At 30.5% G+C, this 72,089-nt stretch overlaps 5 protein-coding genes across 6 annotated transcripts; 2 read left to right on the top strand and 3 right to left on the bottom strand.

The window, feature by feature from the left end:
- Positions 1 to 19,811: 19,811 nt before the first annotated feature.
- Positions 19,812 to 20,727, bottom strand: LOC123203958 (thaumatin-like protein). Its single transcript, XM_044620456.1, has one exon. It carries the CDS (start codon positions 20,649 to 20,651, stop codon positions 19,977 to 19,979), a length of 675 nt encoding a protein of 224 aa, XP_044476391.1. The 5' UTR covers positions 20,652 to 20,727; the 3' UTR covers positions 19,812 to 19,976.
- A 26,991-nt stretch (positions 20,728 to 47,718) lies between these two features.
- On the top strand, positions 47,719 to 48,726 carry LOC123204841 (CASP-like protein 4A4). Its single transcript, XM_044621646.1, has 3 exons — positions 47,719 to 48,060; positions 48,150 to 48,285; positions 48,433 to 48,726. Exons 1-3 carry the CDS (start codon positions 47,774 to 47,776, stop codon positions 48,616 to 48,618), a joined length of 609 nt encoding a protein of 202 aa, XP_044477581.1. The 5' UTR covers positions 47,719 to 47,773; the 3' UTR covers positions 48,619 to 48,726.
- A 38-nt stretch (positions 48,727 to 48,764) lies between these two features.
- Positions 48,765 to 51,614, bottom strand: LOC123204840 (DEAD-box ATP-dependent RNA helicase 47, mitochondrial). The gene is made up of 2 exons (XM_044621645.1): positions 51,325 to 51,614; positions 48,765 to 50,802 (listed from the first exon to the last, which is right to left on the bottom strand). Exon 2 carries the CDS (start codon positions 50,711 to 50,713, stop codon positions 49,043 to 49,045), a length of 1,671 nt encoding a protein of 556 aa, XP_044477580.1. The 5' UTR covers positions 50,714 to 50,802; positions 51,325 to 51,614; the 3' UTR covers positions 48,765 to 49,042.
- A 1,246-nt stretch (positions 51,615 to 52,860) lies between these two features.
- LOC123203827 (E3 ubiquitin-protein ligase At1g12760) lies at positions 52,861 to 56,963 on the bottom strand. 2 transcript variants are annotated; one of them, XM_044620272.1, is made up of 5 exons: positions 56,181 to 56,963; positions 55,395 to 55,514; positions 55,173 to 55,305; positions 53,589 to 53,753; positions 52,861 to 53,435 (listed from the first exon to the last, which is right to left on the bottom strand). In XM_044620272.1, the coding sequence occupies exons 1-5, from the start codon at positions 56,735 to 56,737 to the stop codon at positions 53,262 to 53,264; spliced, it is 1,149 nt and encodes a 382-aa protein (XP_044476207.1). In that variant the 5' UTR covers positions 56,738 to 56,963; the 3' UTR covers positions 52,861 to 53,261. The 2 variants fall into 2 exon arrangements, with proteins under 2 accessions (XP_044476207.1, XP_044476206.1); XM_044620271.1 differs by having other exon boundaries at positions 55,395 to 55,517; positions 56,181 to 56,960.
- Positions 56,964 to 65,131: 8,168 nt separating this feature from the next.
- LOC123204059 (replication factor C subunit 2) lies at positions 65,132 to 68,122 on the top strand. The gene is made up of 7 exons (XM_044620602.1): positions 65,132 to 65,340; positions 65,844 to 65,950; positions 66,049 to 66,150; positions 66,430 to 66,625; positions 67,337 to 67,465; positions 67,538 to 67,732; positions 67,830 to 68,122. The coding sequence occupies exons 1-7, from the start codon at positions 65,176 to 65,178 to the stop codon at positions 67,938 to 67,940; spliced, it is 1,005 nt and encodes a 334-aa protein (XP_044476537.1). The 5' UTR covers positions 65,132 to 65,175; the 3' UTR covers positions 67,941 to 68,122.
- The last annotated feature ends 3,967 nt before the right edge of the window (positions 68,123 to 72,089 follow it).

The following is a 72,089-nucleotide window of genomic DNA, read 5'->3' as shown; positions in this document are numbered from 1 at the left end:
CTGTGGCCAAGACTAACGTATCATTTATATACCTATTTGTGTACTTAAAAGTGTGTACACATAATTCTATTGTATTGCAACACATGTTTATTTATATTCATAATTTATCATAATTTATGTCTTTTAAAAGTATTTTAAGCTAATTGAGATGCATTGTTAATGGCTCACTCTTTAATTATATAAATTTTTACTAGTAGTTAGGAATGGATTCGAACTGAACCAAGCTCAAACATAGTTCGATTCGAGTTTAGTTTGAATGATTTTAGAGGTAGTTCAATTCAACATGAGTTCATCCAACTAATTAGAATAAAGGTTCAAGTTTAGTTTGGGAGAAAAATTCAAGATTCATAGCTTAAATTTATTATTTGAATTCATAATTTGAAATTACTAATTAAATTCATGGATCAATTTTTTAGCTTCGAGCTTTTCACCAAAATTCAGAGAGTTTCAGAGAAAGTGACAAAGAGATATGAAGAGAAAATGATCCTCTCATACTTTGTTGTTTCGATTTCTTTCTCATATACTCTCTATCTCTTTCGTCGGTGCACCAAAGTTTGGTAAACTATTTTCTTTGTGTTGTCATATCTGTGAATGAGAGAAACGAAAAGTATATGAGAAAGTGACGAAAGAAGAAAGAACATGGTGGAGAAGAGAGAAAGTGACAAGAAAATTGTGGACAAAATGTGAGGATTTTATCTGGATGGAAGAGATATTTTGTTTTGTTAATGAAAAGTCAATGAAATTGCATGGAAAATAGGGAAATGAAGACAACATATTTATTAGTTATTTTATTACGGATAACTATTACATTTATTAGTCTTTGGAGCTGGTTTGTATAAGTCATGACTCAGCTTAATTTAAACTGAGTTGATGGTTAATTTATAAGTCAAATTAAATTAGATTAAATTTAATTTATTTTTTAATAAATTATATTTTATATTTTAAGTTGGATTCAAATTTATCAAAATAAACTTCCACCAGACTACACCGAACTAAGCCAGCACAGATGCAAGCCTACTAGTAGGTACAAACATTATACATGGCTGTAATTAATTTATACCAGGGTTGGGAGCTGAAAAGCAAACTCAAATGAAGAATTTTTAAATATTTGAAGAAAAACTCAAATTTAGGTAAATGTTTTGGTAATCTTAAAGCATTTTTCTTGATTTAAATATTCATTTGCATGTGAAAAACTCTCTTAAAATTTTTTTTTCATATCTTTCAACTTTTTAGGTTAAAATGTCATTTTTCAAACTTAATGAGTTAAGCCAATTTTTGTCAAATTTCAATAACTTATTTGATATTATGAAGTTTTGTAGATTAAAATTTCATATTTCAAAATTGGTTTTAACAGAGTTTTCCAAAATAGGTTAACTTGTCATTTTCAAAGTTTTAGGGGGAAAATTAAGTTTCAAAACTTTAGGGAGCAAAATGCAATAAAATTTGGTTGAGCAAATTGACCATCCCTTTTTTTTTTTTTTCAATTAGTGGTTGTTGGATTATCCAGAAATCATATGTTTTGGCTTTCAAAAATCTAATTGATCAAATCCCTTTCAATTGACCCAATGAACTGTTAGTGCCATGTAGATGTCACAAAAGTGTCATGTCACATATGGTTGATCGAAATATATCCGATCAATCGAATTCTGCATTTCTAGAAATTTAAATGACTAGTTTTATATATAACAACTACTTTCTTTATTTTTCCCTATATAAACTCAATCAAATCCACTTGGGAATAACTTTTGTAATAAAGAATTTTCATATATTTGAAAGCAAAGCATTCTTGAATTATTCACTTACAAATCCTTCTGTCTAATCAAGAATTAATGAAATACTTCAAAGAAGATAGCTTGGAGGGATGGACGTAGGGCGGGTTGCGTCGAACCACTATATATCACATGTTTTGTTTGTATAATCCCTTTACCTTTTATTTTGTGTTATATGTTATCCTATTTGCATTTGATTAATTTGAATCAACTCTTCACCATTTCAAAAATTATATTAAAAATTAGTCAAAATTCATTAAGTGATTTCAATTACATTAATCTTTTAAATTGGTATAAACAGTTTTAAATGCCGACTCCAACAACCTTCCTCCCTCTTCTCCCTTCTTAGGTTATTCAATCCTTCACAGGAGACAAGAAAGAAGCAAGCACAAATAGGTCATTCAATCCTTCACTTTGCCGCCAATGTTGTTTTAAAGAGTGGAAAGTAATTTTATTGGATAAAATTGATTATATAATACAATGACACAATTGTGTGTGTGTGTGTGTGTGTGTGTGTATGTATATATATGTTTTGGCCTTTTTTTTTAAGTCAATTGATCCTCCTTAACCCCACCTCCTTTTGCCATTGGTAATGGGTTTGTGAAAATGTTCCAATTTATATAAGACATAGTATAACCTTAACACACTTATTTATATACTCTACCCTTGACTTAGGATAATTGCACTAGTGGTCAAATCCTTTAATATTTATTCTTCAATATTAGACATAATTTCAGAGAGGCCAAAGGACAATTTCTCACCCGAGGTTTAGTGAAAAGACAAATTTCCATTCGTTAACTTTCGAAAACCCAAATACCCACCCATCTATTAAAATTCACTGTTATGAATAAAAGTAAAATTGTTATTTAGTTAAAAAAATTAAAAAACCTAAAAAATAATTTATTTCCCCCTAGGTTTATAAATTTGAAATTTCCTCCCATGAAGGTTTGAAAAATCACCTTTTTCCCCTAGGGTTCTGAAACTGTCATCGAAGACGGCAGAGTTTGCTGTCTCCGGTCGTGTTCTCTCTCCCTTTCAATCTCTCTCTTCCTCTTGGTCTAAACCCTAAACCCTAGTTGGAGATCATCAACGTTAGACGCTACTTCCACTTCCAGTTCCAAATCTTGGATATTGATGTAGCTTCCTCTTCAATGGATCTTGGCATCATCCAAAAACATCTCCAATGAGTAGAAGCATGATAGAAGTGGTTGAGATCCATCGTGGGATGGATCTGTATGAAGCACGATACTCCTTCGCCTGACAGATCTTGGACAATGCCACTTCCAATTGTTGCCTTTTCATGACCATGTCTTCATCATGGAAGCTAGAAGGAGAGCCAACAGATGAAAGGTCAGTCGAAGAAGGAATGAAACCCTAAGGGGGAAATGGCGATTTTTCAAACCTTGGGTGGGGGAAATGTTTGATTTATAAACCTAGGGGAAAAAATGTGGTAGCTTTTAGTTTTTTTTAAATATTTTTAGTTAAATAACAATTTTACCCCTAACTTTAACTGTGAATTTTAACAGATGGGTGGGTATTTGGGTTTTTTAAATTTAATAGATGGGACTTTGTCCTTTCATTAAACCTTGGGTGGGAATAAGTCCTTTGGCCTTTTAGAGATATGAATACACCACTTTCAAGATGATCCATGGTGATCAGTCATTGTGTATAAAACCCTAATCTAACTTCCAATAATTATTCCAACCCTTACACTTTGGATTATTACAATTTGACATTTAATGTATTAATCTTATATAATTAGATATAACAATGAGTAATGCATCCATCATTATAAGGTTGGATTAATATTTAATCATTAATAAAACTCAAAACACTGATGTTCAGGTGATTCACTCTATATGTAATAAGTTCATAACTCCTTTTAATCATGGTTGTCAACCTCTTATTGTATGACTTATAAGTTCCATATCATATTGGTAGTGAATAAGTTTGTGATTAATCTACAATTAATTAATAAGTTATTCATGAACCATGATTAGTCTCTAGCAAAATATCATGACTACTTAATTGATAAAAAATAAGTAAAAGACTAATGTTAACCTTTCAATAGTAAGATTATCATGCATTTAGATCTCTTCATTATTCAATATCTCATCAAGATTGAGACAAAAAGTAACGTCTACCTCATATTACTTTTGATATACATATTTGGTTAACAAACAACGACTGAGTTAATATTGAATTGGGCACCAAATCATTTCCACTATGGTAATAGATTGTAATACACAATATCATAACTAAATGGCACGGTAAGACATTTACTTTTGTACTTGAAAGTGATGAATTTTTTATTGATTTACCATAGTCTCGTTATACTTCTCAATATGGTCAACCACTACCATATTGATAGCCCTAGACCTGGCCACGGTTCATGAACCGTCGGTTTCGGTTCGGAACCATCGGTTCACGGTTCAAAAATATAAGGACCCTGAACCGAAACCGTAACAGGACGGTTTGTCCACAGTTCGGAACCGTCAGTTCCGGTTCATGGCCCCGGTTCGGAACCGACGGTTTCGGTTCGAAACCGATATTGAACCGTCAATTCTAATACATGATCTTGATTTAATTTTTAAATTATTAATTACAATAATTGAAATTTAAAAGAAAGGCTTAGACTTAATTTTTCAATTAAGCTTCCTACGTATCTTCTTGGGGTTTAGAAGAATCAAAGCTTACGTAGTTCTCTTACCTTTGCATATCTAATAGCTGGCAGTACCCCCTTACCTTATCATTCACCTCTACTATCTTGAGTATTATTTCCCGTCGTCATCGAACTATCCGTAGTTAAATCAAGCGATTCTTCATTGAAGTCCACTTTCATTTCTTGTTGGCGTAATTCGGCTCTTGTGCAATCGTCCACGCACACTTGAGCTTCAATAGATTCGGGAGCCAAACTTGATCGTCTCTCATCCAATATATTACCCCCTTGACTAAAAGCTTGTTCTACTACGACAGTTGATACCGGTGCTGCTAGAACTTGTTTAGCAATAGCTGTTAATATTGGAAAAGTTGATGCGTGTCGACTCCACCATTCTAAAACTGGAAAGTCTTTACCTATATTGCTGTCACCAAACTCAAAAATAGTAGTTAAATAAATATCAAGCTCCGAGGTGGAGTCTAATGTTCCTCTTGGTCTTTTGCCCCTTTGCATCATAATATGATCACCATAACTCATATTTTGGGTTGATGATGGGGCAATAGGTGGTAGAGAAGAAGAAGAACCACCATAAATTAATGTATATTCAGCATAAATTTCTTTAATTAAATTCATAATATTAGTTATAGTTAATGGAATATTAACTTCATCTAATTGCAAACATTCATAATATAATGTCAAATAATTTGTGACACCATCTAATTTAAATCTAGGATAAAAAAAAATGCAACAAGAAAAAGTTCTGGAATTATTTTATAGTAATTTAACCATTTTGTTTTCATTAAAGAAACAGCTTCTTGTAAAATAATATCTTGTTCGGCTTCTTGTAAAGCTTCAATAATATTAACAGCTTCATTTAAAAACAAATGAGAAGTGGGATAATAAACCCCACTTAAAGTATATGTTGCATTATTAAAATTTCTTAATACATTTAAAATTTTTTTACAAATATCCCAATGTTGGGGATATAATATAATTTGTGGCACATTTTGTAAAATAAATGAGCATAATAAATCCTTATAATCAAATGACTCATTGAGTAATTCATATGTTGAATTCCAACGAGTCGGCACGTCTTTAGAAAATTTTTTTGGTCTTTTATTATGTTGTCTACAAAATTTACCTCATTTTTTCATAATTTGGGGATGTGTCCATAAATATGAAATTGTTATTTTTATTGGACTAATAAAATTATTAAGACATTATAAACCATCTTGTACACATAAATTTAACACATGACATGCACATCTAATATGAAAAAATCTACCACCTAATTTAGGTCTGTAAATATCAATTAAATCATTTATTGAGGCAGTATTTGAACGTGCATTATCAAATGAAATTGAAAAAAATTTATAAAGTAATTTATATTCTTCTAATATTCCTTTAATTATTCTATAAATATTATCAGCCGTATATCGTTCATCAAACACCCTAAATGATAAAATTCTTTTTTGTAATAGAAAATCGTCATCTATCCAATGACAAGTTATACCCATATAAGAGTGAACTTGTCAATGGTCACTTCAAATATCACTACATAGAGATACACGTCCATTAAAATTTGTAAAAAATTGAATTAACTCTTTTTTTGTTTTTTATATAAACTAAATAATGTTCTTTTTAATGTATTTCTTGGAATAGTTTTATGTGCAGGATTTAATGCAGTTTTATAATAATTATTAAAACCTAAATTTTCACCAAAACTAAATGTTAAATGATCTATTGCTACCATTTTTGTAAATTTTTCTTTACTTTTATTATCACTATACATAAATAAAGATTTGTGTGTATAACCATACCCGGTTATTTGTGTTTGGCCTCGGCTTTGTCCCATTTTTTCCGGATGCTTTGACTCCAAGTGCCTTTTGAATGTCCCGTATCCACCTCTTTGTTTGAATTTGTAAATTTGCCTACAATAATTGCAAGCAACATCAAAATTACCATCTTCCTTTTATATTTTCTTGAAATAAATTTTGAAAATATCGGATGTAGGAATTTTTTGAGATTGTTGTTCCATCTCCATCTGTTGTTGATGTTGTTGTTGTTGTTTCACCTCTTCATATTGGTTTTCACTTTCTTGTGAATGAAAATCATCTATAAATTGATTTTCATTCACATTTGATATATGTGAATATTGACTAAATCTCTTATTACCGGAAGAATTTCCACTACTTGCTATTTTTTGATAATAAATAAAATTAATTATATAAATAAATTATATGATTAATTATAAAAAATAATAAATAAAATTAATTATAGAAATAAATTCTATAATTAATTATGAATTGTATAAAAAAAATTGAAATTGAAATTAATAAAAAATTAAGAAAGAATTTAATTAAATTTAAGAAAATTTGATTGAATTGAAAGATTGAGAGAATATTAAGAGTTTAAAGAATGAGAATGAGAGTTTGAAGGATTGAGTGAGAGAGTAGAGAGATTGAGATTTGAGAGAATAGAATTTAAAGGGGTATATATAGAAAAAAACTTTTTTGAAAAAAATTAGAAATAAGGGGGGTGAATTGAAATTCCAAAAATTGCAGGGGACCAACGGTCCCCTGCAACTTCACTGAAAATTGCAGGGGACCGTTGGTCCCCTGCAATTTTTCCTTCAAAAGGCAACGGTTCCTTGCGCAGGGAACCGTTGCCTTTTTAAATAAAATTCAAAAAAATTTCAAATTTTTTTCGGTTCAGCACAGTAAACCACCGGTTCATAAACCAGTGTGAACCGGCGGTTCCACAGTTCCAATTTATGTGAACCGGAACCGAACCGTAGAGCCACGGTTTCGGTTCCGGTTCAGTCCGGTTCCGGGTCTACCTGTTCCGGTTTCGATTTTATCCAGGCCGGTTTCGGTCCGGTTCACGGGCCAAACCGGCCCGTGGCCAGGTCTAGATAGCCCCCTAAAATAGGTTATGTTAAGTTAGTGTCAAACTACGCTGATTGAAGTACGAAACATTTCAATGATCTCAACTCTAAATAACACATGTACCATTGTTCCTTATAGGATATATTCCACAAACACCAAGATTATCATTTATGTGAAATCCACTCAACAGATCAATCTAGTGGATATTTAATCAACATGTACTTATGTGATGCACCAAGTTGACACCGACAACCTTAACATGTGAGATTTATTGTTACTTTTCAGTAAGTCATTCAACATAATAATGGTCTTACCATATTATATTTGTCTTTGATCAGGATACTATTGAGACTGCGAACACTTTTAGGTTAGCTATCATATGTGCCCTTAAGGTTTTTCATAATTAAGCTACATATTGATCCACTTGTATCAATTCTACAAAACTAAGAATGTTTATTCTGACATAAGTATAAACATGTATACTTACAGACAAAAAATATCACTTGAACATTTGAAAATGATTGAGAAGATTGGCTTTAGAGTATCAACTCTAATACAACAATCATGCCATTGACCAATGCACTATCATAAATTTAAGTAAAATTAACTCTTAATACTGTGAATACGAAACTATATGAAAGAAAAGAAATCATCTGATATTGGCTTAAAGACACTTAGAAGTATTTTTAATTTTCCATTCACTCAATAATCCTTTAATACTAAGGTAATAACAAAATAGTGGGCATAAGCTATTCATCGTTCTGGTCAAACCACGTAAAAAATTATTGTGTTTGTTCTTGCACCCAGGTCTCTCAAATTTTATGTACTTCTTAATACTGGTGAACACTTCTACACCAAAAATAATATTATCAATTCCACAATTTATTCCAACAAGCAATATTATATATACACATTTTTTAGCATACATAATATGTCATTATGTGATTCGATATTATTTTACCCTTAATTAAAAATTATTCAATTATATAATGACATATCATAGACTTGGCCACGAGCCGGTTTGACCTGTGAACCGGACCGAAATCAACCTGGATAAAATTAGAACCGAAACCGGATTGAACCAGAACCAAAACCGAATTTTACCAGTTCGGTTCCGGTTCACCTAATTTTAAACTGTGAAACCGCCAGTTCACATGCGATTTATGAACCGATAGGTAAACCGGCGGTTTACAAAATCTGAATCGGAAAATTTAATTTATTTTTTAAATTGAAAAAAAAGGAACCAACGATCCCCCCTGCAAATTCAGATTTTATGCAGGGGACTGCAGAATGTTTTCACTCCCCTGTAAAAATTCTATATTTCTTTGCACCCCCCTTTTTTAAATTTTGTTTTTAAAATTTTTCCTATATATATCCATTCAATCTCTCAACTCTCCCACTCAATCCTTCAAAGTCTCCCATTTACTCTTATTCTTATTCTTTCAATTCTTAATACTCTCTTAATCTTTCAATCAAATTCTCTCAAATTTAATTAAATTCTTTCTTTATTTTTTATTAATTCCAATTTCTATTTCTATTTCCAAATTCTCTCAAATTTTATTAAATTCTTTTCAATTCCAAGCCTTTCTTTTAATTTTCAATTATTGTAATTAAAAAAATTAAAATTTTCAATTTTAATTTAAGATTTTAGAATTGATGGTTCAATGTCGGTTTCGAACCGGGGTTATGAATCAGAACCGTTAGTTTCGAACCGGTTACAAACCGTCCTATTACGATTTCGGTTCAGGGTTCTTATTTTTTTGAACCGTGAACCGGCGGTTTTGAACAAAAACCACCAGTTCATGAACTGTGGCCAAGACTAACGTATCATTTATATACCTATTTGTGTACTTAAAAGTGTGTACACATAATTCTATTGTATTGCAACACATGTTTATTTATATTCATAATTTATCATAATTTATGTCTTTTAAAAGTATTTTAAGCTAATTGAGATGCATTGTTAATGGCTCACTCTTTAATTATATAAATTTTTACTAGTAGTTAGGAATGGATTCGAACTGAACCAAGCTCAAACATAGTTCGATTCGAGTTTAGTTTGAATGATTTTAGAGGTAGTTCAATTCAACATGAGTTCATCCAACTAATTAGAATAAAGGTTCAAGTTTAGTTTGGGAGAAAAATTCAAGATTCATAGCTTAAATTTATTATTTGAATTCATAATTTGAAATTACTAATTAAATTCATGGATCAATTTTTTAGCTTCGAGCTTTTCACCAAAATTCAGAGAGTTTCAGAGAAAGTGACAAAGAGATATGAAGAGAAAATGATCCTCTCATACTTTGTTGTTTCGATTTCTTTCTCATATACTCTCTATCTCTTTCGTCGGTGCACCAAAGTTTGGTAAACTATTTTCTTTGTGTTGTCATATCTGTGAATGAGAGAAACGAAAAGTATATGAGAAAGTGACGAAAGAAGAAAGAACATGGTGGAGAAGAGAGAAAGTGACAAGAAAATTGTGGACAAAATGTGAGGATTTTATCTGAATGGAAGAGATATTTTGTTTTGTTAATGAAAAGTCAATGAAATTGCATGGAAAATAGGGAAATGAAGACAACATATTTATTAGTTATTTTATTACGGATAACTATTACATTTATTAGTCTTTGGAGCTGGTTTGTATAAGTCATGACTCAGCTTAATTTAAACTGAGTTGATGGTTAATTTATAAGTCAAATTAAATTAGATTAAATTTAATTTATTTTTTAATAAATTATATTTTATATTTTAAGTTGGATTCAAATTTATCAAAAATAAACTTCCACCAGACTACACCGAACTAAGCCAGCACAGATGCAAGCCTACTAGTAGGTACAAACATTATACATGGCTGTAATTAATTTATACCAGGGTTGGGAGCTGAAAAGCAAACTCAAATGAAGAATTTTTAAATATTTGAAGAAAAACTCAAATTTAGGTAAATGTTTTGGTAATCTTAAAGCATTTTTCTTGATTTAAATATTCATTTGCATGTGAAAAACTCTCTTAAAATTTTTTTTTCATATCTTTCAACTTTTTAGGTTAAAATGTCATTTTTCAAACTTAATGAGTTAAGCCAATTTTTGTCAAATTTCAATAACTTATTTGATATTATGAAGTTTTGTAGATTAAAATTTCATATTTCAAAATTGGTTTTAACAGAGTTTTCCAAAATAGGTTAACTTGTCATTTTCAAAGTTTTAGGGGGAAAATTAAGTTTCAAAACTTTAGGGAGCAAAATGCAATAAAATTTGGTTGAGCAAATTGACCATCCCTTTTTTTTTTTTTTCAATTAGTGGTTGTTGGATTATCCAGAAATCATATGTTTTGGCTTTCAAAAATCTAATTGATCATCCCAAATTGACCCAATGAACTGTTAGTGCCATGTAGTGTCACAAAAGTGGTTGATGTCACATATGGTTGAATCGAAATATGATCCGATCAATCGAATTTTAGATTTCTAGAAAATTAAATGATTAGTTTTATAAACTAAACAATACTTTCTTTATTTTTCAATATACTTTTGTAATCAAAATTTTTTTTGGGATAACTTTTGTTATAAAGAATTTTCATATATTTGAAGCAAATTGCATTCTTGAATTATTCAAACAAATTCTTCTGTCAAGAATGAATTAATGAAATACTAAAGAAGATAGCTTGGAATATGGACGGGGGGGGGTTTCGAAACTATATATCATGTTTTGTTTTTGTAATCCCTTTACCTTTTATTTTGGTTATATGTTATCCTATTTGCATTTGATTTTTGAATCAATTTTCACCATTTCAAAAAATTATATTAAAAATTTCAAAATTTTAAGTGATTTCAATTACAAATTTTTAAATGGTAAACAGTTTTAAAAGGACTCCAACAATTCCTCCCTCTTCTCCCTTCTTAGTTATTCAATCCTTCACAGGAGACAAGAAAGAAAGCAAGCAGAAATAGGTCATTTCTTCACTTTGCCGCCGTGTGTGTTTTAAAGAGTGGAAAGTAATTTTATTGGATAAAATTGATTATATAATACAATGACACAATTGTGTGTGTGTGTGTGTGTGTGTGTGTATGTTATATTGTTTTGGCCTTTTTTTTTAAGTAATTGAACCCCACCTCTTTTGCCATGGGGGTTTGTGAAAATTTCCAATTTATGTGAATGTAGTTTTTAACCTTATACATAATTTATATACTTACCCTTATTAGGATATTGCACTAGTGGTCAAATCCTTTAACTTGTGGTATTCTTCAATTTTAGACATTTTCAGAGAGGCCAAAGGACAATTTCTCACCCGGTTTAGTGAAAAGACAAATTTCCATTCGTTAACTTTCGAAAACCCAAATACCCACCCATCTATTAAAATTCACTGTTATGAATAAAAGTAAAATTGTTATTTAGTTAAAAAAATTAAAAAACCTAAAAAATAATTTATTTCCCCCTAGGTTTATAAATTTGAAATTTCCTCCCATGAAGGTTTGAAAAATCACCTTTTTCCCCTAGGGTTCTGAAACTGTCATCGAAGACGGCAGAGTTTGCTGTCTCCGGTCGTGTTCTCTCTCCCTTTCAATCTCTCTCTTCCTCTTGGTCTAAACCCTAAACCCTAGTTGGAGATCATCAACGTTAGACGCTACTTCCACTTCCAGTTCCAAATCTTGGATATTGATGTAGCTTCCTCTTCAATGGATCTTGGCATCATCCAAAAACATCTCCAATGAGTAGAAGCATGATAGAAGTGGTTGAGATCCATCGTGGGATGGATCTGTATGAAGCACGATACTCCTTCGCCTGACAGATCTTGGACAATGCCACTTCCAATTGTTGCCTTTTCATGACCATGTCTTCATCATGGAAGCTAGAAGGAGAGCCAACAGATGAAAGGTCAGTCGAAGAAGGAATGAAACCCTAAGGGGGAAATGGCGATTTTTCAAACCTTGGGTGGGGGAAATGTTTGATTTATAAACCTAGGGGAAAAAATGTGGTAGCTTTTAGTTTTTTTAAATATTTTTAGTTAAATAACAATTTTACCCCTAACTTTAACTGTGAATTTTAACAGATGGGTGGGTATTTGGGTTTTTAAATTTAATAGATGGGACTTTGTCCTTTCATTAAACCTTGGGTGGGAATAAGTCCTTTGGCCTTTTAGAGATATGAATACACCACTTTCAAGATGATCCATGGTGATCAGTCATTGTGTATAAAACCCTAATCTAACTTCCAATAATTATTCCAACCCTTACACTTTGGATTATTACAATTTGACATTTAATGTATTAATCTTATATAATTAGATATAACAATGAGTAATGCATCCATCATTATAAGGTTGGATTAATATTTAATCATTAATAAAACTCAAAACACTGATGTTCAGGTGATTCACTCTATATGTAATAAGTTCATAACTCCTTTTAATCATGGTTGTCAACCTCTTATTGTATGACTTATAAGTTCCATATCATATTGGTAGTGAATAAGTTTGTGATTAATCTACAATTAATTAATAAGTTATTCATGAACCATGATTAGTCTCTAGCAAAATATCATGACTACTTAATTGATAAAAAATAAGTAAAAGACTAATGTTAACCTTTCAATAGTAAGATTATCATGCATTTAGATCTCTTCATTATTCAATATCTCATCAAGATTGAGACAAAAAGTAACGTCTACCTCATATTACTTTTGATATACATATTTGGTTAACAAACAACGACTGAGTTAATATTGAATTGGGCACCAAATCATTTCCACTATGGTAATAGATTGTAATACAATATCATAACTAAATGGCACGGTAAGACATTTACTTTTGTACTTGAAAGTGATGAATTTTTTATTGATTTACCATAGTCTCGTTATACTTCTCAATATGGTCAACCACTACCATATTGATAGCCCTAGACCTGGCCACGGTTCATGAACCGTCGGTTTCGGTTCGGAACCATCGGTTCACGGTTCAAAAATATAAGGACCCTGAACCGAAACCGTAACAGGACGGTTTGTCCACAGTTCGGAACCGTCAGTTCCGGTTCATGGCCCCGGTTCGGAACCGACGGTTTCGGTTCGAAACCGATATTGAACCGTCAATTCTAATACATGATCTTGATTTAATTTTTAAATTATTAATTACAATAATTGAAATTTAAAAGAAAGGCTTAGACTTAATTTTTCAATTAAGCTTCCTACGTATCTTCTTGGGGTTTAGAAGAATCAAAGCTTACGTAGTTCTCTTACCTTTGCATATCTAATAGCTGGCAGTACCCCTTACCTTATCATTCACCTCTACTATCTTGAGTATTATTTCCCGTCGTCATCGAACTATCCGTAGTTAAATCAAGCGATTCTTCATTGAAGTCCACTTTCATTTCTTGTTGGCGTAATTCGGCTCTTGTGCAATCGTCCACGCACACTTGAGCTTCAATAGATTCGGGAGCCAAACTTGATCGTCTCTCATCCAATATATTACCCCCTTGACTAAAAGCTTGTTCTACTACGACAGTTGATACCGGTGCTGCTAGAACTTGTTTAGCAATAGCTGTTAATATTGGAAAAGTTGATGCGTGTCGACTCCACCATTCTAAAACTGGAAAGTCTTTACCTATATTGCTGTCACCAAACTCAAAAATAGTAGTTAAATAAATATCAAGCTCCGAGGTGGAGTCTAATGTTCCTCTTGGTCTTTTGCCCCTTTGCATCATAATATGATCACCATAACTCATATTTTGGGTTGATGATGGGGCAATAGGTGGTAGAGAAGAAGAAGAACCACCATAAATTAATGTATATTCAGCATAAATTTCTTTAATTAAATTCATAATATTAGTTATAGTTAATGGAATATTAACTTCATCTAATTGCAAACATTCATAATATAATGTCAAATAATTTGTGACACCATCTAATTTAAATCTAGGATAAAAAAAAATGCAACAAGAAAAAGTTCTGGAATTATTTTATAGTAATTTAACCATTTTGTTTTCATTAAAGAAACAGCTTCTTGTAAAATAATATCTTGTTCGGCTTCTTGTAAAGCTTCAATAATATTAACAGCTTCATTTAAAAACAAATGAGAAGTGGGATAATAAACCCCACTTAAAGTATATGTTGCATTATTAAAATTTCTTAATACATTTAAAATTTTTTTACAAATATCCCAATGTTGGGGATATAATATAATTTGTGGCACATTTTGTAAAATAAATGAGCATAATAAATCCTTATAATCAAATGACTCATTGAGTAATTCATATGTTGAATTCCAACGAGTCGGCACGTCTTTAGAAAATTTTTTTGGTCTTTTATTATGTTGTCTACAAAATTTACCTCATTTTTTCATAATTTGGGGATGTGTCCATAAATATGAAATTGTTATTTTTATTGGACTAATAAAATTATTAAGACATTATAAACCATCTTGTACACATAAATTTAACACATGACATGCACATCTAATATGAAAAAATCTACCACCTAATTTAGGTCTGTAAATATCAATTAAATCATTTATTGAGGCAGTATTTGAACGTGCATTATCAAATGAAATTGAAAAAAATTTATAAAGTAATTTATATTCTTCTAATATTCCTTTAATTATTCTATAAATATTATCAGCCGTATATCGTTCATCAAACACCCTAAATGATAAAATTCTTTTTTGTAATAGAAAATCGTCATCTATCCAATGACAAGTTATACCCATATAAGAGTGAACTTGTCAATGGTCACTTCAAATATCACTACATAGAGATACACGTCCATTAAAATTTGTAAAAAATTGAATTAACTCTTTTTTTGTTTTTTATATAAACTAAATAATGTTCTTTTTAATGTATTTCTTGGAATAGTTTTATGTGCAGGATTTAATGCAGTTTTATAATAATTATTAAAACCTAAATTTTCACCAAAACTAAATGTTAAATGATCTATTGCTACCATTTTTGTAAATTTTTCTTTACTTTTATTATCACTATACATAAATAAAGATTTGTGTGTATAACCATACCCGGTTATTTGTTTTGGCCTCGGCTTTGTCCCATTTTTTCCGGATGCTTTGACTCCAAGTGCCTTTTGAATGTCCCGTATCCACCTCTTTGTTTGAATTTGTAAATTTGCCTACAATAATTGCAAGCAACATCAAAATTACCATCTTCCTTTTATATTTTCTTGAAATAAATTTTGAAAATATCGGATGTAGGAATTTTTTGAGATTGTTGTTCCATCTCCATCTGTTGTTGATGTTGTTGTTGTTGTTTCACCTCTTCATATTGGTTTTCACTTTCTTGTGAATGAAAATCATCTATAAATTGATTTTCATTCACATTTGATATATGTGAATATTGACTAAATCTCTTATTACCGGAAGAATTTCCACTACTTGCTATTTTTTGATAATAAATAAAATTAATTATATAAATAAATTATATGATTAATTATAAAAAATAATAAATAAAATTAATTATAGAAATAAATTCTATAATTAATTATGAATTGTATAAAAAAAATTGAAATTGAAATTAATAAAAAATTAAGAAAGAATTTAATTAAATTTAAGAAAATTTGATTGAATTGAAAGATTGAGAGAATATTAAGAGTTTAAAGAATGAGAATGAGAGTTTGAAGGATTGAGTGAGAGAGTAGAGAGATTGAGATTTGAGAGAATAGAATTTAAAGGGGTATATATAGAAAAAAACTTTTTTGAAAAAAATTAGAAATAAGGGGGGTGAATTGAAATTCCAAAAATTGCAGGGGACCAACGGTCCCCTGCAACTTCACTGAAAATTGCAGGGGACCGTTGGTCCCCTGCAATTTTTCCTTCAAAAGGCAACGGTTCCTTGCGCAGGGAACCGTTGCCTTTTTAAATAAAATTCAAAAAAATTTCAAATTTTTTTCGGTTCAGCACAGTAAACCACCGGTTCATAAACCAGTGTGAACCGGCGGTTCCACAGTTCCAATTTATGTGAACCGGAACCGAACCGTAGAGCCACGGTTTCGGTTCCGGTTCAGTCCGGTTCCGGTCTACCTGTTCCGGTTTCGATTTTATCCAGGCCGGTTTCGGTCCGGTTCACGGGCCAAACCGGCCCGTGGCCAGGTCTAGATAGCCCCCTAAAATAGGTTATGTTAAGTTAGTGTCAAACTACGCTGATTGAAGTACGAAACATTTCAATGATCTCAACTCTAAATAACACATGTACCATTGTTCCTTATAGGATATATTCCACAAACACCAAGATTATCATTTATGTGAAATCCACTCAACAGATCAATCTAGTGGATATTTAATCAACATGTACTTATGTGATGCACCAAGTTGACACCGACAACCTTAACATGTGAGATTTATTGTTACTTTTCAGTAAGTCATTCAACATAATAATGGTCTTACCATATTATATTTGTCTTTGATCAGGATACTATTGAGACTGCGAACACTTTTAGGTTAGCTATCATATGTGCCCTTAAGGTTTTTCATAATTAAGCTACATATTGATCCACTTGTATCAATTCTACAAAACTAAGAATGTTTATTCTGACATAAGTATAAACATGTATACTTACAGACAAAAAATATCACTTGAACATTTGAAAATGATTGAGAAGATTGGCTTTAGAGTATCAACTCTAATACAACAATCATGCCATTGACCAATGCACTATCATAAATTTAAGTAAAATTAACTCTTAATACTGTGAATACGAAACTATATGAAAGAAAAGAAATCATCTGATATTGGCTTAAAGACACTTAGAAGTATTTTTAATTTTCCATTCACTCAATAATCCTTTAATACTAAGGTAATAACAAAATAGTGGGCATAAGCTATTCATCGTTCTGGTCAAACCACGTAAAAAATTATTGTGTTTGTTCTTGCACCCAGGTCTCTCAAATTTTATGTACTTCTTAATACTGGTGAACACTTCTACACAAAAAATAATATTATCAATTCCACAATTTATTCCAACAAGCAAATTATATATACACATTTTTTAGCATACATAATATGTCATTATGTGATTCGATATTATTTTACCCTTAATTAAAAATTATTCAATTATATAATGACATATCATAGACTTGGCCACGAGCCGGTTTGACCTGTGAACCGGACCGAAATCAACCTGGATAAAATTAGAACCGAAACCGGATTGAACCAGAACCAAAACCGAATTTTACCAGTTCGGTTCCGGTTCACCTAATTTTAAACTGTGAAACCGCCAGTTCACATGCGATTTATGAACCGATAGGTAAACCGGCGGTTTACAAAATCTGAATCGGAAAATTTAATTTATTTTTTAAATTGAAAAAAAAGGAACCAACGATCCCCCCTGCAAATTCAGATTTTATGCAGGGGACTGCAGAATGTTTTCACTCCCCTGTAAAAATTCTATATTTCTTTGCACCCCCCCTTTTTTAAATTTTGTTTTTAAAATTTTTCCTATATATATCCATTCAATCTCTCAACTCTCCCACTCAATCCTTCAAAGTCTCCCATTTACTCTTATTCTTATTCTTTCAATTCTTAATACTCTCTTAATCTTTCAATCAAATTCTCTCAAATTTAATTAAATTCTTTCTTTATTTTTTATTAATTCCAATTTCTATTTCTATTTCCAAATTCTCTCAAATTTTATTAAATTCTTTTCAATTCCAAGCCTTTCTTTTAATTTTCAATTATTGTAATTAAAAAAATTAAAATTTTCAATTTTAATTTAAGATTTTAGAATTGATGGTTCAATGTCGGTTTCGAACCGGGGTTATGAATCAGAACCGTTAGTTTCGAACCGGTTACAAACCGTCCTATTACGATTTCGGTTCAGGGTTCTTATTTTTTTGAACCGTGAACCGGCGGTTTTGAACAAAAACCACCAGTTCATGAACTGTGGCCAAGACTAACGTATCATTTATATACCTATTTGTGTACTTAAAAGTGTGTACACATAATTCTATTGTATTGCAACACATGTTTATTTATATTCATAATTTATCATAATTTATGTCTTTTAAAAGTATTTTAAGCTAATTGAGATGCATTGTTAATGGCTCACTCTTTAATTATATAAATTTTTACTAGTAGTTAGGAATGGATTCGAACTGAACCAAGCTCAAACATAGTTCGATTCGAGTTTAGTTTGAATGATTTTAGAGGTAGTTCAATTCAACATGAGTTCATCCAACTAATTAGAATAAAGGTTCAAGTTTAGTTTGGGAGAAAAATTCAAGATTCATAGCTTAAATTTATTATTTGAATTCATAATTTGAAATTACTAATTAAATTCATGGATCAATTTTTTAGCTTCGAGCTTTTCACCAAAATTCAGAGAGTTTCAGAGAAAGTGACAAAGAGATATGAAGAGAAAATGATCCTCTCATACTTTGTTGTTTCGATTTCTTTCTCATATACTCTCTATCTCTTTCGTCGGTGCACCAAAGTTTGGTAAACTATTTTCTTTGTGTTGTCATATCTGTGAATGAGAGAAACGAAAAGTATATGAGAAAGTGACGAAAGAAGAAAGAACATGGTGGAGAAGAGAGAAAGTGACAAGAAAATTGTGGACAAAATGTGAGGATTTTATCTGAATGGAAGAGATATTTTGTTTTGTTAATGAAAAGTCAATGAAATTGCATGGAAAATAGGGAAATGAAGACAACATATTTATTAGTTATTTTATTACGGATAACTATTACATTTATTAGTCTTTGGAGCTGGTTTGTATAAGTCATGACTCAGCTTAATTTAAACTGAGTTGATGGTTAATTTATAAGTCAAATTAAATTAGATTAAATTTAATTTATTTTTTAATAAATTATATTTTATATTTTAAGTTGGATTCAAATTTATCAAAAATAAACTTCCACCAGACTACACCGAACTAAGCCAGCACAGATGCAAGCCTACTAGTAGGTACAAACATTATACATGGCTGTAATTAATTTATACCAGGGTTGGGAGCTGAAAAGCAGACGCGCTGGCATGTTTGATAACTTTAAGGGGCGTTTGGTTTGGATAATGTTTGATTACTAAAATAGAAAGATTACCTTGAAGATAGATTACTTAGAAGATTACTGGTTATAAATGATTACTATGTTTGATAAAATTTGATAAGTATAAATAATTATTGTGTTTGGTTAAAAGTAATAAAAGATTACTAGTAAAATATTTTACTTAAATACCCTTAAATATAATTATTTTTAAATATTTTTTATATTATTTGTCATATTAATTAAAAATAAATTTATTTTTATCTCAAAAAATTAATAAATAATAATTTTTCTATAATAAACTCAAGATTACTCCAGTAATCTTTAAATACCTAAGGTGAAAGTGGTAATCAGATTACCACCTATATTACCTGTCACGTCAGTATTGGTAATAGAAGATTACTGTAATTTTTTATTACTGACAAACCAAACAAGGGAATAAAAGATAGATTACCAAGGTAATCTTAAAAACCTTTAACCAAACGCACTGTAAATACTACCTATTGGACTGCTGGCACAATTGCACAATTTAACACAAATACAAATAGTAAGTTCTCTATTGAACCTCAAAATTTCCATGTCATATGTGCACAATATCAGTGCTACAACGACTTATTTAAGGCCTTATTCCCCAGGTAAATACATTAGTCTTATTGGTATGTATATTTTCATTTTGCCCTTCACAATAATGTTCTAAGGGCAGAATACAACCTTGTAATTAGTTCCACTGGGGCAGGTAAAAGTGCTGGTTGCATCATCCTTAGGGTAACTGTAAACATCTGGGCATCTATCCTTGAAAAACTTAGAGTAAGTTGTAGGTCCGCAGCTACCGGAATTACAGCAATATTCATCTGTCTTGAATACAGGACAAGGACCATTACATCCTCCGGGAACCTTAAGTTCACTCGGGCATTGACCAATGATATCGGCCGTGCAGCTGATCACTCGATTGCATCCACTGGAGACCGAACTAAACTCCATCGGAACATTAAACCCATCAATGTTAGACATATCAATGAAGTCCATGTCCATGTATTGCTTCAAAGCATACTCAGCCAATGTGTTCGGTGGTGCACCGTAGGCTTGGCATTCGAGGAGCCCGTTGCAGTCACCGGTCTCGCACTTGCCTTTCCCATTGGCATCAAACTGGCAATTGGTCCGAGCCCATATGCGGGCTGCGGTGGTGCCAGGGTCGGCAGTGATGGTCCATGTTTGGCCATGGTCAAGTTGTTTACCACCACCAGGCACAGCAGCCGCCCAAACGGTGTATTGGCAGTTGTTTGTAATATCAAAAGAGGCTGCATTAACTAAGGTGATGCAGAGGGCAATTGGAAGGAAAGAAAAAATGGAGAATGCTTGAAACTTCATTTTGGAAGATTTTTTATATGAAATCAAAATAGCTCTATTGGTTTGTCGCTTATGTATGGAGATTGAGAGGACTTAAGCTTGCTTATATAGATGGTTCTAGCCTTGGAAAAGTCATGATTTTGATTTTGCTGGATTTACTTGAAGAGACGTATTGGTATGCGTTTGCCGTGGAAAATCAACTCACGTAATTAAATATAAATAAAATTATGTATACATATAGTTTGAGTATATAATCGGATAAATAATAACGTATTATTATATAATTGAGTGATTTTAAATTAAGACTAAAATAATATCTAATAATATAATGATATATTATCTATATATCTATTTGCATATTAAAAAATGTGTATATAATACTACACATTAAAATTAAAAAATAGGGAGGGTATTCATTTAGGTGCAAAGTGTATACGATTTTGTTAAAACAAACACAAATTTCTAATTCTTCTAGAAAAGGGACAATTAAAAAAAGTTGAATTTTATATAAGTTAAAATAATAATTTTCAGTTTGACATCCATTCTAGTGAAATAAACAAATTAATTAAGAGAGGATTACATTTTCCCACCCAAGGCTTGGCTCTAAAGCACATTTCCACCTTTTAATGAAATAATCACATTTTTCTATCCAAAAACAAACTTTGTTAATGAAAAAGAATTTTGAAATAGTATCAAAAAGTTAAATTATTATAGTATTCACAATTATTTTACTTTGAAAAATTGATGTTACCTTAATTTAACAAAATTATCATATCATCCGTTTAGATATGAAATTTTCTTAAAAATCCTCTTCCTCCCTATCAACACTATTATCGCCACAGAGGTACTACTCTCAATCCCACGAGTCACCCTCTCTCATACACCCACCATCTCTCTTGTCTCCATTGCATGTCTAGCCAACCTCCACCAATCTCTCTCCTGCACCTACCAATTCTCTCCTATCTCTTACCACATTCCCCACTTTCGATGACCCAATCCCTTGTCTCTATGCGTTTCAAGGACCTAGTCTCCTAGCTATTCATTCGCTATGAATACATTTATGCATGTCAACAACCTACTTTGGCTATTATGTTAGTGAAGTATTTGTGTGTAGCAATCAACATGCATCGTTTTCTAGGCTCAAGAAATAACTGATAGGTTGCGGTTGCTTTGGATGGTGGCTAGGGTTTTCAATATTATAGGGACTAAATGGCAAGCTTTCAAACATAAAAAATGGTCAAATTGTCTTGTTTAAAATGTTAAGGTGAAATTGTAAAAGGGTTATTCTTTTAATTTTTTTTTAAATTTTTAGATAATAAAATTATTATTTTGCTTTTATAGCATTAATTTTCTTTTCAAATGAAGTTTACTTTTTGGTAGGAAAGTAGAGATAGCAACATTGTGGGACAAGCCTAAATTTTCTATTTCTCATCCTTATCCTCCCTGCTACAAGGATGACAAGGAATGCATGCCCCTATCCCGTAAGAAAACATTCATCCTTTTTCCTGCCCTTTTCTTGCCTCATGTTTCTACTTTCCTTAACCACCTCCATTGAACACCATTTTCTAATGAAAAAATTGGACGAAAAATAAAGGAAAAAATCATGATAAACAAAACCCAATCCTTATAATACATCCAATTAATAAAACTAATCCATTACACCTCTTAGCCACCTTAGTCACCTCCACCTAGGGGCGGACCTAGGCCTTTGTGAGGGTAGGTTGAAACCCACCCTCAGATTGAAGAAAAAATTAAAGATATGTTACTAGACCCACCTTTAGTTGTAAAATGGATTGGACAACAAATTTGAAGATATGTTACCAGGTTTGCCCTCAAAGGGACCAATAATTAGAATTAATGGGTATATTTTTAACGTTCTTAATGTCATATACTCTGTACAAATTTCAAAGAGTTGATTACATAAAAAGACAAATGAAGGCATTTGCTTCAAAATCTTGTTGAACAAAGCTTCTGATCTATGCAATGATAATGGCATAACATTCCCAGGAAATATGGAAGATAACTTTGGGGGGATAAAATGTTGAATTACACCAATTACAAATAAACATCATTTTAAGGTGAAGTTGATGTATACCTTTTTTATAAAACATTCAAAAAGAACTCAATAATCATTTTGATAAAGTAAATATATGGTTGCTTCAGTGAATTGTATCTCTAGATCCAAGTCACTCTTTTGATACATTTAACAAAGATAAGTTACTTAAATTTCCAAAGTTTTATCTTATTGATTTTCCTCATCATGATATTTGGTTGCTCAATGATCAACTTGAAAACTATTATAAAGATGTTAGCACCACTATCAATTTCACTCATGCCAATAGGATTGTCAGTCTTGTTAAAAAAAAAGGTTGAGTTTAACAAGGATGTTGCATATAACAAAGTTTTCTTGTTTATTAAGTTAGCATTGGTTTTGTCTATGGCTACATAACAATTGAAATGGCGTTCTCTAAAATGAATCTTTTGAAGAATAGTTTGCATAATTCAATGAATGATGAGTGGACGAACAATTGTTTAGTGATTTACATTGAAAATGAAGTTTTTGCCATAATTCACAATGAAAATTTCATTGAACACTTTCAAAATATATCAATGCAAAAATAATGTTAAACTAAAGATTTTCAAGTATGTCATTTTAACTTGCTTTTATCTTTAGATATTTGATATTCATGTTAGAAATCTCCTATATGGGCTAATATTAATTATATTTTAATTTCATAAAATCGGGTAATTGAATAGTTTAATGTCAATTTATAGATGGGCTTGAGTGATCAATAAAAACATGTCCAATACACTTAAAAGTTATCAGTCTGGGTAGACGGTTTAGTATGGACCTTCGATTATTAGACTTTTAATGGGAAAGTCCAAGTATTCTTTTATAAATTAGCTAGGGCCCCACTCCAAAACCTAAATTTTGATACGCTTACCCATTCAAAGTCATCATTAGGAGGTTATTGGAGCGGAAAACCTATCATAACGTATTTTCAAGTTTCAAGTGATTTTTAAAGATCTTCGATCTTAGAGACATGACTCAAACAGGTTTATCTATATTCCTAATTATTGATTCTATATTCAATTTAATTAGAAATTCGACATTCTATATTTTATGTGTGTTTAATTTAAATTATGAATTAAAGCTACATGTGGTATCAGAGCGAATCGACATTGATACAGAATTTGAATTTTCATGAGAATTAAAATTAGGGTTTATTTTGCATTAAATGTCAAGGTTATTATTATTATTATTATTTTTTAATTCATGTACTATTAAAAAAAAATACAAACCCTAGAATCTAAAATAGTGTGCATTGATGGCAGCACCATCGTATTCGCTGCTGACATGAGCCTGACCATGATGATGTTTTCCCTACGCTGGAGTGCAATCGATGATTGGAGATGCTCTAATAGGTGTTGGGTTTTCCAGTTTTCTTGGTTTTGGATGTTGTCGTATAATCACGACCAAAAGTCCATCGTCACCATCCTCCTTGATGCTAGAAAAGTGATGTCAAAGTAATCTAACAATTTTATGAAGTAGTCTGGTGGTCGGTGATGGTAGATTCTGGCAGTAGAGATCACTAATTTTCCAGATGACATTGTCTGAGAAGACAATTTGTCTTCCCAAATGATGTCTCTCAGCACTGGATGGGTTGGGGTAGAGTTTAGGCAGGCCATTTGAGGAAGAGAAACCGTCAAGAGGGAGAGACAACCGCTGATGGCGTCGGAGAAACTGAACGGGTTTTGAAACTAAACCCTAGGGGGGCAATGTGATTTTTTCAAACTTGATTTAAGGAAGAAAAGTTAGTTTTCTAAATTTTGGGGGGGAGGGGGGAGGGGAATGAAATCATATTTAAGTTTATTTTTAATATTAAATATAAAATGATGATTACCTTTAAAATTAACATATTTAAACGGTCATGGGTGAGAAATAGTCCTTTGGCCATTTAAATCTTAGCTGTTAAATCAATAATCTCACACCACCAAGGAAATAATCCACAACTGATCTCAAAAACTCTGTCGAAACGGTCTCTATGACGACGCCATTAACCCGAAACTCAGCATCATAATTGAGAAGTGGCTAGAATCGTCTCTTTTTTTTTTTTTGTTTCATATGTGAAAAATTCAAAACTTGTATTTTTATTATTAATTTATAATAAATTTGTAGTTGAATTGATAATTTCCCTCAAATACCAAGTAGTCTAGGGTGATGGACACCAGAATTTAAATACATGTAATTAATTTTTATTGATTTTTGTCTGTTTGGACTTAGAAGCTGATTCATGCATCGAAAAGTCGCCCACTGGATACCCTCACACAGTAATTCAATGAGTGCAGCCCAGAAAACGAAACTACGTAAGAGGAATCTTCAACCCAGTTCAAAGTTTTCAATCATGGGACGAAGATTTTTCAATATTATCAAAGAGAAGATGAATTTTATAAAACGTTTTAATCCCTTCGAAATGATTACTACATCAAATAGCAACCAATAAAAATTTTTTTAATAAAAAAATCTTCTTTGAGTTGAACATTTAGTCAAAATTAAATCGGTTATACCTAACAAGTAAACTTTCAAATCTAGTAACTAACCTATATCTACTGTATCAGGTTAGTCAAAATTTTAATTTTAATATATTATCATTAAGTCTCAAAATCAAACCCCACATTTGGAGATTTTACAGTATTTACTACTCAAGTTACCCCTTGAGCAACCAATACGAGTATTCCTCTCCCTCTTTCTTTGCTATTTCGAGAGAGTTTCTTATTTTATGGTAGTCAGGCAGGAGTAGGCTTATTATTAATTATACAGCCGTTTCTTCATTAGTTCTTGTTGATTATTGGATAGTGTATTGATATATGTTTTTATTTTCTTTCTGTCAAAATGTTTTAAATTTATGATAAAGAACAAACATGCTTTTGTGGAACTATGTTAAAGTATGGCGGCTATACAAAAAAGTGTTAATTAGTTGCTTGCTTATTTATGATAATGAAGTTCACGAAAATATTACTAAGCATGTTTTAAAGATGTCTAGGATTAAATTAGGAATAATTTTTTATAATACTGATAAAAAAAAATTTTGAAATGTTTATTTTTTTAGTTTTGACAGAATGCACTTGCATGATAAAACGGTCTGTCTTATTAACCCTTTCAATTACATGAACCGCCCTCCTTTGATAACACATTATAATTTCGTTTTCTTTCGAAATTACCATTTAAAAGCTCGCAATTAAAATCTTTGAAATTCCAAATACATCACAACTTCACCCTAGTTATTACTATTTTTGAAAAATTACGCTAGGGGAAAGTTTTAATTGGAACAAATATTTACAATACATATTCCTTCGCCATTAGATGTCGGTGGCTAGCTAGAAAATGAGGTGACTAATGACATGAATGACCCAGAACATTTTTTACCTCTGGTGGTACATTAATATAAATCGAATTTTCATGCTGGAAAATACTCATCTAAAATACTATAATTAACATGGATCTTCTCTTCGAATTTAGGTTTCCCAATAAAAATATCATCTACTTCATGTCCATGATAAGAGAAGGCCCAATTTGAAACCTTTTCTTTATTTCCATGTACCCATTTGACAAATTCTAATACATAAATTGGAATGCCTTTGAAAAAGACCAATAAGAAAATCAACATATTCATCATCTACAGTCTTGATAGACCTCTTAATGTTGACATTTGCTTGCTTCATATTAATCAAAATATCGTTCTACTCAGCATCAATATGAAGACGTTTGCTCATCAATCAAACTAATCTCTCAAACTTTGTGTTTGTAAGGATTTTTACCACCTTCTCATTGTCATCAATATTCTATGCTATTATCATCACTCTATATTCATTCATCCATACCAAACCAAAAAATAACAAAACTCGTTATTTTGATCAATCCTTCAATATATATATGCATAACTAAATTAATTAGAAATTTCATAACTAAATGTATAATAATCATAAAAAAGGTCAATTTACCCCCTGCATGGTTAAATACCACTTTACTCTAGTAGAACATCCTACTAACCTCCACACAAACAAAAAGAATAACAAAACTTGCCATAATGTTTAAGGTTTAGTGGTTTAGGATTTAAGGTTTAGGATTTTGCTTTAAAGATTAGGAGTTTATGATTTAGAGTAAAAGGTTAATTGGTTTATGGTGTCTAGGGTATCAATTTACCATCCACATGGTTATATATCGATTTACACCCTACATGATAAAACATCAATTTACCCTCTGCATTATCAAATATCAATATAAACCCATATCAATTCATCTTGCGTGCTATTTAAGGTTTAAGGTTTTCGTTTAAAGATTAGGGGTTTAAGGTTTTAGAGGTTTAGGGTTTAAGTTTGTGGGGTTTAGGGTTTTAGACTCTAAGGTATCAATTTACCCCTACATGGTAATATATTTATTTTGTAACACCCACGTATATGTGAAAGGTTATTTTAGTCTTTTTAATAAAATTATTATGTGTTGGGATTGATAGATGGCTAAGTGTGGAAGAGAGATGAAACTTTGGACTGATGTATAGTTGTGCATGGGGCATACACGCTGATACATCAACTTGCTATATGGTTGATCAGATAATCGTGCCACATTGTAGAGGAAAGATCAAATTCACACCTACTCACCGAAGAGATGCACATCCAAGACACCTATAATAATAATTTTTTATTTAAAGAAAGAAATCCAAAAATTTTTGCCATAACACTATTTACATTCTTGTTAGTAGAGAGTGAGTTTTTATACACTTAAAGAGATAAAGAGAGTCACAACTATTCATAGCCAAGTTTTGGCTATTAGGAGAGATCTTCTTGCGAGGAAGAAAATGCTTGAAAATGCTTATACACCAAATCATCTAGCATAGGAAAATTGGTAGGTAGGAGTTCTATTTTGATTTGTTTTTATAAAAAGAGTAATGATATGTTGAATGAATTCTTTGACCCTTGGAACTCAATATGGAGTTTGTCTGAATGAATTTTCATATGGTTTGAAAGATGACAATGGAAGTATGTTTGTTAGTTAATCAAATTTGTTTTTCAAAAATGTAAGATTGATGATAGTAATAGTATTTGATTTGTTTGTGTGAATTATAACATAGTTATTACTCAACTTAACTATTGAATCCAAGAGATTGGTATGTGATGAGTAGGTATGAATGATGGCATGGCTAGAATAGGGCTTTGGATACAATTATAAGAATTCTTTGATATGTTACTTTAGATCATGAATAATTATTTTGTATAAAGACTATGTTAGATATCATGTTATCCTCATAAGAGTATGTTGGTGAAATTGACTGATGGAAACTTAGATTTAGAATAATGTATTTGACGTGCATGTACGATCGGCCCAAGGACAAGCACGACTATAACATGCATAATTGCATACAAAAGTTACATTCAATATAGTTGTGCATAAGAGCATGCATGCCCATACTCTTAATAGGATAAAGATGCCAACAATTGGCAAATGTTTATGTAAAGGACATTCATGACCATCCATGACAACTTGTATGGGTCACAGTGAAGGACCATATAGAAGAGGTGTACGGTAATTCACATAGAGAAAAAGTCGATTTTACCTCAAGAGAATCAGTACATCTGTGAGGTGAAAAAGGAAGTCATGCATCTAAAAGGCATGTCTAACCGCGCATAGAATCACGCAATATCGTGCATGGTTTCACAACCAAAGATACACATTAAAAGACAACACATGCATATGAGGATTATATGCATGCCATAAGCCTTAAAGTTTTCAATCGTACACTTGACAGGGAAAAAATAAACATACTTGATTGAGATCTAATCATTCAATAGATAAAGATTTATATGGTTCGTTAAAGCTTTGAGAAGTGCCTAAGAGAGAGAATAGGTCAGGGCACATGATTGATGAGCATGTAAATGTAAGGTGAAAGCTAGAGCCTGAGATAAGTTTAAATTGGCTCAAAATGAGTGATATAGTAGTTATGATTTTCTAAAAGTAATAAGATAGGATATAAAGATCTCATAGACTACATGTAGGACCTAGTGATCTTATGAATACATGTGTGGGACATAAAAATTCTAAGATAAAGACAAACTAGTATCACCTATAATGAGCATGACTAACTCGTTATGTTCTATAGAGGTTTATTATGAAGTGGACATGATGTTCACCATATGCACTCACAGAGAGTTGTTATGAGAGAGAGATATAGTGCATAAATTGGCGTCCAAAGATAGATACTAAGACAAGTTCATACATATTATGAACTACGAAAGTCTAGGAGACTAGTCACATGTTCAAGGCACCAAATCCCTTTATCATCTTAGACCAATCTATATAGAGATGAGTTAATATAATATAGAAGATAAATGTTTTCACCAAAAAGATTGAATGGCATACATGGAACATATTCCATGCTATCCAAAGAAGGGTTGAGACAAACCCTAAGTAACAAGAGAATCATTGAATTACGAATACAAGTTCAGTATAGAAAAGATAAAAGAATTTGATTATATTTTGTAACATATATTATCCTACTTACTAAGTAATTTGTCACTCACCCCTTTTTATGTTGGTTTTGCAAATGAGTGATGAAGTGGTAACATCGAGATAGTTGGTTAGTCGAGATGGAGCATGAGGGGGACTTCTGTTATGATTTATGATATATGTTTGATGTTTAGTGATTTTGTTCTTTAAAACACACTTTGGATGTTGTTATATTATGTTGATGTTGCTTGTTTATTGAGATTATTATTTTATGAAACTTGAAGTTTCTTATGTGTTTACTTAAATATCAAGGGCATTTTCATAATTTTTTATAGATTGTGATTGTTTAATGTATTTTTATAATGCATGTATAGCCTATGTGAGTTTAATTTTCGTCAGAGGGTAGGAACTGCATTGTGAGGTGTTATTGATGTACACTTTGCACAGTAAAATATTAGTTTACCCCTACATAATCAAATGTCAATTTAAACCCATGCTGATCTTTCCTATGTACTATTTAGGATATTAAAATTTTAAGGTTTTAGGGTGTAAAGTCATAAGGTTTATGGTTTTAGGGTTAAGTTATCGATTTACCCTAACATGGAAATATTTGGATTTACGCCCCGTATGGTAATATATCCATTTATCCCTATTTCGTAGCTTAAGTAGTTACAAATTCTATAACTAAATGTATAAATATAATCTTAAAAAAATTCAATTTGAATATTAAAAATATATCAATTTACCTCTCAAATGATAAAATATCCATTACACCTATACTGAAGTTTCCTCTATATCATACATAAAGTAACGAAAAATTAACTAAATGTTATACTCTTAAAAAATTTTGACATGAAATTCAAAACATATCAATTTGCATCTTGCATTGTAAAATATCAGTTTTCCTGCATAGCGTTTTACCCTTGTATGGTAAATTATCACTTTACCTCTACAAGGCATACTATCAAAAAACCCCTTATGAAAAAATGTCTTAAAACTCTCTGCATGGTGATATATAAAAAACCATGTATTTTTAAATGAAAAAATATCATTTTTATCCTTTTTCTTTTTGGTAACAAAAAACTTCATAAAAGTCAAACCATCCCTTTGAGACGGAAGCAACCACACCAAATAGGAACCCGTGTATTATTTCCATCCATTTCATTATTTCATATTTTGAAAATACTTCAAAACTTATAAAAAAAATTCAACACATCGCAAAATAATACATGATTAATAAATAAATGAAATTTTTAGTTAATGTTCGTATAAATATATTGATATAGCAAACTTCCTTTTTAAAATTTGAAAATATGATATTGGAATTAATGTGAGACTACAAAAGTGAGAATTTTCAAAGCTTATAGGGTTTTCTTGTGATTTTGTTTTGTTTATATAAGATTAAGGTTAATGTAAAAGAGGTGAGATAATTTTGATATTAAATTAGGAGTTTTAATTGTATCCATATAACCCCCAAAACGTTGATTAATTTTATTGAGGTCCTTTTAGTTTTGATGGTTGTTATCCAGGTTAGGATGAAGCAGAGTATTCGTGTATAGCCTTGGCATATGGCTTATCAAACCACATCTAATAACCTCTTTACTCCTAACCACTCTAGATAGTTTTGACGAATATCTAGATTCCTATTACAGAGATCAAAGGTATACTGTTTGATCTCTTATTTTGTGTATCCTTCTACTGGATTCACTTGCTCTATGTCACTAAGAGTTAATGACATAGGATATTGGCACGGAGAATTTTAGAATCCTGAGGAGCCTTCAACATCACGTAACATATTCCCTGACTAAGATATAGTAGACGAGGAAACACTTAAACAATTCACTGCCAGCTTACAAAGTAAATATCCTAGACTCCCACCAGGATATGCAAACTTTGTAGCTCAAAAATCCGAAAGGGATTGGGAAAAAGCTGAACATTTATACTTAAAGGCGATAAAAGAAGAATACTTTGTTTCAAAAAAAGAAGGCAAAAGGAATGTTGATCTTCCTAAAATCTCTCATTCAGATGCTGAAAAAATCAACAAATATTACAAAGAAGAGCTTAAGAGACAAAGGAAAACGTCTAATAAGGGGAAAGTTAAAAAGATTTCTCTATGACTAAAAATAGAAGAACTAGAGAACTTGATCTCTAATCTAAGGGAAGTTGAAATAAAAGATGACCTTTTAGAAGGAATCAAGAATCCTTTACATTTATTCGAATGATTTTTTTGTGAAATTTCTAAGTCTGAATACACTCTCACGACATATCCTACTCAGATTAAATCAGAATATACTCCAAGACCTACACAAAAGATGGTAGAAATACCTTTTAGTGGAAGTTTCCTAAATATAGATTGCGTAAGCAACATGGCAGAAGCAATTGAAATTTGGGAAACTATCAATTAGGTCTATGTGCAGAATAAAACCTTTGATCTTGGACAAATGTACCATTTTCTAAGATCCACACTACAGGGTATTGCAAGAAGTTTCTGGTTAGGATTGGAAATGAACACTGGAATATTAGAAATAGTAAACAACATAAAAAGTTGGTAGGGAATATTTGCACATTTTAAGGATATGCTCTCAAGAGAATTTACTGGTATAACTATCACCAGTAAGAATCTTGCAGTGGTAGTTGCTTTAGAAGTTATAACAAAGCTTAGGCTTTGTGACATATGGCAACTTGAAATTTTCGTTTGTGAATACAAGTGATATTTTTATTAGTTACCTACTGGAATACAAGAAGTTATGAAAAATACCTTCTTTGCAAAGTTACCACATGGATAAGACAAAGCTTCTAGTGAAGCCTTTAAACTACTCCTAGAAAAGAATCAAATAGTAGATTCTCTAAGACGAAGGATAAAGGCTATAAGCAATTGATTCGGACAAGGTGTCTAAATGCTAAGCTTGATAAAGATACCAAAAAGCTACATTTTAATGATGCCTATTGTTACAATTTTGATGGAATCCCATGACAGTATAGATGCAAAAAATTATCTTTTAAAACTCCAAAACATCAAAATTAGAAAACTCATAAAAGTTGAATACTTTTCTATGGAAAAGAAAATTTCTTAAACACTTCAAAAGTATGAGGAAAAGACATATTTCTAATAGAGCTAAACTTCCTAACCATGAAAGGTTTATTAGAAAGGTAATCACAAAGGAACGATAAGCAAGGAAATACTGTGCCATTTGCCATTCGAGAAAAAATGCAAAAGATTGTAATTGTTGTTAAATTTGTGGTAGCAAAGATCACTATGCAGATAAATGTCCAAATAAGAGCAAAAAGAAGACGAGTTTTAAATTTTTAAATGTGAATTTAGAATCTCAAACTTCTGAATATGAGCTTATATTTGGATACAAAGTTAACTCGAATGACGAGTCAGTCTATGAACTAATTTTAGAATATTTTGATACCTCTGATTCAAAAAATTACTCAAAAGAGTACTCTTCTGATGAGGACTCTAAAAACAAATAGGGAAAAATAAACTTGTCTAGAATAAATAAGGATGTTAATTCTTATCAGATTTTTATGAATAAAATAGAAATTTTATAAGAACCTTCTAATCTATTCATAGATGATGAGGAACTCATATTATTAGAAACCAAAACTAATCCACAGTCAATGATTAGCTCGTCTACTAATTATAAGGATACATCAGTAAGCCCAAATGAATGGATAATCCCAAAACTCTCATTTAGAGAAGTATTTGAAAAAACTTCACGATGGATATTTTAGGCTCGAGGCTTAAAAGATGTATATGAAAAGCCTATTAGAATAGGTTTAACCCAATCAAATGAAGGGGAAATCATTTTATCAAATGATGAATTGTTATTAAACCTACGTGAACTTGTGAAATGGGAAAATAACAAGTATCACTATGTACAATTAGGAGTTGTACAAGTAAGAGTATAGAGTATATTTCGTGGTGGTATAAATGTTCCTATCCAAGTTGCATTACTAGAAAATAGATGGACTACCTTTACTAAAGTTTTAGTTGGAGGATTTCATGCCAACCTAGCTTTAGGAGACTCTTATGGAATAATCTGACCAGGATATATAATCAGTTTTAAAGATCCTAATCTTAAGAGGATTATGGTCTTATGAATTCATACTTCTGAATTGGAAGAATACTACAATCTAGTAATGGAGTGACAATCCAATATAAGATGATTTACTGGTTGGTAAATTATGTAATCCTATATCAATGCACTGTTATTCGAATACTATAGTGCATGGTCCCAGTCAAACTCTATTATTCCAATATATCCTTCATAGTCAATCCTTGTCAATTGACGTGGCAAAGGAATTGGGTTTTAACCTTTACACCGTAGCCAAGCGTGATGGACATCGAAATAAACCCAGGAATAAAAATTAAGGAGATTGGTGACAAGGTCGATATTACTCTCCCCATTCCAAGAAACTTAGTTTCAAGGAATGCTACATTTTCACCAAGAAATTCAATTTCTGAAAAAAAAGAGGATGTTGGACCAAGTGCACCAAGGATTAACATACTAGAAAAAGACATATTAGACAATTCAGAAGCAGAAAGCCATATTTCAAGGAATTCTTCTATGAAAAGAATAATCGACTATAAATCTGTTCAAATACCAGTATATAAAGAAGAAGATATTTCGTCAACGTGAATGATAATGAATCATAAAATTCGTTGTCATGCATTGGTACAAGGAACAATCAACACTTGTATCACAATGAAACTTTGTTTTCCAAAATATGAGTCTTATACATTCGATGTTTTAGTAGACATAAAAGCGACAAAATGTATAGCACAAAAGTTTTGCTTTCCACTAAAAATGTGGAAAGAACTTGAAAACCCATCATGAACACTATTACAGAAGAAGGATAAAATATGATCACGGAATTTGTCTAAGACGTGACCACATTGCTAAACAAGAGAAATTTTGTTCTAAGAGAAATCCTTTTGTTTGATTACTTAAAAGTGGATTTCATTTTTGGAAACTCATTTTTTCATGGACAGGCAAAGGTGGGGCCCTTATCTAAGATAATGATTATATTATTCTTGGAGGACATACAATTCCTATTTTAGCAAGGCCAAATCTCTCTAAAGTTAGAAATGGCTTTAGGCTTAAGAGATTACAACCTAAAAAAGAACACATCATATTCTTTGTTATACCAAAAGAGAAATGGTAGATTAATGCTTTTGAAACAAATAAGAATGAAATAACATGTCAATTAAAATTTGATCCTCAAAATCAAATATACTGAATCGCTCGAGGTAATCTTTATTGCATGCCTTGAGAATATAGATAAGATAATAAAGAAGGATAAAATTTTAAAGGATGACAATCATGCAAACTTTTAAATTTTTGAAAAGATTAAAGAATTCAAAAAGGAACCTTTCCCATGTTTTGATGATTTACCATTAAAAGTATGGAAAATGAATGGAGTATTTGCTGAGATAAAACTATGAGGTCCAAATGATAAGGTAAAATTAGAATCTCATAGATACTCCCCCGATATAGAGGAGAAATTTAAAAAGCAAATCCCATAATTAATAGCAAAAGGATTAATTCAAGAAGGTAATAGCCCTCATTTTTCTCCAGCTTTTATGGTGATGAATAGAGCTAAGCATATTAGCTAGAATGGTAATTAACTATAGGCAATTAGATAGTAAAACTATAGACGATGCATACAAAATCCCTAACAAATCAGTTTTACTAAATAAAACTAGATTTGGAAAAATATTTTCACTCTTAGATTTAAAGTCAAAATTTTGGCAAATTAGAATGGTGGAACAAAGCATTCCTTTAACGGCTTTTATGTGCCCAAAAGGATTGTTTGAGTGGCTGATATTGTCATTTGGATTAAAACAATCACCTATTATATTTCAAAGAAAAATGGATAAGGTTTTTTCAACTTATCTTATTTTTGTATTGTTTATGTAGATGATGTACTAGTCTTTAGTAAAACTAGAGAAGAACATAAAAATCATCTATAACAGGTAATCAGAAAATTCCTTTAATGTAGAATGGTCTTATCTAAAAGGAAGATAGATTGGTTCCAAACTAAGATTAAATTCTTGGGGGTTGAATTTGGAGAAGGAATAATCCAACTCCAGGATCATATTGCAAAGAAATTGTTGGAATTTCCTAATATGTTTGAAGATAAGCATATGTTACAGCAATTTTTCAGGCTTCCGAATCAAATGAGGGAATATGTCCCAAACTTGGCCAAGGTAATAAATGGATTAACGAAAAAGGTTAGTTCTAGAGTGTTATGGTCATGGTCCATAGAAGATACCAATTACATTATCCAATCAAAAACTTGACTCATAACCTTCAAACATTAACACTTCTAATAGACTATGATTCTCTAATCATAGAGAGTGATGCATCAAATTATTATTGGGGAGGAGTTTTAAAAGCCAAGGGTACTGATAATATCGAAAAAATAGTTTGGTATGCATCAAAAAAATTCTCACATGCTGAAATAAACTATTCTGTTTATGAAAAAGAAATTTTAGCAACTAAAGAATGTATTGACAAATTTCGATTATTCATCATCAATCAAGAATTCACTTTAAGAACTGATTCTAAATATTTGATATCATTTATGAAGTTAGTCTTAGAAGATGATAAAATTGGACTAATAAGATGGCAAATCTGGTTTATGGAATATCGCTTCAAGATTGAATTTATATTTGGAAAGTCTAATTTTATTACTAACTTTTTGTCAAGGCCATTGCAGGAAAATGGACAAAAAGGATCAAACTAAAAGAAGATTTTTATGCTCCAAATGTCGGTCAACAACTCATTTAAGGCAGAATTACCCTTTCAGGAAAAATGTGGTGATGCCAGAAAAATCAGGCTTTTGGATTAACAGCTCTAAGGGCGAAAAATCTATGACAAAGTGGTTAATTCAAAAAAGCCAAAAGAAACTCTTCTATAAGAGGTAAATATTGTGTTCAAACAAGTTCTCATAGCATTACAAAATACTACTATGAATCAATCACAAGAATCTCTAGACATTCCACCTAGCTTAATACGTTTCAGATCGCAACAACATTTAGATACAGACACTTTTGATAGGCAAAATCCAAAATATCAGAAGGCTACGACAACGAGCGTGGTGATACTGAGGAAGAAAAACGTTGAAGTTAGGAATACTAGTAAAGGGAATTTTGATTATCCCTTGAATTCCAACAAAAGAAGCTTTCAAAGAAAAGGTGAAATTGTTGTAAAACAAGATACTGCCAAAAAGCATGAGATTGCCAAAAGGTAGGAAAAAGGAATGAAAGATTTATAAGAAAAGTTTAGCTATATAGAGAAATTCGACATTCCTGAAAATTTGAAGCTTACTAAAGCCAACAAAGCAATATTAGAAGACTTGAACGTTCAATGTCGTATATTTGTAGCTATAGGACAAGGCAAAGTGGAACTCAGGTAGATATTGCAAAAACTAGCCAATAGACTAGCTTAACTTGAAGTAGATAAGATTTATTACGAAGAAGAATAACTCTCAGGAGGATTTGTTCTTCAGAAACAACTACTTTTAAAGTCTAGACTACTTAGAGATATAGCAAACTTTGAAATGTCTTATTTTGAAATAGTCACTTTAAAAGGATTAATAACATCCCTAAAAGAAGAAGACAGAAAAGATCTTCAAGAAGGACTTTCTGTGTTCTCAGATAAACTTATAGAATTACATGTTCCATGGAAGCTTTTTTGAAAAGGATTTTATGGATCATTTCTGAAAAAAAAAATAGATAGATATAATTGAGATTGATGTACAAGATGCGATGGTAAACCCTAAAATACCAAATGTTGTTAAACAAGCACACTATGTATTTGATAGAAGAATTCATACGTTCACTTGTGTGATAACTTCGTCAGTTCAAGAAGATGACAAGGTGCAATCTGTACAAATTTGGGAATTTGTTGTAAGAGAACCATGGTATAACATAATGGTTCGTAAAGATGTCTTAATGGGACAGACAATATTGTAACAACTTCATGAACTTAACAAGATAGATGGATACTAGATAAGACTACATATAGTAAAGTTACTAATGGTTTAATCTAGGTTAGAAGAACTCTTGTGGAAAAATGAAATAGTTCACATTGTCAAGGGAGTAATAGTCATCTCGTCAAAGACAGAGTTTCAGATACTTTGTTTAGGGAAAATCGAGCCCAAATCCAAGATATGGTTTAAGGGTTTAAACCTTATAATATATCTAATCAGGCTCTGATTAAAAATACAAAGGATATATTTCGACTTGTTATTATTCAAAAGGTTGAAGCTCAAGCCCAAGTTGCAGAGGCCCAACCAAAAGAAAAAGGAACCTTTCGAGACTTAATGGACTCATTAGATCAGCCTATAGAATGAGCCCAAGAAGAGGGAGATCTGCTCAACCCAAAAGCAAAAAGAGTAGCACATGTAAACACAACGTGTATCAAATATGCAAAAGACAAGTGGAAAATGAAGACAAAAGATCAATGGAGGAGATCTTTGTAACCTTTCCTAACTAATAGGTGTGTTACAAAAAAAAGGCAAGAGTTCCCCTATTTTAGAGGGCCCGGGGAAATTTTTTTTATTATTATTATTTTTAATGCCTTGTAACACTCTTAATTAGTAATTCACACAAACCAGTCCTATCAACCGACTAAATTTTCATCAACTTAATCACAATTAACAAAATAAATATTTAATAATAACCATCATAAAAATTATCAAACTTTATAACCAATTTCAATGACTAGCCATATATATATACATATATAGATATATATATATATATATATATATATATATATATATATATATATATATATATATATATATATATATATATATATATACACAATCACATATATACATATAGGAAACAAAATATATACATATCCACTAATATCTATATCAAGTATATATATATATATATATATATATGCATATATTCATATATATATCAAAACATATAAGTCAACAAAAATATGGTGTCTTCCTCCCTTAGCCTCATGTCTCACTAGTGCTCCCCGAAAATCTTTGTTGTAACTCTTTACTTGTAAAATATTAAATTAAACGGAGTGAGCGACTATGGCTCAGTAAGAAAATCATACTCAATACTCAAAGCATTTCATACCAGTACTAATCTTTTTCATACTCAGAGTGTCTGGGTTATTCACATACAAAATAATTAACAGGGAATAAACATTAAACACATATCATAATTCTCTTCATTCACACATTCATTCCTTTTCTTACTATACAAATATGATTCACTCGTTATGATTTATGTATGTATGAATGCCATGATTTTTCAATTTTCTGATCGTACATCTTTCTAAACTTTTTATTAGCCACATAGGTTTGCATACATGATTCTAATGCAAATGACTTTCATAAAATATTTGCTAATTCTTTTCTTTTTTTTTTTTTTGTTTGTTAAATATTTTTATTGACCGGTCTAGACTACATAAAATAGTACTTACAGTCACCATACAAGGTACAATCCTCTTTTACACGCATATTTCTCTATTTTTTTCTTTGTTTTCCACATAATACAGCTAATATCTTTCTTTGTTGTCTACACAGTACAACTGACATTTTTTTTTCTTTGCTGTCCATATAGTATAGCTCATGTGTAAGAATTTTAAGTATGTTTTCTGCTTTTCTGTATCATATGAGTCATTATAAAACTAAAAAACACTTGTTTTCTATTTCCTGAAAACATACATAACTTAGAAAATGTTTTTTCTCTTTCTTTATTTTTCTAAAATCATGCATATGTTATGATTCTTCATATATGTATGTATAACCATAATATGAAATATGTTCATTCGTTGTTTTCTCTTATTCTTTTCACTCCTTATCAAACATCATATTATTTTCTCATGCATTTATATATATCTCATGCATCAAATTAATTTCAAAATATACAATATACGCTTAATATAAGGCTATTCCAGATATCATGCACATAATTAAACAAAAATTAACCTACAACATATAAAATGACATTTTTACCCTTATGGCCGAAAATTACATGTCAACTCTTAATGCAAATTCTTCCATCAATTCATCATTTCTCACATACTCAATATACAAAATCAACTAAGCTAATCCTAAGAATAAGAAATGTCTAAAATACCCTTATGGCCAAAAATTACATCATAAGTCCTAATGAATTTTTTTATTCTTTTAAGCATAAATCACCTTAATTCTAATACCTTACACACTTATATAAATAAAGGTTATTTAAATAACCTAACTCAAATTACTTCAAGTATGTAAAGTATGAAATTCTTACCTTTTTCTTTGCTAATTAGGTGATTTAAGTCTATCCTCCTTCTTTTCTTCTTCCCAGCAACCTTAATCAACCAAAAACATAATTATTCATCAAAACTCTAACTTCATATCTCTTAAAAATTAAATTGTTTACCTTAAAACTTACTAGAATTAATAGATCTACACTTTTTATAACTGGAGGCTCTGGAAATTAGGTGGTTTAGCTAGGTCTTTTGATGAATTTTTGCTTGAAGAAAAAGTTTTAGTAAAATCATGGAGATTCTCGGCCAAGGAAGAAGAAAATGAATAATTGGTTGGTTTTATAAGTATTTTGGACTAATTTATCATTAACCTTTTTCAAAAATGACTATTTTATCCTTACCCAATTACTAAAAACCCTTAGCACCATTATATAATTTCAACTGTGTCATTCAATTTACATTCTCACTTTGTCTCTTAAATCCTTCTAAAATGATCATTTTACTCCCTTTGAAAATTATTGCTCATTTAATAGTTTTCTATAATTCTTTTACAATTTCTTTAAACCACAAGTTATAAAATCAACTCTAAAATCAACTCTAAAGGTAATTTTGGAAGTGGAGTTTACTGACATATCTGAATCCGGATGTTACAATCTTACTGACACTTTAAAGATCAACGACTGATAAAATGCCACTTGGATTTTACTGTTGTAAAATATGTAAAATGTGACTAACATATGGGAGACTAAGAGCCCAATGCTCAGAACACGTGATTGTCTTGTTGCGTCGGCTAAAGACAGCCAAGGACAATTATTTAATACTTTTACTATTTACTTTTACTGTGCTAATGACGGATTCAAAATTATTTGAAATCCAAACACTTTTCTCTTCTATAAATAGAAGGGACTATGCTAAGCATTTGTAAGATTGGTGTAAGAGTGAACATATATATATATATCTCCAAACTTGCTCAAAACTTCGAAGCAAGGTATTTTATAATTCAACTCTTTTAACTCTTCCTATTTATATGATGTTTATGTATTTAATAATATAAATAGCTCATTTTATGTTAATGAATGCATATCATTAATAAAACTTGACTGATATGTTATGATTGTTACTAATCATTGACATATGATAAGTGGTGAAATTGGTGAGGGGATCATTTTCTAAACACAAAGTGTGTTAACTCAAATGTTTTAAAGGCTCATGACCCGATTAAAGGATTGATATGTGGATTAATTGATTAATCGATTAGACTAGCAATATCAACATGATAAAATTAAAGTTTTAAATTGAGTTTTAGTCATATAATATCATAATGATATCAATATGATGGTTAAATTGATTTGACTCGACAATTAAACTTTGATTCACTTGATTCAACCTTTAATTGATACAATCCAATTAATCTTATCCAATTATTAAAACGAGTTATACATATGACCTTAATAAGATTTGACACCAGGTTACGTGGACTGGAGTTTTACAAAAGTGTATATAACAAATATTAATTAGAAGCTAACCATAAATATATTTTTATGTAAATGTACAATTACTCTTAAATAAATATTTCTTTGAATCTTTAATGAGAATCACATGTCAAAATTCTTCCCAATTCTTACAGTGTCAAAATAAATGTTCCACTTTTCCGATGTTGTCTAGAGATGAAAACGATGTCTTCGTCCAATGACAAAAACGATGCCTTTGTCACAAGACGAAAACATCATCTTGTTCAAAGGAGGCATCAGAGATTTTTAGAAGAGGAGAAAGAAGCTAGTCAGTGATGGCACAGAAAAAGGGAGGGAGAAAAGAAAAAACCTTAAGGGGGAAAATGTAACATTTCAAAGTTTAATATAAGAAAAAATTGTTAGTTTTCTAAACCTAAGGGGAAAATGGATAAAATTTTATTATTTTTAATATATTACTAGTTAAATGACTATTCCACTGCTAAAACTTAACTGGTTCTATTAATTTTAATCGATCACTGATGGGTGTTTATGTTTTCAATACTTAATAGATATTAATTTGAGAATGCAACAAACTTTGGGTGGGATATAATACAAAAAAAATTAAATTAAAGTTATAATTTTCGATATGAAAAATAGTTCAAATTAAGTTTAGGTTAATCACAAAAAAATCGAGCCTCGTTCGGAGTGACAAAGAGTTATCCTGAACTAACCTACAAATTTTAAACAAAATATTACATAATATCATAACAGTAAAACATCTTCAATATCATTTATTTTCTTTATTTGACAGAAAAAATTTTAATTCACAAAATTTTTATTCTCAAACTTAAATCAACAAAGAAATCGGCATTACATCACCAAATATTAAATATGCATCACCGAAAGACATTTTTATTTAATAACTCTAACTCGTTTTGGCAGACTTATAAAAATTGTTTGTAATTTTTTTTTTTTTTGTTTCATAAATACAAATGATTTGAACTTATTATATTTAGTGTGTTATATTCATATACTTGTTAATGGTTATAATTTATGAAAGTCACATTCATAATATGAATTGAAAATTAAAATTTTTAAATATTTGACAAGTAGTTGTTAATCTCGTTTGTTATTAATTGTAATATTTTAAAGTTAATGTTGTAGACTTGTTTGATTTTTTTATTATGATTTTTTTTTTATCTCTACCATTAATCATATAAATAGACAATAAGCAAACCATTAGCATTAACTTAAAATAGAGAAATTTCGTTTTGATGAAATATTGTTTTGTGTAAAAATATCTTTTTGTGTATTTTTTGTAATAAATCATTTTATTTCTTTACATTTGACAAAGTTTGTTGTTTCATTACAAATCATATCAATACACGTTGTGTTTGATACGATTTTACCTGTTGCATAGCTTGAGTTAATTCGAGTCGGATGTCAACCCAAAAATACTTTGGTTCAATTTAGAGTTAAGAAATTCTTACACAATTTTATTTCAGATCAAATTAGAGCTTAGAGTGTTCGACTTGCAACCCAAATTAATACGACACAAATGTCATTCGATAGTTATTCTCTTAAATTTTCTAATTTGACATTCTATTTTTGGAGCTAAATAATAATTAATGCAAAAAATTACAAAATATGTAGGTCATCTTATCTTATGCTCCTAATCTTTAATTATGATTTATGATCGTAAATTAAGAAACATTATGATTGTCACATGTGGGTCACATCGAGAAATTAAAATGACCAAAATTTGCTGGTAGAAATCTAAAAATCAAATTGATGTAAGAAAAAGCGCGCGAATAAACCGCATCTGTAAAACAAGAGCAAGTTGAAAAGTTCTGGTCAGTGCTCACTTTGGTTTTGGACTTTGTTCTTCTCAAGCATGTCACCCTTCTTTTAACTTCGTAGAAAACAGAAATATTATATATATTTACTTTTGGACTTAGTTAGTAAATCTACGTATTATTCGAATATTAAACATATTTAAAAGAATTTTTTAACTCAAAATATATTAAACATATATTTTATACTTTTCTTATATTAAACATAAATTATATACTATATCAAAAGAATTTTTGATCCTATATATTGACTTGACTTTTTTCACGAACTAGATGCTGTCGAGAGGATGTCCGTTCGTCACACATGTTTTTTAATTTTTTAAAGTAATCAATATGTACAGTAGTGGTGGTTGTTGATTTGTGGAATTATGTTGAAGTATGGCGGCTACAGAAAAGTATCGTTTAGTTGCTTGCTTTTGTATGGTAATTAGGTTCAAGAGAATATTCCTACGCATGTTCTAAAGATGTCCAGGATTACTTCAGGAATAGTTTTTGATAAAGCAATGTTACATGCGCAAAATGTGTGTATAAATAATGTGTTATCATATAATTAAATATTAGTATATTTTTAATTCAAAATTATCAAATTACATGATGATACATTATCTGTATATCTATTTTGTGTACTCAAAATTTGTTCATATAGTTTTATTGAATTTGATAATATTGAAAAAATGTTTGAAATGTTTATTTTTGAAAGAGCGCAAATGCATGATTAAATGGTCATCTTATTAACAATTACATGAAACTCTCTCATTTGAAAGCACATTAGATTTTCGTTTTCTTGCTAAATTACCATTAAAAAGACTCGCTATTAGAATCTTTCAAATTTCAAATGCATCAAAACTTCACCCTAGTTATTAGTGTTTTTGAAAAATTACATTAGGGGAAAGTTTTTAATTGGGACAAAGTTTTTAAATGGCTAGCTAGAATAATGAGGTAACCTATGAAATGAATGACCCAGAACATTTTGAACCTTAATGGTACATTAACATGAACTGAATTTGCATGTTAGAAAATACTCATATCTAAAATACCATAATTAACATGAATCTTCTCTTTAAACCTAGGTTTCGCAATAAGAATAGTATTCATTTCATACCCACAATCAAAGGAGACCCAATTCGAAACATTTTCTTTATTTTCATGTACCCATTCCTTGACAAATTCTATACATCAACATCATGCAAAATTGTTGTGTCATCATCAGTAAATTCTTATTTAGCATTTAACTACACACGTTGAACCCGTATAAACTATTATTGTCTTGTACATAATTATGCAGCTTCACCCCGGATAAACCATCATTGTCTACATCATTATGTGGTTGTTTTTAATATTATAGTTGGTAGTTTTCAGTGATGTATTTTTAAATTTAGAGATGTTTATTACATAAACTATAATGCATTCTCTTAACTAGTGGAAATGGTCAATAAGAAAATCAACATCTTCATCATCTATGGCCATAATATACCTCTTATTGTTGATGTCTGCTCATCAATCAAACTAATCTCTCTGACATCATGTTCATAAAGATTTATACCACTTTCTCATTGCCATCCAACATATATATTCCATGTTATCATCATCACTCTGTATCCATCCCCCTATAGCAAACCAAAACAATAACAAAACTTACTAACCTCTACACGAACAAAAAGAATAATAAAACTTGCCATAAGGTTTAGAGTTTAGAGAGTTTAGTGTTTTAAAGTTTGTGGGTTTATAATTTTAAGGTTTAAGTTTAATGGATTTTGGGTTTTAGCGTCTAGGGCATCTTAAAACCCTCCACATAGTGAAATATTTAAAAAAAAAAAAAACTTGTATTTTTTATTTGAAAAACCATTTCAGTCCCTTTCATTATTCTTAATTTTGAAAAATACTTTAAAACATCTCAAATGAATTTAACACACCACAAAATAATACATGATCAAAAAATGAAATTTTAAGTTAATGTGCATATAAATATTTCGATATAACAAACTTTCATTCTTAAATTTAAAATCATGGTGTTGAAATTTGAGTGAGAGTATGAAAATGAGAATTTTCCAAACTTTTAGGGTTTGCTGTGATGTTGTTTTGTTTGTGTGAGCTTAAGATCATATAAGTGAAGTGAGATAATTTCATCATTAAATTAGGTGTTTTAGTTCTGTCCATAAAACCCCAAAAAGTTTGATCAATTTTGTTTAGGTCTCTTTAATTTTGACCATTTTAATTAATTCAAAATTAAACTGATTTAGTCTAGGTTTTAAATTTCACGACCGATGATTTGGTCTACGGTTTTCTTTTTATTTAGAAATACTTTTAGAAATAGATTTTTCTTTAAATTAAGTTCATTAAAGTGATTATTTAATATATTTTCAATTGAATAAATAATAACCAACAATCTCAACTGGCATCACAGGTTAGCAAAATTTGTGGAGTTTTAGAATTTTAAAATTTGAAGGTCTGGGTCAAAGTCTCTGTCAGACTTATTAAATTTTAACCTATTTAATATAATGATTACTATAGCTTAGATTTATCCGTCTAACAAATATGATTAAAGTCTCCTATTATCAAAAAAAAACAATCTCAAATTAAATTGTACTAGTGCTAGGAGATTTGGCCCATTCTAAACACCAAGTGTGTTAACTCAAATGTTTTAAAGACTTAGATTAGACAATGACTCAATCAAATGATTGATATGTGGATTAGTTTGATCAATAGATCAAACTAATAATATCAATATAATAGAATTAAAATTTTAAAATGAGTTTTAATAATATAATATCAGTATAGTATAATATTAATATAATGATTAAATTGATCTAACTCAACAGTTGAATATTATTCACTTAATTCAATATTACTTAATCTAATTAAATTATTAAAACAAGTTTTATCAATGGGTTTGGTAAGATTTGACACCATATCTCACGACAAGTATTAATTAGAAACTAAATATAATTATATTTTTGCGTCAAATGTATGATTGATTACTCTTCTTATAAATATTTAGAAACAACTCTAAAAAGATGTTCCCTCCTCTCATGTAAAAATTTTGGTTTTTCTGGCGGTAGAAACCATAGATCCTAACACTAGTTATCTTTTCCCTAAAATCTCTCAAATAGAAGAAGTATACTCTGTGCTTGTCTTTACTACATCAAAAACTATTCAAGGTTGTCCTAGTTAGCCATAAAAGGTGAGGTCAGGCTGAGTAAACAGGTGTGAAACGAATGAATGAGTCATAGGCATCTAAGTCATACCGGGGTGGGTTCTCATTTGTTAAAAAATCCTGGTCCTCCCAGACATTCCTTGGTTAACCAGATCCATTTGGTATTATTGAATGAACCTACATATATTCTCTTTGATCGAAAATTAAGAAACAATATGATTGTTAAATGTGGGTCGAATCAAGAAATTATAATGACCAAAATTTCCTTTTAGAAATCAAAAAATCAAATTAAATCCAAATGGATGCAATTAATAAATTAAATCAAATAAAAAAAGAATTTCATATCTAATAAAATTAATAAAGTGAGTAATGTATAAGTGTGTGGATTGAATTTTAATACAAATCGATTGGTTTTATGTAATATAGGTTTTGATTTCTATATTTATAAATCTAATATATATTTCAACAATTTCTCTGAAGCTCTGATTTAGATTTTTTTTTTTTTGGCACTAGTTTTTTTTTTTTTTTTTTGGTTATCAAAGTTAGATTTTGAACGAAATTTTGTAGTTTAAAAATTCAGGGAATGAAAACTTGTGGTTTGCCTAGACCTTAGGTGGATACAGTAATTTGCAATTTAAGAATTCAAGGGGGTGGAAACTTGTGATGATGGGAGAGGTGTCGAGGTAGTTTTTCATGTCTTCTTGGTGGTGTTGGAGAGCTTGACACTCTTGTAATTTTATTTTTACTTACTCTCATAAGTTAGTTTGAATGGCAAAAGATGAGTTTTTATATATTAGAGAATATAAATTTAAATTTCTTTTAGTGATATATCAGCATCAAAATGTGACACTCTAGCTCAGATGCGGTTCCTTATTACCAAAAAATTGGATATGAATTGAATCGAGTCCATACACCCATTGGCTCAAGTTCGGTGAGTCAATATTAAAGGGGGTTTGAGTTTGGGTCAAATGAAAATGATTCAATTTGATTTCAGTTCGAGTTTGGCTTAAATTTATAGTTTAAACCCATGATTCGAATATGTGTCTCAGATTCATGGGACACTCTAGCTCAGATGGGGTTCCTTATTACCAAAAAATTGGATATGAATTGAGTCGAGTCTAAACATCCCTTGGCTCAAGTTCGGCGAGTCAATATTAAAGGGGGTTTGAGTTTGGGTCAAATGAAAATGATTCGATTTGAATTCAGTTCGAGTTTAGCTTAAATTTATAGTTTAAACTCATGATTCGAATATGTGTCTCAGATTCATGATTCATGATTAGTATTTGTGACTTATTGACAAAACGAAGTTGTTTAACAATTACTTAACATAATTTGAATAGAGTCATGACACTCAAATTCAGCGTAGTTTCAAAACAGGCTAAATCTCTTAACTCGAACTCTATTTAAATATGAACTAAACAAATTCGAACTGAACTAAGCTAGATTTTAAGCCCAAAGCAGCTTAGTTCAGGTCCAGCACTATTGCTCAGTACTGCACTGCAATTATAAAACAGAGTCAACTTCTAAATGTCAATCCACAAGCAAAGCAAGTCGCGGCATTTATATCTCCAGGTTACCTACATCAACACACATTGTTGCTATTATATGATTTTTATTACATCGAAGACTGGACAAAATATTAAAAGAAAGACTGGAGAGAGTCGAAGTGTATATTTGCCTTTCCATCGACTTCTATATAAAATTCAGCAGTCAACTGAATACAAATTTTATAAACTACTACTGAGTTCTCACTTTGACATGGCTCTGGTTGATTGCTCAACTTAAATATGCAAGCATTATTTCTACTACTCCTTCCTTGAAATTCCTTGAGCATTACCAACTAAGTTCCCCACAACCAGGGTTAAAAATAAATCAAAGTTTGGTTGCTTTGGAGCAGGTTGGAAGAGTCTTCAGTAGAAGAAAGTAGAAGTTTAAATGAAAATGAAAGAAGACACTGATGTTTTGGTGGCTGCCTCTAGACCAATGGCCAATTTTTCTCCTGTAATGACAAATTCTGTAAGTCGGCAACCATTTCCGACTCCATCGCCATTTTCTTTCTCAGTCGCTTCGACTGGGTGGAGCTCTAGGCCTTCTATTCATTACACAAATCCTGGGCTCCGGTTCTTGGTGCTATTGTTTTCCTTTGTCTCTGCTATTACACTGGCGACTTCATCAAAGACTAAAAACCAACCTCCTAGCTTCACTGCATATCCGGAGTTGATGTAAGCCTTGCTAGGAGAAAGGACAGATATGGTTTAATTTCCTTTAAGGGATCAAAGTAGTGAAATCTTTTGTGATTGTCTTCATGCAGGTACTGTTTCATAGTACAGATTCTGGCTTTCGTCTACACATCTTTCCAACTTTTTAAAGGTATTTGTGACATTTTCCACAGAGGCTTTTTGATACCAGACATGATCTCTGACTATATGAGCTTCATCCTGGATCAGGTGAGTAGCCTCTCTTCCTTTTATATTAGTTTCGTTTACTCAATGAGCAATACATTTTATATGTGTATTAAAAAATGCATATGTATAATTTTATTATTAATTTATTTTGATACTTGGAAAGGCTAATTCACTGTTATTATTCCACAGTTGGTGGGTTACCTTATCATTTCAGCTTCCTCGGTAGCGATACCAGTCATTCTACAGATTGAAAAAGACAAGCCACTGTGGACGGCGGCCATAATCTCCACTACCATGTCCTTTGTAACTTTTCTTGTTATGGGAACTTGTACCCTTCTATCAGGCTACAAGCTTTGCAAGAGAATCATCTGGTAATTCTTCATTTTGCTTGTATAAAGCATTTAAATTGTAAGCAGCTGTCCCCAACGGTGGTAAAGAAAGAAGAGAATAACCATGTTGCACAAAAGTTTCTACTTTTTCTAAAATCACATGATGACACATCATTTATATACTTATTTATGTATTCAAAAATATGTATGCATAGTTTTATTGAAATTCTAATTCAAAATCTCGTACAAACATACAAGTCATATTATCAGTAGCTACCCACAAAGAGTGTGCATTTCTTGTGTTAATATATTTGAAATCTGCAAGATAATGGTACATCGAACTTCATAGAACACTTCAAATTACGAAGAATTGTAGATAAACCCCTAGAATATACCTCTAAAATATCTTGAGAGAGACAAATAAAACTAAGGAAACTTGCCTGGCCATGCTATGAAAAAAAAAGTATCACCTAAGCTGCTTTTGCAGTTTTTTCTTCTTCAGATACAATAAGTTTGCCCTCAGTAAACTCACAAGCTGGAATAGGAACCTTAAGCTGCTTTTGCAGTTTCTTCACAACAAATATTTCTGGCTCCTCACATATGGTTACCACAGTACCCCTCCTTCCCAGCCTACCTGTGCGACCAGCTCGATGTGCATAGTGAATCGGGTCTGTAGGCAGGTCTAAATTTACCACTAGATCACACTCGGCTACATCCAAACCTCTAGCTGACAGTTCATTTGTCACCAGAACTCTCACCTCCCCATTCTTAAATTTTTTCAAAGTTGTTGATCTAGCAAGCTTTCCAAGATCCCCATGCAGCTCAGCTGCATTTATCCCACGAGCCGCTAGCTTGAACACTGCATCTTTTAGCTGCTTAGTATGGTTCATGAAGGCTATCACAGACTTAGCATCAAGAGCATGAACACACCTTCTTAATGTATCAACCTTGTGTTGCAACTTTGTTACACAATAGTAGTGTTTCAGAGCAGGAGGTAGGCTCAGTTCGGCAGCCTGAGCCTGCAAATTTGAGTTAGAGTTCAAACCAGGTTTAGGCCCCAACAAATTTATAGGAGCAGACATAGCTATGGATTCCAGTGGCATAACTTTTTTGGCTTGAACAAGAAGTGGGTCATGTCCCCAGCCCTTAGCTGCCCTTATCACAGAAAATGGCACTGTAGCAGATACCATAATAGTGCGACGTTCAGGCCGAATCTCAAGTGGGCTTTTTAGTCCCTGAGTGTTTGCACTTGATCTCTTCCCTACATGTTCTAATATCCTGTGCATGGACTCCCGAAAATTAAACGAAAGGAGCTCATCAACTTCATCCAAAACCAAGAAACGACAGCCATGAGTGCGAAGTTTCCCAGCTGCACTAATCTCTGCAATACGGCCAGGTGTTCCAACTACTATTGCCGGCTTATTTTTCTTAAGAGCCTCTTCTTGCCTTGTTCTGTTTGCACCCCCTACAAGTTGCTGAACAACTTTCTTATCAGAAGGTCCTAGCAGTTTCTCTATCTCTCTCACAATTTGCATGCCCAGTTCCCTAGAGGGAGCCACAATAACTGCTTTAATCTCTGATTTCCTTGCATCATCAACATCACCATTGGAAGATTTACCTTTCAATGGGCCTACTTCAGACAGAATTGGAAGAATATATGCCAATGTCTTCCCTGAACCTGTGTAGGACTGAATCACAATATCATGATTCTTAAGAATTGTAGGAATTGCTGTAGACTGAACATCAGTTGGAGTCATGAAGCCTTCCCTCTCTAACCTCTCTAACAACAAAGGTGGTAGCCCAAGCTCAGAAAATGACTTTTCAGCAAAAGGAGCAGACTCTATCTCAAGCGGTTTTTTTGGTCCAACAGCTTTGATCCCATCACTTCTAGCTGCCTTCACTTTAAGGACATCAAAAGAACTTTGTTTCTCAATTTTGTTAGTTTTGCTTTTGTCTCTTGTTTCAAATTCACTCTTGAATCCAAGGCTTGCAACAGTAAGAGGTTCATGAGCATGACTAACCTTACCCATGAAACGTACACTCCTGTGAGACCAAGCCATCCTAGAAACACCTGACAACTTTTGCAAGGGTAAAGAGCCCCCAACAAGGAGGAGCAAACGCGTTGACACTAGTGCCAGCATCCTTAGTAGATTTTCAGACACTTATACAGTAGAACGGAAATTAATAGCAGCTGAAAGCTATTGAAACACATGCATTGCTTTTCTTCAACCTGCAATTATAACTTTCAAATGCATTAGAACAAGTAAAAGAATCAGTTTAGAGTGAAAGAAACAATACATGCATCTTCTAGCACCTGAATTTGGAAAAATTTACATGCCCAGCAAGCCACAAGCTAAGAGAATAACAAAGAACATATAAAAAATATATATATACTATTTATTTGCAAATCAGGGATAAAGACCATAACTTTGACCACAAATGCCACAACTGTTTAGCTTAACAATCTTGATAATGTTCATATGTCAGTAAACTTATTCAACTGCTTCCTTCACATTAAATTTCGAAAATGATTGAAGATTTTATTGTTTGAACTCATGGGTTGCCCTTCCTTTTTCAAGTCCTGCTATAGAGAGATGGCGCGTTACAAGTTGGTTGAGGCCTTTTATCAAACAGTTGGGTGGCATAAGAAACAGCATAAACAAATACAACTACACGAAAAAAGTATTCAAGTAAAGAGAATGGCACTACAAAATGAACAAATTTCCCACTTTTACAAGAGAGAAAGACGAACCTAATTATGTCGCTGCTTGTGTTCTCTTGCTGTGCTGCGTTGGTGGATATTTCTGTGGGCACTTTTAAACCCAAAGGCAGATTGCATACGTGCGACGTCGTTGAGGCTCAGGTGGAAGCAGCGTGGAGCGGAGGATACTAACTAGGGATGGTCGGGAGTTCAGTCAGATTGTACGGATGCTTAAAAACCATGTCCAGCCCGGGCTTATATAACGGCTTGGCCAGGGTCTGAAAACTCAGGCCCAGTCTTTCACATAAGGCCTGAGCCCGAGCCGAACGCAAAAGTAGTTATATGGACAAGATTAAAAAGCATTGTTTATTGAAATATCTTATTTGGAAGTTTTATAATTTACACCGATCGGATTGCGCTAAGGTTCGCATTCGACACCCTCTCTGTGGGTGTATTGTCTATATCACATATGTCTTCTTGTAATAACCTTGTAGAGTGTATGTTTTAAAGATCTAATAAGAATATGTGTTTTTACTGATGGTATAAAATCTCTCAATCTATGAAAACTTTATATCCTACACATATATTTTAGGGTATTTAGACACTACATGTGTTATATGGAGTCTTTATGTTCCAATTCGATACCATATATCTCAAAAAACATGTTATAATGTTTCCTTGAAATCAATATTACATCTATGATATGATTTCTAAGTTCATATTACTGAGCCTATGAAAATCTTTCATTATATTTTAGCAAGTTTTCATCTAATATATACATACTCATTATAATCATGTTTTATCTTATTCTTTTCTTAATCATATCTTAATACTTTAATATATCACTATATATTTAAATATCTTTTGAGATAGTTTGACAAACAATTGTTTATTTATCTTGAACATGTTTTCATTTTTATCTTTTATGCATGGTCGTCGTGTTTTACTAGTAAATGGCAATGCATTTAGACTTTGTATGAATATTTACAATTTCTTCTCTATGATGGTTCATGCCCTTCTTCTATTGATGATCGCTTATTCTCTATAAATGATGATTGTACATCTCTTTGTCATAAACAATTTATCATAGAGGTCAGTGGTGCGAAGACCGAAAATGCAGAGTAAAGTAGACATGATGCCAAGGTTGTTTGGTTATGATATCTTCCTGAGAAAAACCTAATCAATGGGTTTAGTTAGAATCTCGGTTCCTCTTTTATAGCTAACATGTGTATAAATTCATCCCTATAGATTGTGTTTATAAATATCAAAAAACAAAAGACCTTTCTACATTAATCTCTTCAATCTTCCTATCTTTGTTTCAAGCCACCATTTATAATATTTTCCTTCCTTTATCTACCTTTTAAGTTCTTATAGATAAAAACGTCATAATTCCCTTCTTCTGCCTAAAAATATTTCCTGAAAAGCATTTTCCTTCATATAAGTTTAAACTAAATTAAAAACCAATATTCAACAAACCAACACCATATTTAGTAGTTGAATTCATACTTAATCAGAAAGGAAAATGAAAAATAATATAAATTCATACAGTGACTAAAGGATATAATAAATTATGTCGCCAAAACACCATAAACCTCAAAGCGGTTTCAGCAAGAGAGATTTATTAGCATCATCTAGGTAGTCAAGAAAAAGAAACGCTTACAGAGGGTTATGCAAAGGTCATCAAACACAGTTTACAAGTGAAATTAGGACAGGCACAAACAAATCAACAAAGCATGAGTCAACAACCATTACCTATCTAAAAACAAAACAAATAAAAACTAAAAAAGGCAAAGCAGCACTTTGAATAGTGCCGAGGGGCCCACAACGATGCTAATATGCACAAGACTGAGGAAAGTCAAAGCCAAAACAAGCAAATCACTAATAGTACAACATTAATAAAGCTTGTATTGAGAATAATGCGATGCTGCACATTAAAATGCTCACAAGCTTTCTAGGTACATGATCATGCACAATTATTTGAATTTCTTTTATACCTCCTCTGTATCTTGGTTACTACTCTTCAAAATATTATACTTGCAGAGAGGACAGGTAGCATTTATATATAACCACTTATCCACACAGGCACAGTGAAAATGGTGACCACAAGGGAGTTCCCGCAGCTCAACTCCATCTTCATATGCTGAGAGGCAGATGCAACACTCCTACATATTACCATACACACAATATTAATTGGCATACAACCTTAAGTATAAGTCTTCAAATATAACCCAAGCTTATCATGCCATGAATAATAAAGCGAAAAAAAAAAAAAAAAACATCCCTGGAAATAAATAATACTAAAAGTTGAAACTTACTGCATCCTCCTGAGAAAGAACATGCTCACTAGGTGTGTTGGTGCCACATTCAGTCATGACTCCTTCATGTGAACCTAGTGCTTCACTAGTAAGCTTCTCATTATCAACAACTCTACCAAATTTGTATTTTGAAAGCCGCTCAATATCTTCTTTAGTAGCTCCTTCCTGCTTTAATAGAACAATGAGGTCAAATTAAGAAAACAAAAATCAACATGTTCACACATAAGACAGCAGAGGTAACCCCAGTAAGTTCAATACAACAACCAGAGAGTAAGCTATGGATAATTAAATATCCATAGACAGAAGGTACCTGGAGATAAAATCACAAAACATATCACATGCACACTCTAATTTTTCAGTGTAATACCCTTTTTCCCAGTCAAAAACATATGTTGTTAACTCCTACCTCAAATCATAACTCTCAACAATAAATGAGTTTTATTTGCAAGGTATCTAGCAGCAGCATATGATATTACGAAGGTTGCATTTGGTTTAGGTAATTTTTTATTACTAAAAATGAAATATTATCACCAAGATATATTCCCTAAAAGATTATTGGGTTTCGGTAACATTGACAGACATAAATAATTATTGTGTTCAATTAGTAATAATGAAAAAAATGTTGAGATACTATTTTACTTAAATACCCTTAAAAGATTATTGGTTAAAAATTAATACTGTGTTTAGTTAAATTAACATGTCTCAATTTTTTTTTTTTTTTTGGTGTATATGTTAAAAAATATTCTCTATGTTAATAATATGTTAGGATTTTTTGATGCAATTAAATAATAAAATTAATTAATTAAATTACTTTTTAGTATCATATTGTCACATAATGAAATTAATTAAAATTTTCAGTTAAGTTATTCATTATTTTAATTGAAAATGAGAGTATTTTTTACCTAAAAATTTAATAAGTGATGATAAATTTGTTATTAAATTAAAATTACTTTGCTAATTTTTTAATATTTAAGATAGAGATGGTAATAAGATTGTCTCATATTATTTACCATGTCACTTTAGTAAAAAAAAATTATCGTAATATTTTATTATCCGATGAACCAAACACGGTAACACTAATAATAAAAAATAGATTACCAAGATAATCGAATATTGCCCCAAACCAAACGCCCCTAAGAAGAAAAGATAACTCACCAAGAAATTGAATATTTAACAATGAGCAAAGCATATAAATAAAATATGCCCACCATTTCTTTCTAAGAATTAAACAACACCAAGGGAGCAGATTCATGCATATAATATTGTTCAATGAGGTGATCTGCACTCTCCCTTTCCACTACAAGCATAAGCAGGGAAGAAACAGAAGGGCACCAAAAATAAATAGGTTCCAATTAAGTATGGAACTAATGTAGTTAAGACACAAACCACTATGGATAAATTACTACAAACATATCAATCCATTCCACACACATCCCCAAAACAAATGGAGGTAAAGCACCCCCCCCCCCCCTCGCCCCCCAAAAAAAAAAATAGTAGGTACACAGCGAGAGATGTTGGAGAATATAATGTTATGTGGAAAAAAGTATCATACAAAGAACACAAATAGTAGTAAATGAAAGCTACCTGGTCTGCAACAGCATATAAGATAGCAATTATACATGGAAGACAGCAGCAAACAGCAATGCCAATGATACATGCCAGCGCAACACAGAAAAGAACAAAGAACACATCAAAACCTAGGAAAATTATACAAAGCCTGCAAACAAAATCAGATTATAGATATTAGATTTCAGTACCAAAAAAATTAATTTGAAACTGCATTGGAGAAAAACAAAGAAGACAAACCAGTAAAGTTGAGGAGAGTCACGAGCCAGCACTTGACCGCCAGCAGATACCCAATAGAATCCAATGATCCACCAGATGAATGAAAACATTGTATTTGCAGATTCCAGATGCTTTGCAACACTGCTGAAAGAATGAAAGTAAATAGAGGATCATGATATTTGTGTTCAATTGTCTCAAATAAATATCACATGAACATTTTCTGCCTAAGATGATATCAATTAATAAGTTGAATTTTGTCAGGCTAGGAGTTAAATAACTACAACTATATCAACTTACTGAAAAATACTGAGAAAGTGAAGTAAAATAAACAAGAATTTCAATTTATGTCTTAAATAGACTTATAACAAAGAAACAAAACCAAATGCCAGAGACTATTTCTCCAAATTTATAGAAATTTTCATTTCTGTAACATAACCGACATTTGGTACTTGTTCTGTTTTATGTTCTTTATGTTCCGTTTTATGTTCATTACACATTTGTTCAGAAACAAATCAACGCGGCTAAATTTGATAGTGTAACTTATAGTGCTCGAGCTGGAATACCAAAGTAACAATAAAAATGTTCATACAACTTCATGTATTATTATCAATACACATCAAACCATCGTTCAGTAAATAAGAAGTTATATATAGAAATCTTTATAATTTTGAGGACCACTAAGATAGTACTGTCATTACCAAATTATTATCAACATGAGAACAAATCCCAATCAAAATAACCGAATAACTAATAAATTTAAAAACTCGACAAAATTTGCGCATCAATAGGATGAAAAACATAAAATACCTGGTCCCTTCCTCCTCAATTTGCGTTGCTAAGCTAACATACTCCCCTGACTCTCGTCTACCTGACCCTGGACTCAAACTCCCTTCCTCGATCGCACTAAACGACGAAATTCTCCGTCGTCTCTTCCTTTTATACTCAAAGCATACACAAACCATATGCAAAATGCACTGTAACGCGTAACCGATGATCCACAGCCTCAACGGCATATTCGGACTCTCATCTCTGCTCAAAACCAAAACAGTTACGGCAACAGCCACAAAAGCCAGGTTCCACATTAAATCTAGGACCACCACCGGCTTCGAATAGGCCCAGTCGGTCTGGCGCTCCTCCAACTGCTCCGCCGCCGTCTCCCGCACCACCATTGACGGCTCCCGCATCATCCGGCGGCTGCTCGCCCTCCGGAAGAAACTCGCCGCATGGCGTAGGCTCTCCCTCCTAAGGGATCGACGGCTCTGATTGTGGCCGTTGTCGTCGTTCGACGCGATAGGCGAGAGAAACGGCGTTCTGTCGACGATATCATCGGTGGATCGGGTAGAAGTTGTGTTTGTGGCGGACATTTTGCAGTTTCGAAAATTTGTGGGGGACAAAATTAAGAATTAGACGAAATGTAATTAGTCTAGGCAGGCGGAGAAGGAATGGATAGATTTCATTAGGGTTTGGTTTTTTCTCTTCTTTTTCCTTTACTCGTTTTGTGTTGTGCCAGGAAGTGGATTAGCTTACAGAAATGATGATGACGATCTCCGTTGGTTGGCTGATAAAGATTACAGTAATATCCTACCATGCTTGGCGTATATCAAATCATAGAATACGGTATATATAATTAAAAAATAATATTTATTATAAAAATATATCAAATTAATATAATATAATAAATCTTAAATTTTTTAAAAAAAAATTATTATATTTTTTAAAATAATAATATATTAATTATTTTTTTTTACTATTTTATTTTTAAAAATTACATTATATAATATAATACATAGTGTCTTTTTCTCATTAAAATCAATAAAATTATATTCTATTTTTACATTGACTTGAACTATGGTAATTAATCGTTGAATAAATTTGTCATATAGTAGAAAAATCTAAGATATAATGAATTTGTCTCCTTTATTTCATAGTTTAGTTAATTACAATTAAACCCCCAACCCCAAGTTTAGTTAATCCATTATTCAAGTATTACGGTTAAAAATACTACAATTTGCCCCTTGACAATGAAGAAGAAATAAATAGTCAAATGGAGCAGATTTAGTTTTTAAAACTAGATAAAAGTACTTATAATTGTACCTATAAACATTTATTAAATTTAAAAGTGGTGAAAAAATTATACTTATTTAAATAATAAAATTTGAAATATAGTACATGTTAAAAACCGAAACCTAAAGGGTTGATTATAGGGTTCCAACAGGAATTGATTTTGTAGGTTTCAAGTCTTGATTCCTAATTTTAGAAATCGGGTAGTTTCAATTTCGATTATATTAATTTTCATAGGGTCCCCAAACCCATTCACCCCTACTTACGATATTATAGATTATGTTTTAAAGGATTTGTATGAGAGTTTCAATTTTTACACAAATAAAGTTATCATGTAGACAATTTATCATGTAATTAGTTAATACTGGATTGGAATAAAATAAAATTAATTTATTTGATAATAAATAATGTGTATCCAATTATATATTGAAAAAATATGTATACATAATATTCTTATTTTTTATGCCTGAATATGTTAGTTTGTGGTACATGGGTTGAGTGAATTGTAATTTCGTATCCAACAATAAATTAAAAAACTAACCTACAAGGACAAAATAGTAAATTCATTGTTCAAAATATTTTTTAAGTCTTAAAAAGAATAACCCTTTTTATCTCACCCTTACAATTAAAAAATCTACAATTCAGTCCTTACCAAAATTTGAAAACCCTTAGGAGGCATTTAGTTTGAATAATATTTTATTACCAGAATAAAAAAATTACCTTAAAAATAAATTATTTAGAAGATTATTAAGTATAAATGATTACTATATTTAATAAAATTTGATAGGTATAAATAATTCTTATGTTTAATTAAAGGTAATAAAAGAATACTAATAAATTATTTTACTTAAATATCCTTCAATATAATTATTTTTAAATATTTTTATATTATTTATTATATTAATTAGAAATAAATTTATTTTTGTCTCAAAAAATTAATAAATAATAAGGTAATTATAATAAAATCGATATTACCTTAATAATCTTTTAACACATACAGTAAAAGTATTAATCAGATTATCACCTATATTATATGTCATGTTGATAGTAATAATAAAAAATTATCGTAATATTTTATTACTGATAAATCAAATAAGATAATATAAATAATAAAAGATAGATTATCAAGACAATCTTTAAATCTTTATACCCAAATGATCCCTAATTGTAAACACTGTTTTTTCTTCTTCACCACCTCCAACAACTTAATCACCTTCACCACTTGTTGATTTTCCTCGTTTCTTCTCATTGACAAAAAAAAGTTGCAGGTTCCAATATTAGGGAAGTTGTTTCATCATGACATTTCCACTCATTTGACAAAGAATTCATTTCTTCCCATTGGCGAGCGTGGCATTATAACGTCTAGCTATTATCGCTGACATTCCGATGTTAGAGAAGCTGTGGTGCAAGACATAGATTTTAAGGATGCGTGGACATTTGAGAAAGTGACTTGTCAGGATAAGAAGATGGTGGCTTGGTGGCAGTGGTAGCGGCAGTCCACCCAGACACCCAAAGAGAAGGGAATAAGAGTGAAAGAAAATTATTAATACAAAAATGTGTTTGAGCAATTTTAATATTTAGTAAATTTGAAAAGTCAAATGGTTAGGGATTATATTTTAATATTACTTTCTGGCATTATTTTTTGTTAATAGAGTTTAATTTTGGATAAACAGTAGAAATAACATTAAAAGATTTAATCCAAATTATTAAATTATTGGATTAAATATTAATTATAACATTTTCAGGATAACTTGTGTGAATAGTCTAAAAAACATATTATAATCATATTTTTATATTTATTTAAGTCATAATACAAAAGTTAACTGTTATATAAATTTTTTTTTATTTTTAATATATTTAATAGTAATAGGTCAAATCGGAGTAACCCATGGGTCTTATACTTAGGCCTACAGCGGTGTTATGGTGACGGTGTCATTTCTCCAACAATTCTGCCATCGTTTACACTCTCTCCGACTCCTCTATTTGCTCACAGTTTAAACTCCTCAATGCCATGACTCCAACTCTGTTTTCATAATTTTCTCTGCATTTTGTTCTCTCTATTGCACAACAGCTTTTGGCCTTTGTCCGTTGTTTATCCAACACTTCTCCAGCAAGCTAACTCAACGACTTGAACAAATAAACTAACTCTATAAGTCAAATATATGGTTAGAAAAGACATAGTAGAAGAACTGCACATCAGCAAAATACAGTTGAAGTTTTTTAGCAGCCTCTATAAAGTCTCCAGCGTGCCTCTCCACATTAACGAAAGGGAAAAATAAAAACCACTTAACCAGATTTAAACTTCTGAAAATTACATATTTAATTTTTTACTGTTCATTTTATGGGCTGTTCAAATATCTCATAAACTTGTTGAACTGTGTACCTTAACTGACACTTGATGATATGTAAATTATGCTATAAGGTGTGTTTACCCTTCTTTTTAATGAATTACATGTAGACATCAAACTTTATATGAATTGCTTTCTTGAAGTCATAATTGCATGTAGACTTGAAAGTGTGGGGTTAAAGCTTTTAGCAGCCTTCATAAAATGCAGGACAGAAGGACATGGTTCCAATTTATAATTTATATCTGGCACTACATAATTGTTTAATTGCCTTTTATAAAGAAAAATGAAAAGGGTATCATGATCATTATCTCATTTTGTTTAATTGCCTTTTAAAGGCACACTTAGAAATACTAGCAATCTAATATGTGAGTGCGTCATTTTGTTTTGTTTTGTTGTTGTTCCTTTGTCTGAGACTTGTAAGGGCATGATTGCACTTGAAAATGTAGCCATTTGTTCACTTTACAAGATTAAATTTGTAACATCGACTAATTTGGAATATATAGTGATATATTATTTGTGATCTTATAATCTGCCTTGAACTTGATTAGAAATTTGCTTCCTTTGCTACCTCTACTCTGATATCTAATTTATATGACTATTGTAATAAACTAATCATTCATGAATTATATATGCGTTGAATGTGTATGCAGCAAAGAAATATTAGTCATAATTCCTCTTATTTATCAACTGCAATCAGAAAGAAATATTCTCGTTCATTAAGGTCTGTAAAGAGGAAGAGAATAGCAATTTAAGAACTTCATTTGCGTGATTCTATAGACAATATAAAAGTATAAACTACTTTTATTAAAGATTATGAAAAGTTTGAAGAAGATGTCGGTGAGCGGGACGATATAATTTCTGAAGGGAAATTTAGCTCACCTAATCCTCTAATTATCCCACCCAACAAGAAAAAAAGGACCTATGCTGTTTGGGAGTATTTTCCCAAAGACATGATTATAACAGTAGGGGATGCACGATTTACTTTATGTAAGTTTTATAACAAAAGGTTAAAACTACAGAAGACATATTCAGCAACACACTTTTGTTGTCATATGGGACAATGTATCGAGTGAAATAAGGCAATAGGGAAACAAAGTTCTTCGAAAGGACAAATGTTGTTAAACTTTCAACCGACAGAGGGAAATTGCCATACCCCTTTACTCCACCAATCGTGAGACCAAACACAAAATGTAATCACGATATGGTATGTATTAAATATTTAAGTAATTCGTTTAGTTATTTTCTATGAATTTCATACCAATTTGTGTTAAAATAATTAACTAGTATAACGATTCAATATGCAAATCCACGAGACATTGGCTCACATGATTCTGATTGACGAATTGTCATTCTCCTTTGTTGAACATATAAGCTTCAATTATTTTGTAGTATTCTACAACCACTATATGAGAAAATAAACAAAAAAACAAGTATAATCTGACTGTGATTAAGTTATACAAACTGAAGTCAAACAATTGAAGAAATTTTTTAAAGAGTTAAAAAAATAAGTGTGACAGTTGATTTATGGAAGTCAAATGCACAAAATATCGAATATATGGTCATAACTGTATTTTGGGTGGATTAAGAATGGTCATTAAATAAATACATAATTAGCTTCATCCATATGCCTCCCCTAAGAAATAGGGAAACTATTGTTCAAGCTCTATACAATTGCTTTGAAGATTAGGGTATTCAAAAAAAGGTAAGGTGAAATTTGTTTATTTTGTTTATTAATTATAAGTGACAACACTTGTAATTTATAAACGTGTTAATGTTATGTTAACAGGTGTTCACCATCATTGTGGACAATGCATCAATAAATGAAAAGCGCATCAAATCATTGAAGAAAGATTTTAAGATGGATAGATCACTAGCTTCTGGGCAAAATTTATTAAACATTAGGTGCATGACTCATATCATCAATCTTCTTGTTCAATATGTATTTGTGAGATTAAGGATATTATTAATAAAATAAGGGACAATGTGAAATATGTGCGTGCTAGTGAGGTTAGGCAATAAGAATTTGCAAGCACTACGAAAATTTGTAGGATTAAGAAAATGAAATTGGTTTTGGATTGCCCTAGTAAATGGAACATCACCTATAATATGCTGAATGTGGCATTGATTTTTCGAGAAATATGGCCTCAATACAAAGCTAAGGATGGAAACTATTTGCAGTATTTACTGAATGAGGTTGAATGGAACAAATTGGCTAGAGTTTGTGAATTTTCAGGAGTTTTTAATCATGTACGCAAGATTGCATCAAGAACTGACTATTCAACAACCAACTTATACTTAATGGATGTTTTCAATGTAAAAAGTTGTTAAATGATAGAAAATTTGATCCTGTTATGGCCTCAATGGTTAGATCGATGATGTTAAAGTTTAACAAATATTGGGAAGAGGTTAATCTACTCATGGCAGTTGCAATCATTATAGATTCAAGATAATAATTTTAATTATTTGTATAATATTTTATTACTATTAATCCAATATATGTGGTAATAAACTAATTTCTCGTTATTGCAGATATAAATTAGAGTTCATAAACTTTGTTTATCCTATTTTATATTGGGAATTTAATGTGGAGGTTGAGGTGGACAACCTCCACCACACACTAGAATAGTTATATTGTAAGTATGTGGAAATTTTTTTAATAGATCCCTCACCCCTACATCACAAATGGGATCATTTATCTCAGATATATAATTTTATTATACATTAATATTAATTGTCATTTCTCATAAAGTTTTAGATTAATTTATAATCATATATTTTTAATTAAAAAAAACATTATAGAAATACATTTCAGTTCCATATCTTTTCATAGAATGATAGATGATTATGATATTGTGTTGCAATGACATGCACACTGTAAACAAAGTTAAAGTAAAGCCACGGGCAAGGTAGAGTTGACAGTGTACCTCAAATCTAATATATTTGAGTTTGAGACATTAGAGGTTGCAAAGACAAAAAAATTTAACGTACTTTATTAGTGGTCTATTAATCAAACTAAGTTTTTGGTCTTGTCACGTATGGTGGCTGAGATTCTTACAATTCCAAATATTCACCGTTGCTTTAGAAAGTGCTTTCAATGTTGGGGGTAGAGTGATTGACTTGATAGGATATCTCTAGCACTAAAAACTATAAGCATGCTTATATGTGGAGGTGATTAGATCCGAGCCAAACATCGGGTAAAAAGCCAATGTAGGTATAACTTTAACTTCATAAACTTATTTATTTATGATATTTAAAACCAATTTAATAAACTACATCGTGTGCTTTCTTGAAGATTGAAGACGTTGATACTGAGATTGACATATTACTAAACACTTAAACAGTCATGTATTGGAGGATAATATAATGTTCTCGTATAAGTAAGAACAAATTATGTTTATATATGTCTTATTACTCAGATTATGTAATTGTTTTTATATGCTATTCATTTTCTTATTGATGTTATGAAATAAAGAATTTCTCTAGATGTTACTACAGAATTTATTGTAATTTTCATTATCTTGTTGATGCTAGATATAATTGTTTTGATATACCATTTTCTATTTTGTTAATGTTATATAGAGAATAACAAAAATACTAGAGTTATTACTTTTATTCTTGAATTCATTTTTCAAGTGTGATGAATGAAATAAATTGACTATAGTTTTGTGAAACTACTTGTTGAGGTTTGATTGAAACCGTGACATGTTATAATTATGCAGGGTTAATTGAGGTTTGACAGGAGGCATGTTATGGAATCATGACATGAAATAGGGCTAATTTAGGTTTGACAGGAGGCAACTTTATTTTGGCCATTTGTTCATGTTTAAGTAGTTTGTAAGCATGTCAAAATTATGCAATTAATGTGTAATGTAAACTACTTTATTTTGTATTCATGTCTTTGGAGTCAAATATTGAAGAGAAATCTAAACTTTATGATGAATAATGATAATGGAATGTGGTATATATTTCAGATGAATAATATTATTTACGTATGTGTAATAACTTTTAAATTTGAGATTTTTATTTGTATATATGCAATATATATTTTTCATAAAAAAATATTATGAATAATCTAGAATTTGACATGAGCCTGAACCGAGCCTAAAACACAAGTTTGAAGTTGAGCCAAACAAACCCGAGCTAGGTGCTAGTCGATCACAAATATTTAAATTATAAAGCGAGTCAAACACAAATATGTATTTTTATGAGCTTGTCAAGCTTGAGCCTTGACTAAACAAAAATGAGCTAGACCCTGTTCGGGCTCGGCTTGACTTGTATCCACCCTTACCACAACCAGCTCAAAAGACCCATGGGCTAGGGTTGACACACTACAATGTCAAGTCATGCCTCATTTTTGGGCTTTGAGTTAGGCCTCTATTTGGCCCACCCTAATTGACGTGTTTAGGTACAACTCATAAAATTACGAATCATGTTAAGATCCACTTTTAAAATGGACCAACTTGACATGACAGTAAAAATTATAAAAATTAAAAAATATATAAAAAAGTAGTTTTTTTTGGATAACCACATGAAAAACAAACAAAAGTGCAATGTTGAGGGACAAGAAGATGTAGAAGTATGCGTGATTTGGTTTAAATCATAAAATTGGATTGAATTACTGGAAAATTATAGTTTGATTTAGTTTAGTTTATAAAAAAGTTTGATTTAATTTGTAAAATGGTTTAGTTTAAACTAATAAATTTTTAAAAAATAATTTTCAGTTTATGTTACAATTTAAACGATTTTCAAATCGAATCAAACTATAAACCATATTTTTTTTAAATGCATACATATATATATATATTTGATAAATTTTTTTAATAAACAATTAAATATATAACTTATTTTTATATTTATTTTGTTATTTTTTATACGTATATTATATATATATTTCATATATATTTTATATTTTTATATTACATTTTACGAAACTATAATTTAACAATGTTATTAAATAATATATATTTAAAATTAAATATTTTTAAAAGATTCAAATTATAATTTAAATAATATTTTTTAATTTAATTTAAAATTTAAAATAGTTTGATCAATTTAAAAAACTTAAAAACTATTTTTTAATTTAATTTAAAAAAATCTAACGTTCCATTAAATCAAATGGGGTACACCCCTGATGTGCTGACATGCCCTACAAGACCCCTGTTTTAGCGAGTCACGGCCTGATATGATCCATAGCGTGATCGACTGTGCCAAATTGGTACACCGGACCCAGTCCGTGGACAGGTTAGACCTGACATGATGTGGGAAAATATATTTTGAGTTTTTGCATTAAGGGATATTTCCGTCTTTTCGCACTTAAAAAATTTTAAGCATAAAGACATACCCTTGTTTACATTACTCCCCACTTTCCCTCCAAATCTTTCTCTGAAACGACAATGGCATCGTCGTCTTCTTCGTTTTCGAGTAGCAATCTCTATGACATCCCGTGGGTTGAGAAGTATCGTCCAAACAAAATCTCCGATATCGTCGGCAACGAAGACGCAGTCTCCAGGCTCCAAGTTATTGCTCGCGATGGCAACATGCCGAATCTAATCTTATCTGTACGTTTCCTGTTCTTATTCTTTCTTCTTTTTTTGTTTGGTTCCAGTTCTATTGACTCCTATAAATTCTTTGTACTGTAATATGGAATTAAGAATTGTTATAATGATATGATTCAGTGTAGTCTATGGGCGAAACTGTGACCAAAAAAATTATCAAACCCTAACTTAAATTTAGACCTTGGACTATGTTAATTGAAGTATGGTCAATTTGAAGTTAATTAAATTATCAATCTCAATCTGATTGAGATTTATCAAGTTTAAGAGATTGATGGGTTTCTCTTCATTTTCTAGTTGAAACTGAAGTAAACTAAGCTGCAAGTAACTGAGCTAAATCGATTAGTATGAGTAATTTACTTAGCGCACATTTCTCTTGATTCCCAACCATTTATAACATGATTTCCTATATTTGGTCTGCTTAAGTTAATTTTGTATTTCGGTTAAAACTCTAAAGTTGACTAACGGATTTTTTTATATAACATTTTCACTCTTGGATAAATTTTTAGGGTCCTCCGGGAACTGGTAAAACATCTAGTATTTTGGCCCTTGCACATGAGCTGTTGGGGCCAAACTATAAGGAGGCTGTTTTGGAGCTTAATGCATCAGATGATAGGTTAGTAAAATAGAGGAGTTCTTCTTTATGGAATATAGGCTTTTTCTTGTATTTTTCGGTGCCAGCTTGCATATACATAATTTCATATTCTTGTGCAGGGGTATAGATGTTGTGAGAAACAAGATTAAGATGTTTGCCCAAAAGAAAGTGACACTCACTCCAGGGAAGCACAAAATAGTAATTCTTGATGAAGCTGATAGGTAAGAGCTGATGATTATATCACATGGTGTGGATAAGCTGACTCGTTTTTCCTAAATTTGTTTACTTTATTTTATTGTCTAGATTTCATTAATTGATTGACTTTTTTTTTGGTTGGAACTGTGAGAAATAGATGACATCATATAACTTAAACTATGCCATCTCGTTCCATTAGAAGAGAACTTGAATTTTGAGCATCCTGAGTTTCTTTTCGGTTAAAATTTATTTATCTAGTACTCTGTTGGTTCTGTTTTTTGTGTCTTTGTATTTTTTACATATAGTATGACATCTGGTGCTCAACAAGCCTTGAGGCGTACAATGGAAATTTACTCCAACTCTACTCGATTTGCCCTTGCGTGCAATACTTCTTCTAAGATTATTGAGCCAATTCAGAGTAGATGCGCCATTGTTCGATTTTCAAGATTATCTGATCAAGAGATACTCGGTCGCCTCATGGTGGTGGTTCAAAAAGAACAGGTACTGTTTTTTTAACCATTTCTTTAATTGCATCAAACCCCATATGTTAGCTCAAATCCATGTCTTGTTAAAGAATACAATACTTTATATGTTTCCTATATATGTTCTTTGTTATTGACCAAGGTTTATGCTTTTGACCTAAGAGTAACAGTCTGTGCACGAACAATGAGCACAAACTTTTGCACAAACGATTACATGTCACTATGTGATTAACCGTTGTTTTATCTTTAATTTAAAATCACTCAATCACATAGTGATGTGTTATCGTTTATACATAAGTTTGTATTTATTATTTATACATATAATTTTATTGTTTGACCTAATTGCTTTATTTTGAGCATCAAACTTTCTCAATTGCGTCAATTTGTTAGAAACTCATTTAAAAAAACATGAGGCTTTGTGCAATTCTTTATATTGCCTTGTATATTCTGTTGTAATATCTTATGAGCATAAAGATAAATTTGAGTTGGAGATTACATTTGTTTTGCTGAAAAACATTGCAAATCTAGGTAGTCATGGGCTTCTTGGAAAAGCTTGTTGACAACCAAAACCCATGATGTTTAAACTTGAAAAGTTGTGCTTTTTCATGGTTTCTTCTTCCTCTTCACTGTATAGTCAGGCTGATTGACTATACGATTAAAAATCTCATTGCCTCTTAGACTACATAATGCTTATATTTCAAGTATAATAAATTTATCTTCTTAATTGAAGGTTCCTTATGTGCCTGAAGGTCTTGAAGCAATTATTTTCACAGCTGATGGTGACATGAGGCAGGCATTGAATAACTTGCAAGCTACATACAGTGGATTTCGGTTTGTTAACCAGGAAAATGTTTTCAAGGTAATAACATGTTAATATATTTTGTTTTGTTAGATGTGTAAACTCAACAACAATACGATACATGGGATATAGGTATGTGACCAGCCTCACCCATTGCATGTCAAGAATATGGTCCGCAACGTGCTTGAGGGGAAATATGATGATGCTTGTTCTGGTCTGAAGCAGCTCTATGATTTGGGTTATTCCCCTACTGACATTATCACCACCGTTTTCCGTATCATAAAGAGCTATGACATGGCTGAGTATCTAAAATTGGAATTCATGAAGGTACATGTATCTTGTCAGGCCCAACACTTTCCTACTGCTGTTTGATTGCCTATTTTTATATCAAATTGTAATTTTTTTTGTTACTGTGAGGTTGCAGGAAACTGGTTTTGCCCATATGAGAATATGTGATGGAGTTGGTTCATATCTTCAGCTATGTGGTCTTCTGGCTAAGCTTTCCCTTGTTCGTGAAACAGCTAAAGCACCATAATTCATTGTGAGAATAGTAAGAATTTACTAATGTCTATCTTTCGTGATGCCGAAAATGGGGAACATCCTATTAGCTTGTTCTTTGGATACTTATTTTGTTAGGATAATCTGAACCCTTTAAGGTAGCAGAGCATTTGCTAGTGATAATATGATATCCAAGAAGGGTGGTGCTTTCTGTCATGAGTTAATATAGTTAGGGGACGTTTGGATGGGTTAATGTTTTATTACTAAAATTAAAAAATTATTTTAAAGATAAATTATTTTAAGGATTATTGGATATAAATTATTACTATGTTTGATAAATTTTGATAAAAATTGGTACACATAAATAATTATTGCATTTGCTTAGAGATAACAAAAAAATATTAATATATTATTTTACTTAAATACGTTGGGATATAATTATTTTAAAGTATTTTTTTATGTTGTTTGTTATATTAATTAAAAAAGAGAGTATTTTTATCCTAAAAAACTTAATAAATATGAATATAATTATAATAAAATTAAAATTATCTTGGTAATATTTTAATATCAAGGTAATCGAATTATCTCTTATATTATTTGTCACATCATTATTTATAATAGAATAATATTAAAATCTTTTATTACTTACAAACCAGATAAAATAATAGAAGTAACAAAAGATTTATTACCAGAATAATCATTATGAACTTCTAACCAAATGCCCTTTTAGTATCTGTATATTAAATATGAGTATTAATTTATGTATTAATGATTATATGTCACTATTTAATTAGTAGATTTTGAATTGTAGATAAAATAATAATTAATCTTATGGTGATACATCATATTTAGTGTGCAAATTAGTAGTCAATGTTATGATCTCTTATCAAGCTATAAGCCTGGTTGCCATGGTGAAAATTGGCAAAAGAACTTCACCTGTGTCTTCAGCTATTTTTTGGCTACTTTTCTCCCAGTGAGATTAAAAAATATAATAAAAAAATGTACATAATATTATATACAAATGATAATATATTATTATATGATTGGATATTATTTTATCTCAAATTTTAAATTATTTAATAATATGATGATATGTTATTATTTGTGTATAAAATTATATACATTATTTATGTACATGACACTATTCTAGAAAAATAATATAAGTAATTCAAGTATTGAAATTCTTAGGTAAAATAAAGAAATTATTGAATCTTATAATTTTTTAATAAAAAGAAAGGAGTTATGTTATCTAGATTATGTGAATCCATGTTGTTGTTGATATTATTATTATTATTATTATTATTATTATTATTATAATAGTAATATTATATGTATTTATTTTGAACATATAAATAAATCTATATTTTTTATATTATTAATATAATTAAATATTATTTTATTATTATTTTAAAATTATTTAATTATATGATAATATATATTAAATATTTATTTATTTATTTATTTATATGTATAAGATTGATATCAGTATTTTTATTGCTATTATTAATGTAGGATAAAATGATGAAATGATTCGATAAAGTGATATGATTTAGGATTTTATGTCATTAGACATCACTAAACTTAAAATTTGTACGTTGTATGATGTACTTAGAATTATTTCGTTAGTATTTTCTTTTCTAATAAATTATTGAGCATTTCTAGAGGAGAGTAATTATTTTTTATTCGAATTATATCAAATTTACTTTTTAATTGAATAAGTCACAAGAATTGGTAAGTTTTTTAATGAAAATATGAGTTGCTCCATTAAATAAGAGTTTTTTTGGCTCTGAGTTTATTTATTTCTTTAGGCCAAAAGACTTATTCCCACCCAAGATTTGTTAAAAACCCCATTTAATATTTGTTAAATATTGAAAACTTAAACTTTTACATATGGATTATTAAAATTAATTGAATTAGTTAGTTTTAAAAGTAAAATTGTTATTTAATTATAATATATTAAAAATAATAATATTTTATTTTATTTCTCTTTTTTTGTTTAAAAAACTAATAGATTTTTTTCAAGTTATATTTTTTCTCTTAAGGTTTTAATATTTTTCTTTTTTCTCCGACGATCAAACTTTTACTGAGATCGTCTTCATTCCATACTTCTCCTTCTGCCATAGACAATGAAGGTCGATGATAGACGAAGCAACCTCAGTGCATGATGAATCAAAGATGACAAAGTGAGGAAGCCGACGATGAATTGAAACCCTTGGACAATGAAATTGTATGAGAGACACCTATTTAATGAAATTGGACCTTCTTTCATTTCGTTCGAAGTTGAATCGATGAAAACACCTCTGATTTCTTGTTGTTCGGAGTCAATTCAATGAAGACAAAGATGAAGACAAACACAAACTTCGATTCAACAATTTGGCTTTTTCAATTTGTTGTTTTTTATTCGTCATGCATTGGGTTTTCTTCATCTATCATCGCCCTTTATCATCAATGGCAAAGGGAAAAGGATAAGATGAAGGTAGTTTTGGTTAGAGTCTAGTCACCGAAAAAGAAAGGAAAAGATTAAAATCTTACGGAGAAAAATGTAATTTTTTAAAGTTGAATTTTAAAGAAAATTTATTAGTTTTTTAAACTAAAAAGAGAAAATAAAATAAAATTTTATTTTAAATGATAATTTTATTCTTAAATTTAACTTATTTAATTAATTTTAATATCTCACGTATAAGAGTTTGAATTTTTAATATTTAAAAATATTAATTTATTTTTTTATTTTTAGGTGGGAATAATTCTTTTGGTAATTTATGTATTTTTATCTGAGATCGAATCATATTTACAAACTTCGAAGATCGGGGATTGGGGTGATATATGTAAAGGAGTATAAAAAAAAAAAAAAACTTCGATGATTAAGGTAATTTTAATTAATTTAGAGAAGTAAAAAAAAAAAATGCCTCAACCTTCGCTTTATTTTTAACCTCTGCTGCTCTGTCGTACAAAATTACAGTGGCAGCCCATGTTTTGATAAACAAGAGATAAGAGTAAGGAAATCGTCTACCTAGATTATTAAATCATATCATAAAAAAAAAAAAAAATCCTTACTTAAGCTTTCACTTTTAAATATGAGATTTAAAGTGGGGTTTGACTCAAGAGATAAAAAAAATTATTTTAATAATTTATTTTTTACCCTATTTTATTTGAGTTGTAAGGAATAAAAAGTTTCTAAAATTTTATTATTAACTCTAGTTTAGGTATTAAAATATTTTTTACTTTATTATATGTTTGTATTTACTTATTAATTATTTATGATAAAAGTATTTTTATTTTCAATTAATATAATAAAAAATATGAATAATATTTTTAAATAATTATACTTAAAAAATATTTAAATAAAATAATATCTTAATAATATTTTACTATACAAAACCAAATATAATAATTATCTATATCTATGAATTTTTGTTAAATATAGTAATAGTTTTATATTCAATAATCTTTCAGATAATTTACCTTTATGATCATTTTTTATTCTTAATAATAAAATATTACTCAAATCAAATGCACAAAAATATTAAAAGTACAACTTCCTCTTCCTCTATTTTAAAAATGAGATTTAGCCATAAAATTATCAGTAATATACTTTATATAAATTATTTTTTATTTTGTATAATCTTTTGTAATTTTTCAATATATCCTTTATTTAAATTCATACAATTTTTATATTATAATTTATACCAAATGACTACTTTTCACTCAATGTTTAATGAGATGATAAATTCGTATACTTTAAATTTGAATTACTCATGTATCCATCTTCTATTAAATTTATTTAAAAAATCTGTTAAATTTTTATAAAATTATTAAAAAGATAAAATAGTCATTATTTTAACCCCAAATTTTTATTGAATAAATTATTGTCTCCCAATTTATATTAATTTCAATAAAAATAATAAAAAATTACTAGTATAAACATAAATAAAGATGTTAATAACGAATAATCGTATATTTAAGGTATTATAATTTTGAAAATATTAGGGGAGTTACGGAATTTTTAGGGAGGTTTTGAAATTCAAAAAGATTGATAGTGTTTTTGAAAATTTTAAAATTTTAATATAGTTTCAAAAATATTAGTTACACTTTAAAAAACTAAATAAAATGTAATAAATTAAATATGTAAAATATTATATTATAAAATATTTCGAGGCTATCAAATATTTTTAATATATATATAAGG

This window comes from Mangifera indica, chromosome 20, assembly GCF_011075055.1.
Source record: "Mangifera indica cultivar Alphonso chromosome 20, CATAS_Mindica_2.1, whole genome shotgun sequence".
NCBI classification, from domain to species: domain Eukaryota; kingdom Viridiplantae; phylum Streptophyta; class Magnoliopsida; order Sapindales; family Anacardiaceae; genus Mangifera; species Mangifera indica.
This window is presented reverse-complemented; position numbering and strand designations above follow the sequence as displayed.

Coding starts and splice junctions, on each gene's coding strand:
- LOC123204841 (XM_044621646.1), top strand. CDS start 47,774: ATGAAAATGAAAGAAGACACTGATGTTTTGGTGGCTGCCTCTAGACCA. Junction 48,061..48,149: donor ACTGCATATCCGGAGTTGAT/GTAAGCCTTGCT, acceptor GTCTTCATGCAG/GTACTGTTTCATAGTACAGA. Junction 48,286..48,432: donor TGAGCTTCATCCTGGATCAG/GTGAGTAGCCTC, acceptor ATTATTCCACAG/TTGGTGGGTTACCTTATCAT.
- LOC123204840 (XM_044621645.1), bottom strand. CDS start 50,713: ATGCTGGCACTAGTGTCAACGCGTTTGCTCCTCCTTGTTGGGGGCTCT.
- LOC123203958 (XM_044620456.1), bottom strand. CDS start 20,651: ATGAAGTTTCAAGCATTCTCCATTTTTTCTTTCCTTCCAATTGCCCTC.
- LOC123203827 (XM_044620271.1), bottom strand. CDS start 56,737: ATGTCCGCCACAAACACAACTTCTACCCGATCCACCGATGATATCGTC. Junction 55,518..56,180: donor ATTGAGGAGGAAGGGACCAG/GTATTTTATGTT, acceptor TCATTCTTTCAG/CAGTGTTGCAAAGCATCTGG. Junction 55,306..55,394: donor GACTCTCCTCAACTTTACTG/GTTTGTCTTCTT, acceptor TTTTGTTTGCAG/GCTTTGTATAATTTTCCTAG.
- LOC123204059 (XM_044620602.1), top strand. CDS start 65,176: ATGGCATCGTCGTCTTCTTCGTTTTCGAGTAGCAATCTCTATGACATC. Junction 65,951..66,048: donor CTTAATGCATCAGATGATAG/GTTAGTAAAATA, acceptor ATTCTTGTGCAG/GGGTATAGATGTTGTGAGAA. Junction 66,151..66,429: donor ATTCTTGATGAAGCTGATAG/GTAAGAGCTGAT, acceptor TTTTACATATAG/TATGACATCTGGTGCTCAAC.